The following is a 71,442-nucleotide window of genomic DNA, read 5'->3' as shown; positions in this document are numbered from 1 at the left end:
CTCGAATATATGCTGACTTCTAAGGGCACGGACAATATCTTTCTCTGTCTAATCGTTGTATTTCTATCTGCTGGGATAATATAAAGTCATGATGATGCAATCCAAATGGACGTAGCAAAGTCTTAACTGTCATTAATTCAATTATTTAACAAAAAACACACAAGGATCATTTATTATTAATAATATCCGCATAACTACTACTACAGCTACTACTAATATGAAATAATATAAGTTGAATGAGCATGTTGGTTTTGTGAAGCACAGATTCATACGGGGAAGGTGGACATTCTCTGTGATTTGAATATATTTGCCCCCCTGAAATCAATCGTTTGCACTCACGCACGCACCAACATCGCTCTAATATATATATTGTCAAGACTGTTGAAGACACCGCAAGGTACCGTTTACTGAAATCAGGAGCAACCTGGGCCCTCGTCAGCTCCACCTATTGCTATAGCAACGACAGCCCGGCTATTGAGATATGAACAATGTGACGGAGCAAATGGAGCAGGCTGAGACTGGAGGCGCAGGAGAGATGGGAAACTTCAGCTCTAATGAAGATGTATTGGGTGTCTCTTCTAATTCTGCTGTAGATCATTCATAAGGCCCTTTTTGGTCCTCTTCAAAGTTAGTATGCTCTTCAAATTCAGAGGGTATTTGTTACCAAAAGCATATTTCAGTAAACAATAAGTAGTACAACATGTAATCATATAGCAACTTACTGTGCAATTCAAATACATGTAGATTTAAACATTAATGTTCTGAACCTGCAATTTAGATTAAGGTGTACTGACCATTCCAAATATGTCAGAAAACAAACAAAGAAATACGTTGCAGGATTATTTACATCCATACTTTTACTTTTTGAGTTGATTATTTTAATTTTACACACTGTTGCATCACACCCTCTTCTTGATTACTTGAACACACACAGGAAGCAGCTGCAAAATAACATCCTGCTGTTAGTAGTTTGGTTTAGCTTACTCTCAATGCCAAACGTACCTGACATTCAATAATCAATGAAAATATACACAGTAGATTTCACTTTAAAAAAAGAAGGAATGAAACCAAAAAGTAGCTTGTAAGTAAAGAATGTGGAGAGTCTCAAGAAGTAAAGAAGAAGAAGAAGAAAGGTTGGTCAAACATAACTCCCTCAGAGCGATCATTGCACTGATTGGGTGACAAAGATGAAAAAGGCCTTTTCAATAACTCAGACTAATGTTGTGCCTTTGCTCAGACCGGCTGTTGCCCCGGGTGCGTGTGAAATGCTTGGCGTGGACAAAGTAAACCACGGCCGGTGCCCATGCTCCATTGTCCTCAAAGCCTCCTAAAGAGGTCTCTTCACAGGTCCAGCAAACACACTCTCCAGACTCTTGGCATATCTCTGAAGATCCTCCTTTTGTGTGAGGAAACACATTACTCTCTCAAGGAGAGGAACAGGGGAAACAAGGCAGCACTAGTGAAAAGGCTTAAGTATCTCACCCCCCACCCCAGACCGCCTCTTCTCCTTGCCAGATGATAATTGGGACTGAAACACTTTTTTTTGGTCCGAGCCTAATTCAGTGAGTAAATTGCAACATGGGAAAAACATGAATGGGGCCCAAGCTGTGTGGTGACATAGCCACGGAGACGCTAAGAGTCGCTCTTTGTGGTCGTCTACAAAAGGGAAATGTTCTGTTAATCAGCATTGTTATATAAGTAAGTGTGCTTTCCTTCAAAACTATGTGATTGAATGCGCCTCCCGAGAGGGTGCATGAAAAATATTGATAGTGAGGGGATGAGTATGAGCGCTGCAAATATCGCATGATGCGCAATGTTGGGAAAGTACACTTGAGTCGGCCCACGGTTGTAACGCGGTTCGGCCGCTCGTTTCTGTTTCGGAAAAAAAAAGTCAACCTGCAAGTTATGAGTGTGCAATGTAACGGCATCAATCATTCATTTCCCAGCAGTCTAATTCCTTGCAGTTGGCATGGAAAACAACCAACAATGCTGACCTGACCAGCTTATACTGAATTGTTTCGCAGATTAAAATTCAACAAGGAATGCAAAGGATCAGCAGAAGCCTAAACTTTGCTACACGAATGTTTACTTCGCTGACATACATAGAGGGTCAACTAATTAACGGATGCACCTCTGAAAAAAAGGACTGTTCATTTTGCAAAGCAGCTACACAAGTTAGGTCACACTGAGTTGGATGCAAAGTTGTGGTATTAGTAGCAGTGTTCATTTCAGCAGAACTTTTAATATGTGTATTGCCATAGTGAGGCAACTTCCTGATTTCTAAAGAGGCCAAACCACAATTGTCCAAGTCACATGAACTGGAAAACTGCTTTACTCCAGAGCCAAAAAAAAGATACAACCTTTTGGAAAAAGCACAGAACATGGAGCCATTGCGTTAAAGTGTTGACTGTTCGTGGAGGTATATTGTTTTGGCCATTTTTGCCTCTATGTCCCAACAAGACAGTAAGAAACAGACATGCAATGATGTAGGAGAGTTTGGTGATGACATGCAACCAACATGTTCAACACCTCGGCCCCAGGACTCCCCAAGAGAGCCAGAACTTTGTGATGAGTCTTTTGTCCAAGATGATTATTTATTTGACTCCTTATAAAAACTTGCTGAGAAAGCAAAATACAATTTAAACTACGACCAGATGAAATGCATTCTTGACCAATTTAGGAAAACAAAACATGAATGAAAATAACAGTAATATACAGTAATTGTAACTTTAAGGCCATGCATGTCCTTGCATAACAAATCCCAAGCATAACTGTGTGGAAAAACTGCAGAAGGAATATTGTATTTCTGTTCAATCTCATTGAATATCTTTCATAAGATGTGTTTTCAAAGTGAAAACTAGAGTCTTTGTGTAGTGTTCCACAATAAAAATCAAGCCAAACTAATATTCTGAGGAAATTATGAATGAAATAGGCTCCCTGGCTTCTTCTAACTCCCTAGAAACTTGGGCAGGTCCTGCTTCTACCAGGAAACAGATTGAAAATAAGAACAAGAATATACAAAAGTATTGCTTCAGGCAATCTCAAGTGATAATTTTCCAAATTGCTAGTCTCCTCTTTCTTCTGTCTCACTGTACTCGTTCAAATCCCTCACTCAGACAGACGACTCTCTCATTACTGCTCACTCAATACATAAGATGTGAACAGGTAAACAGCGGCAGGACAGAAGTGAGCTGGATGTGCGTCAAACCTAAGCTCCACGGCGTAATAATTTGACTAAAAAGGTGGGTTTCTGAAGTCAAACTTTGTGTGTGCACAGGCTATAGTAGGATAGGGTGGGTATGTGTGAGACATCACTTCAGATCAGCAATTCAGACGGACAAAAATGTAAATTTTCTAGGTTATAATCATACCCAAAGCACTTAATCATACAATAGATTGCATGATTTTGTGCTTTAACGTTTACGTAACCGAGTACATTAGCAGAACACTGTGTTCCTGCTGCTCCGGTGCAAGGATCCTGGGAATGTGCTCTGCGTTTCCTGGTGTATTCTGTATATTCACCGCCCGCAATGGGTAGCCAACCAAGGGACATAAAGGATGATAATCTCCTTGGAATTCCACTGCATGTTCTTATAGAGACGAGGGGAGTGATGGACAGTGGGGTTGAAAGGTCAACGGGACCAGTTTGCTGAGGCCCATCTGTCGGCTCCTGCTCTATTTACGCACCATCTCAGGAGTGAAAGGCGAGCGTCTCAAGAGCTATCCTGTTCTCATAACACCACGGCGCTTCATATTGGTGGAGGAGACACAGAGGGCAGCTTGTGGTGGTCTGCGCTCGGCTACCAGCAGTGTTCCCCCTGCCATTCATCCTCTGCTTGTACGACGAGATCTGCAGACAAAACCTAATAAGCAATAGAAGAGGCTTCGACTCACGAGGCCCTTCACTTTAGAGATTCGCCGCTTTCAGCTTTGATGCTGCAGATTTCAAGACACCAGAAATACATAAAAGCCGCACATTTGTTCTCTGTATAAGGTTATTTTGAGCCAAATCGTGTCAAAGCAGGTGTATTTATAGACCACTTTAAGTAACATATTTGACACATCTAGAAACAGGACAGAGATAAAACAACAGACTTATAATTGTAGAAAATATCACAATTAGATAGCGAGCTTCATATGCGCTTGTTTATCAGACATTCTCTGTTTATTCCAATGCTTTTAAAATGACACATTCACACCTTGAGGCTTGCTGTGTCGGAAAATACTGCAAGTAAATGCTTCATATCTACCATTTTGACTCTACAGTGAGTCGTTTCATTCACAAAATCTATGATTAAACATTTTAATAACACCGTGCCACTCTATGAGAGAAAGGATGGCTGACTGAATATCAAATGGTGACATATACAAAATGAGATGGTTATCCCAGCCATTTGAAACTATGATACTGTATTTAGAGTGCATTTTGCCTTGACTTGTAAAAATTACAGCCCTGGCTATGTATTTAAGAGGAGCTGACTACAGTCGGAAGGCAATATATGAACAAACCATGACCACATTAAACAGCACTTTAATATTTGACTTCAAAGTGGCAGAGTAAGAGCACCAGAAGCAAGCACTGACGGCAAAAACAATAATTTCGTACATCAATATAAATATTAGTTAAAATTCAAATCAGCTTTTTCTGTGGGATTTTATAATGTTTACCTCGTGTAATGAGCGGTTTGGATGATGACTGTGTGAGAAAAAGTCCCGCTATTTCTCAAAAGAGTGAAGACAAAAATTTATAATTTCTCATATTCTATATGCAAGATACAGCTCAAGTGCTCAAATACAAACATTTCCAGTTTCTTATTGAACATTAGATGAGTAGATTGATGCCATTGACATGTTGGTCCGTTCAATTTAAGGCGCCAGCCAGCAGCCGATTAGCTTAGCTTAGCATTCAGGTTTAAATAAGCGGGAGACAGCTAGCATTGCTCCGTCCAAAGGTTTAAAAAGCTCTCTAATTAAAATGCTCTATCTTGTTTGTTTAATCTGTACAAAAATAGAAATTGTGTTTTTTTACCGGATGTTGTGCGCCTTCAGGAAGTTACCTTGATTGTTACCCTTGTTACCCTTTTTATCCTCAGGCTTTCATCAAATGCAACCAAACATTTTTTTAATGCCATTTCTCAGACATTTTGATTTATTTTTTGAAATGATATCGTTTGTAAAGACTGGAATAAAAGAGGTGATTTGTGCTGTGATTGAACTATAAGGAGACCACAATGTTAGGGAAATATTTTAAAACTGTCAGAGAAAATAATAAGGACACATCTCAAAACAGTTCATTGCATTAATCCCAGGAGCATAAGATGGTTTAGCTCATCGATTTTGAGCAAACACTAGCATGAAAATAAGGCTAAATCTATAGAGAAAACCTCACTTTGTGTTAGAGTTGTGTAAACTGGGGAAATTCCTATTATTGGCAGATGTACCAGCAGGCCAGACCTTTAGGCATCGACTGTGCAAGTCTTGGCTGCGTGAGACACAGCCTGAGAGATCAAACAAACCCAGATACAAAAAAATCACCACACAGGTGAAAGAAGAAACATAAATAGCCTTGGCAACTCTGCAACAAATGCCCAATTATGTCACCTTAATTTTTTAACATTCAGTAAATAGCTAGTATGAAATAATAATGTGACAAATAGGAAGATCAAAGTTGTTCTAGACTTGCTTTGTGTGGGCAGACCTGAGCGTGTCTGGACAAGCCTGCATGAACATTTAATAAATCTTACATTGAAGGAGGAAACCCTTAACAGATTGATTAACTGCTGACAGCTTTATGACAAAATTACTATTGTTGCACTTGGAGCACTCATCATTAGTTAAATCAATGGTAAGGCATGATCATTTATACTATACCGCACTCCTAGTGTCTCTGTCAGCCCTTTCATTTGGCCCAAGTCTTTCACCAGTCCCCAGCAGTACAACGCACGGGCTCTCCTAATAGCCAGTAGTTATGACAGTAGCTGTCATGTGACACCTAATAGCCTTTAGTATGTAGCTTACTTTATAGCTCAGCAAAGTTGAAATTTCATTTGTAAAGAGCTTATATGGTGTATTTTTAAACTCCACATGTCTCACTTCAGATCATTAAATGAGCTTACATGTTGTGTGGCTTATGTAAAATATTTAATTTAGTTTAATTTCTTTTTAAACCTGAGCTAAAGCCCAAATAAGCTAAAGTTCAACACTGGGAGTGACTTTATCAGTAAGCTAGTTTATTGAATAACTTGTGATGCATTTGAAAATGTCTTTTTTGTCTTATTTTGGAGCACTCAGGACACATTGTAGAGCATCATACGATCACATGCACTAACATGCACTAAAAGGCACACGCCACCGGCCCGGCTATGTCAACACAATACAGAGAAGCTCGGATAACAGCACACAGAGAGGGAGCGCGACTTCCGTCTCTGCCCAGGTAGACAATACTCCACTATATCTTCTCATAACAAATAGTTTTTGCTGCGATAGTATTGCTCTAAATATCGTGTTATAATGTAACCAATACATTTTAATTAGAAACGCGTGACTGAAAAAGTATTTACATTAGTTTATTGCTCAACCACAAAAAAGCTGAGGCGAGTCTTTTGATGATTATTTTACCTTACAGGAGGTCATTTGATCTATTATTAATATAAAAATATGAATTATTGCGGCCTTAAAGAATTAGCATTAAGTATTTCTATTACTTTAGAATAAAAGCCGTTAACTAACTAATCCCATTGTTAGAGTCGGTGTTTGTGCTGTCTTTAAATGACACCTTGAGCATTATCCCGTGTGCTGTATCTTAAACTTTAGCACATGTACCTTAAGTATAGCAACAACGTGGAAAAGAAGTGGAAAAACACCCCAAACAATACCAACTTCTGTCTGAGTGAAATGATTAGGCTAAATCACATTTGTTTGGCTAAAGCAGCTTAGAGCAAGAAGCGTAGCGTAATAACACTGACTGGTGAGGAGCTTAAGAAATACCAAAAGTCTGACAAAACAACAAACAGTTGAGTCGAAACTGCCTCATTCCGTCTGTGTTTCGGTTAATGTCCGTTACATTTATTCACTGTTACCCGGTCATGTGGGCGCATTTGTGGTCATAGTGTTCACCTGAGCATCAAAAAAAGACAAATCATAAAAGATCTGAGCTACTTTCTTCATTGCAATGGAATTTTAATTTAACTTGAATGATGTATGGCGTTTTCCATCACTGTAATAAAGCCAGAGGGCCCAGATGATAACTGAGCAAATCATGGAGGTAATTAGCACTCAGTTATGCCTAAATGTTTGGCAGGAAAGATCATCCCACACCTTTACAGCTCTACTGCCACGGATGGGAGTCTTACTGCTGGCGTTTCCCGAGCTTTGACAACTTCTTGTAAGTGCTCACTGTGCCGGCTCTCACTCGACACGTACCCCTTTCAAGACGGGGCAATCTAATATGCCCTTAGCCTCGGGTCAGCCCCTTCCTTCAGCAACAGCCGCACAGCTCCAGCAGTTAGTAACTTCATCTCATTCACATCATCTTTCACAAAAGGTGTGTCTGTTTACAAAACCCCGGCAAACGTGACACTTACCACGTCGGCAGGTACAAAGCCCCAGTCGAGTGATCCGGGCCTGGCAAAGAAAGATGAAAGACTGAGACTGGTGCTCTGAAGCACGTGTCTGGATGATGCTCTCATCAGCCTTCAGTCGGACAGGTGGAGGAGGAAGAGTGCAACGCAGGCCAAGTGATGAGGGCGGGCAGGGGGGGGGGGGGTTAAGCTCTGGCCGAGGTAGGACTAACTTTATTCCTGTTTGATACACTTTGATATGTGTAATCCACCTGAGCCCAGACTGTGAGTGTGAGGGGCGATGAGCAGGGACTTGTCAGACGCTTTATGGGATGCAGCGTTTGTTTATTAATCACTAGGTTCTGTGATGTGTCTCTCATCACCCCAACAGGTATAATTAAGCTTTAAAGGGCATGGGAGGCTTGATGTGTCTGCAATTCATTTTGTTTTATCTCCTTGTTTCTTTTGAAGTCACTGCTGCGTGGGTAAGGTGTGAGTGCACCCTGCAGAGTATGTGTGTGTGTGTGTGTCTGTGTGTACAGTAGGTGAGTGCGGTTAAATTCGCTGCTTGGTCAGAAAGCGTCTTGATAAAGATGTTGTCTGTGGTTTCCATGTTGCATGACCGTGAAAATGTCTGCTTACACGGCAGCTTGTTTAGCTTGACACGTCTTGTTTAGCCTCAGCGGATTCAGTTGTTATGAGGAGTGACAGTTCAAAGGTTGTCAGTTTATGATGGCCAGGTATTGTGCTGCTTGTATGACATCTTGGGTTCCCAGCAGGCAGCTGCTGCGGCCTGTTTTTCAGTACAAGTATGTGACAAATGTTGGGGTGGGGGTGGGGGGGGGCGAATAAACACAAAGACATCTTCGCCGTGACTGACGTAGCGCTATTGACCCTATCAAAAGGTCAAGCAAATTGGAATATACATCAGAGAAATGTTTGAATTTCACGAGTTCTTCCCCACTTCATCTCTCCTGAAATTGATTCGCGGTGTCAAATGAAACATGTTGAGTGGGACTATGTGTAGGAATGTAAACAAGGCAGCGCTGCGCTTTAGCCTTGATCTTTCATTTCAGCTTTCTTCTTGCAAGAAAGATCCTTACATTTTACCGTTAAAGAAAAAAAGCTCTTTTCTCTTAATCCAAGCCAAACCACATCGAAGCTGTATCTGAAATATCCAGTCGATATGGCATCTTATTGGCTCTCAAAACACCTATAGGGCAAACTATTGTCCATACCTTCTGATGTGCTGCTTCTTGATTCTGTTCCATGCGATTCTCTGTCAGCAGCAGTCAGAGGTGTGAAAAGATGAGAAGGCTCACCTGTTTACTTTGGCAGTGGAGACTGAGCAGGCAAACAGCCAGTAGCCTGTCACTTCTCCCACTGGATCCTCCGGTCGGGTCCCCTAACGAGCACGGTTCAGGGGAACGTTTCAGGATCAGTCCCGCCTGGAGGAGCTTATGTAAATTAAAAGGCGGTATTTCTCTGACATAAATCATAATTCATGTGGAAAAACTGAGTGTGTCACTGAGAGAAGATTTAGTTTTGGCTTATCAGTGGATTCATATACGTTATCGATGCGATAGACACTATTTCTAGATACATCAGCAGGATTTCGGTCATGTTTTTCTTGTGACTCAAATCTTTGTTTTTCCAATCTCCAACTTTCCCATCCCCCACCAGTCAACAAGCTGTCTCTCAAAGTCTTCAGTATGCCCTGAATGCACCATGGGAAATACAATTTAGTGGTGACAGTCAAACATCACATCAGCAACTTCAAGTTTACAAATTACAAATGAATTGTGTGCCACCAGAACAACCCTCACATTTACTGGTAACTTCTCATTACTGGAAGGAAATATTAATAGATAGGTATTTTTATGTATTTGTATGTCATTAGCATAGAGTAATTTGATGCTCACCATTAAATCCGATACCCATAAATAAACATTCGTCAAATGTTCGGAGGAAGAGATTGGACGAGACAGATAATGGAAACAAAAACATCTGTGGCTGCACCCTTGGCACATTGAGTAACAAGTAAATAAGTGTTGCTACTTTACCTTTCATCACGCACTAAAATTACAACAAGAAACCAAGAGACTGCGCTTGTTGCTGGCAAAATCTCAACATGCTTTGAAGTAAGCGAGCAACGGTGAATGACTTGCCCTCTGAATGGTGAAGCGGCATGTGTCATTTGGACGGCGGGGATTTGAGTTTTTCTTTAATGATTGTCTTTGCTTTTGTCGATCAAATTGTTTGTGGTTGTTTTACTAGAGCAGATGTTTGACGGCTAAATGCTGAATGCCGAGGCTGGAATTAAGTATTAGATGTTGTCTGATTGCAATGCATTCAATTATGATGTACGGTATTATTTTATTTTCTCATCCTCTATTTTTGTTATTTTTGTCTGTGTTATGCCTTTATTAGCCAATAGAAAGTAGAGTGTTAACAAGAAAGAAGGGTAGATAAAAGATGGGGAATGACATCAAACAAAATCGGTGGCTGGACTTGAACCATAAATAGTCTGATTACATGGTCAGCACTCCAAACCCTTCACCCTTCAGGATGCCCCAATGCTTCCTTACTGATCTTTGATTGTCATTGTGTGACATACAATACATTACAAGTAGAAATGATGTCATTTCTGCATTATATCTCATTATATCATCTTGTTCATGTACATACATGTGAGACATGTGCATGTGCACGCTGTGAAAACAAATTTGCCCTTTGGACAATAAAGACAACTTACATATCTCTTGACATAATAATGTTTTTATAATGTTTATAATGTTTTTTCTATTTATACTAACAGTAAAATACAGAATAGCAGTTACTGTGTATTTACTATGTAGTTCGGGACACAACATTTAGCACATACCTCTTTAACATGAACCTGAAAAGTGATATACAATGTGTGAAAACCTGCTAAAATATGTTATTATAAAAAATATGCAAGTTTCTAACAGTTTTTTTTTTGCTGTTGTTGTCTTGAAGCAGTCTTAAATTGTGTGCATTGACAGGCTAAATATGGCTCTTCCCACTATGTTCCCACCCCTCATCACCTAAATATGGACTCATCCATTGTAGTACATGTAGGGTAGGAGGAGGAGACAGCGGGGTCCTGTGCAGACGTGGAAAGTCCCCAATTATGTGGTAATTCTAGAGAGTGGTTGTGATATTTATTCTTATTGCCCAAAGAACTTGGCATTTATGAGACTCACCACAAACACATTCCCCACAGCACAGGCAAACTGCATGCCCTTTGCACTCGTCCAATAAGATGAAATAGCAGCTGGTGCTGATTTGGGAAGTCTCTAGCAGCCCTATTGAATTCAGGTGCCCGTTTAAAAAATGAAATAAGTTAATTACATTTACAGTAGCTCCTCTTTGACAGGGGTTGATGAATGTGGGTGTAATTCTACACAGCCATGACATACATTTCCTGGTGTTTCCAGTACAAGGATTGGAATTGTGTATGTGCTGTTCTTAGAAAGATAATCAAGGTGTTCACATAGTACTGATGGATCTGGAAATTACATCAGACAAATTTGATGTCAAGTTGTCAATCAAGCATCTTTTATTTAGCAGAATTACTGCCACACATTGTGCCTGGAACACCCCTCAAAGGCCAATCGACTGCACTCAATGCACTTAAAAGGTATGATTTGACTCGACTGGGTGTGCATTGTATGCAATCAGCATGGAGTCAAAATGTAAAGATGAAAGGGAATGTGCAGAAGTTGCAGTGCCTCTCAGACACAGCGGGGGCGGCTGGATTTTCAGTGCTCTTGCCTTCACAGGGCACAATTTATGGCCATTATGGTGGTCTATTTCTAGCTTTACTGATGGATTCTGCTCAATTATTGTCCATTATGGAGAAAGATGGCCGCGCAACCATGCCAGAAGTTATCAGTGTCCGCTGCAGTAACATTACATTGAAATCATCACTGCATGTTCAGCTCAGCCAGAAGTAACCCAAACTGCAATACTGGGGTTCTGGTCCAGATTTATAGAATAGTACCGAACCTTTTTTGCCTGTCTTGTGGCCCATTAAAACAAGTTGTATATCTACTATTGTGAGCGGTTCCCTCGCAGAATGATTTTTTTCCATTTCAATTATTTCAGTTGAATAACCAGTGCAGTGCGCTTTCAAAACGTGCTTGCAGCTTTCACTCGACACTGCACTTCCTCGGGTCCTCAGCAATACACCTGCCAAGTTTGAAGTCGATCGAATGAACGGTTGTTGAGAAAATCATACATACATACATACATACACAAAGACAGCATTACCAGTGTATCGTTAGCTCACTACATTTAGCGCGTTTACAAGTTACGTTTTAGTCTTTTTGAAAGGGAAAGGGAAGTTTACACTCCAGCCACATTCAGTATTTGAGATAGCAACATTTGTTAGTCTTCATCCTGCTTTTGTTTAATGTTGAAAGTGAAACATATTGTTTGAAAATTCAACAGCAAAGCATAAATCTAACCTCAGTCTTGCTTTTACAAGTATGTAAAAATATAGCAAAACAGGTTTATGTTAGAATGAAATAATACACAGTTGAAATTTTCCTAATCATACTTGTAATAGGCTAATATGTTTAACTAGCTCTGCACTGCATTACAGTAAAGTGCATATTTAAGATTTATTTGACATGATTTGTGTTTTAAAACAGCTCTTCCAGATGTAGTCTTTTCAACCAACTCATGGCGCTAACGTTAGCTTAATTAGCTAGCTAGCTAGGTGCTACTGATAAAAGCAACAGTCGTCTTTTCAACCAAATCGACGGTCACTGAGTAGAAATGAGAAGCCAGATTTTGTCTATCACTGTCTGAAATCAAGGCCCCATTGTTTTAAAAAGGACCATTCATCACACGTGGTAAATTTGCCGTTGTTGTCATTAGAATCGGCAGTAGCCTATGTGGAAAAAGTTGTCATAACTGAAAATGCATTGCACACGATCCAGGCCAGGATCCTGTATGTGATGTTGGACCATACGCTCTGAGGACAACATTGTTAATTATTTAACAGTTTTCCAACCCTGGTGCTGACCCATACACATAGGCCTACAATATATCCAACGAGTAAATCCTCCAAAGCCATTCTCCTGTTTTCTCTATGTCTAAATAATGGTGAAAAATTGGGAAACATAGGATGAGTTCCTATTATTTTTGGCATCGAGGCGCTGCAGTGGCTGTTGTCTCGCCAGAGCTCAGGCTGGCAGTCAGCACAAACTGGAGGTAAGTGAGAGCGAGAAGTCCCAGCCAGTTTCACCGCAGGCCTCCAAGGGCCTCTGAATGCCACCGTAGGCCTCCAGCGGATATTAATCAAAATGCCCGATCAATAACTTCTCAAGTGCTAATAAGCACTGGCACATTTTGTGATATGTGAGCCCCTTCATCATTTCAACTAGCCGGAGATTTATAGGAAATCCATTGTTAGGTCCAAGTATGAGGTAATATAGCACTTAGTAAATGAAGTAAAACCAAAAGCCTGGGGTGATTTGTATTTCATTTACAAAGGACACGTCTAATCATTAGGAGCTCCATCTCTCTAAAAAGCAACCAAACGGCTGTAATGATGGCTGTGTTCTTTTATAGCTTACTTACTCAGCAATGACGCAGGAGATACCAGCAAATAGTAAAGCATCGCTGTCCTCCACTGACTGGTTCACTCCCAGATAGCCACTGGGGACTCCTATCCACCATGGAGTGATTAAAGTCATGTTAAGGAAGCATTATGGGTCAAGTCATAAAATAATTTGATTTCTGTCCCCATCCACTGTCTCCTATCAAAGTGATTGGTCTCCTGGTCATCTCACTGGCTGACATAATTGTTAATTAACCATTATGGGCTGCCCTTTCTCATCTATATCTCACAGCAATTACTAATCTGACAACAATGCACTATATCACAGTGTGTGATGTATGGACACAGACCCGTTTTATGAGCATGAACTGACTCAGTATCATGAAAGTGTTCGCTCTGGTCTAGATGCTTTATTTCCTCAAGTATTGATTACCATCATGTTGGTCTTGCATATTTTCTACAGGTGCCAAAGATGATTTAGTTTAAAGTCTTGCCAGCTCTATCTCACTGAGCACCACAGCATTATGCATGAGCTCTGCAGAACTGACTGTTCCTTTTCAACGTCTTGTCGGTGCAAACTTACAAAGCAGTTCGCTTTCTTTTTTTCTTTCTTTTCTTTTTAACCTTTCGCTTAAGTCATCATCTCTTTGCACGTCAAGATGAGTTGTCTTTTCAAAAATACCACAGATCAGTTAAAGAGGTCCAGGGGGAAGAAAGTTAAATAAAAAGCTCTTTAAAATGGTATTCATGAAGAAAAAGACAAACAATGTACTTGTTGAAAATAAAAGCGCACACAGAAATCCATTCTGATGACAGTTGGAAGAATGCAGGCTTTATGGGGGACTTGAGCCCCATCTTTGCCATATCTTTTAAGCATGATTATTTACTTAAAACAACAAACCAAAGCCCAAAGTCTGGCATTGTGGACGACGGGCCTTTGATTGAGCTCTGAGCTTGAATTCTTAACTAATAAATTGTTCCACGCCTTTGTCTAGGGCATTAACAGCAGTGGTCTGCGTTTTTCTTGCCCTAATCTCAAGAATGCAGCAGCCTCTTGAGAAGCTCAGGGGTTTCCTCCTCTTCCAGAGCCATGTCTTCACTTTGTTTTCTTAGAGGACTCTCTGGATTGACAGGCCTCACCGTTAGACCTCTCCTCGGCCATCTGTTTTCACCAATTCTGACTGAACACATCAAAGTCAATCAAGGCTGCAAAGCATTTTTTTAAAGTCACACACCCCCACGCTGTGTGTGAGAAATAAAGCAAACTTTTCATCAGGCTCACAAAAAGAGACGGTGTGGACTGTGTGTTTGTGTGTATGGTTTTCCATGTGAGGGTGACCTGGGAGGGATCCCTTAGCTCACAGCACAGGTATGAGCAGCTTAGCTTTGTTCACTGCCTACTCTGACGACAGCTTGGTGAGTCACTATAGACACAAACCTCCTTTGGTCAGGTTCCAACTATTCACTGACAACTCCCTGACAATAAAATAATCATTAGTGAGATTGAGACACAGCACATAGTTTTTAAAGAGCAAAATTGTCTTTGCATGGTGATGGAAGGGGATAGACATAACAACTTTGCAAATGTAAAACTATTAGCAGTGGCAGACTACATCTTGCTTCAGTAAAATTGCATATTTTCAGCAAAATGTTGTATTACCGTTACTAATGAATGAACTTGAATGCACCATTTTAATGCTATCCAACAGCAAATGCCATCAAATGTATACAATGCAACTTGCTACTATTGCTTTCAATGAAGTGGAGTACAACAATAAACCTGCAATATTCCTCTCTGAATTGTAGTTGGTTAGAGTAGAGAAGTACTAAAATAAAGTAAAACAAAATATATATAGTTGTCTCTTTGTTTTGGAATTTACTTGGGTATGAGTATGTTATATATCCCTTATTTGTTTTCTCTGTGGCTTAACAAACTTGTAACCCATTACGATATAATTGTATTTATATCTCATTTGTTTATATCACACAAAAAACGAAAGTAGGCAACAATACTAAGTAAATGTACTTAGTCACATTCTACTACCATTTCAACTTTTTAATAATTAGTATAATTACATCAAAACATAATTTTAAATACAAAAACAAATGATACTCTTGAATATATATTTAATGAAGAATTAAATGCATGGTGTTTTTCTTAAACAATAACCAATCAGCTGACCCAGAGGTCTCAGCTCAGCCAATAAGAGGCACCAACGAGGCTCCGCGTGGGGAGGAGGAGGGTCTGGACTGGTTACCTGGCAACCGTTTCAACACTGTGTTTGATAGGATGGCAATGCGGAAGGTTTGGATTTTTATCTTTCATAAAAATGTAAAACTGTGGCAGATGTATCTTCAGGGTTTCTTCTAATGCGCACGCGCAGTCAAGAGACCGTGTCCGACTTTCTGAAGCTCGTGTCGTATAGAAGTTGCCCCGTTGCCTGAGTTGCACCTGCGAGCTGAAGGAGATATGAAACACCTTCGGGGAGTGAACTCCAGACGGTTCCGTCTATGTTGAAAACAGCCGACGCACTTTTTAATTCACGAGTTAAATGAGGTCAGAGCTTTGCATCAGTTTTAAAAAGTAATTTATTTGACGCCCTCGTTGCTGCGTATCTTTTCCAATTATACCGTTTTCCATTTGGCCATGCAGTGATTTATTCCTGCATTATGTCATTATTGTGTCTAGACAGAGTGGTTCAGAATGCATCGAGCTGTATTTATTGCTATTCCTGGTCTGAGATGAATACTCAAGTCTACATTTGCAACTTTGCAGCACGTCATGTAAATGCAGTGATGGATATTTATATATTATATTTCACAGGGTTTGACATCTAAAGCTACCAACCGGTTGGTGCTCACCTCGGTTGCCTTTCAAGACCACATCACACGCAACCTGCTACATCCACATTTCAGACTCTCTGACCCTTTCCTGAGAGGGAAAGCGCCCAGAAAAAGAGGGGAGGAAAGATGTCAGCAGACACAAGATCAGCAAGAAGAGAGAGAATATGTGCTGGATTCTGCTCCACCCCCTTTAACATTAGGTCAAACAAACACTCTGGGAATTTTAGAAAGACAGTATTTCTTGTGACTTTCTTGTGAACCGGTATTTTTCCTCCGTATTCTAGCTCAGAAGTTGGGTTTGGTGGCCTCCCCTGCAGGGAGACTGACGGAGGACGAGTGGGCCCGGGTAAAGGCGAGGTCTGTTCAGCAGGGGGACTCGGCACAGCCCTGTGCCATATGTAGGGAGGAGTTTTTCCTTCAGCCTCAGGTATTCCCCCAAGGTTGATGCTGTTAATACCCTGTGAGAAAGCTCCTTCTTTGTCCTTTTTTGGTGTTTTTTTGTTGCGTGCTTCCAATGTTCTGTCTGTCCTTAGACAAACCTGTGTCTCCGTATACACACATGGACATGTACACAAAGCCACCCCCAACCACCACTTCCCCCCCTGCAGTTCCTCTATGTCCTAATCTGTGTAGACAACTGTACAAATTTACCCATACTGCCTTGGAACTCAACTGTGACGTGATGATGTAGCAATCAGTGTGTTACTGTGAGGGTCATTCAGTCCTTTACACCTTTTTCCGATCCCCTTTTAAGATGCCAATCTCCTTAAGAATGTGGGACTAGAATAGGCGGCCTCACAAAGCACAGTTGCCATAGATGCTCGTGTAAATATTAGTTTGACTTGGGGGAAAAAAAGTTAATTAGAGCCTGCTAACAAGGGAAAGTGACAGGAGGGAATCTTTGTTGATTTTGCATTTTTCTGCAAACCTTCATATTCTAACGATGTGTTTTTTTTTGGTGCCACAGTCTTGCATTCAGGGATTAATATGACAATTGAAAGTGCTTACAGCAGCAGTTGTTCTGTGTAGACTTCAATAGTCAACACATATTGATCCAGCTCATATTATTTTAATACAAGTCAGAGTTTCTGTAATAGGATTATAGTTAGAATATATATAAATATATATATATATATATATATATATATATATATATATATATATATATATATATATATATATATATATGGTACTCTGCGCTCTATTACTTTTTTATTCCCTTTCTATATTGTGTCTATAAACTGTAGCTGGTAGCCTTAAAGCATTGTGAAAAGTGAAATTTCTCTGTGGTCTAATAGCTTGTCAAGCTCCTGGAAATTGTACACTGCAGGGGGCCCTTTCACTGGTGATGGAGTGTGTTGGTCAGGCCAAAACAATGGGAAATCAATATGCCTCCCCCTGCCCTCTAGAGATCTGAGTAAACTGGCTTGTGTGCCAAGCCCAATAGCTGTGGCTGTCTCCTTTCAGACCATAAAAGAATACCACTCACAGGTAGAAAAGACTATAGTCCAGGTCCCAGCCAGCCCACTGGGGGTCCTGCTGACTCCCTCTGTCCTCTCAGCAAATACCACTTAAAGGCAGATACACACATTCTCATACGTGCATGAATACACACATTTAGCATGGCTTAAGGCTCAAATACACACACAGCATGTGCGCAGACTGTATTCTGTATGAGAGCTCTTTCTGTAAGCACTCGAAAACCACTACACGTTCGGCAGCATCCTCTGGAGACATTTCAAACCATATAGTCAGTCAACCTATGAAATTGCATGCATGATACAATTTTCATTTTCAGATACACTAAATAACTTATGTCACTTTTTTTCTTTTTAGGTGTTGCTGTCGTGTTCTCATGTTTTCCATAGAGCATGTCTGCGGGCCTTTGAGAGGTTTTCTGGGAGGAGGTGCTGCCCAATGTGCAGAAATGAGCCGTATGAGGCACGGGTGATCTATGATGCAGCTCGCCTCTTCAGACACCAGTGTGCCACCAGGTACATGCACTGAATGTGAAAAACAAATGCATTAAGTACCGTTTCAATAATTGTATGGGACAGGCAGATTCACAATAATGCACAATAACAATTTATCACACAGACAAAACAAAAACAAAATTCTCTCGTGCTGAAGGAAAAACTATCCTCTAATACTAAAATATGCTTTATACATGACATAATCTATAGTAATAATGATAATAAGTAATAATAGTTTGGCTGCTGTTAAATAATGTATGTATACAGCACATTGTATTATGAATAAAGTGAATCTGCTTTACGTTAAAACATGAAGGCATAATCAAATTGCTCGTATTGTAGATGCACATAGTGTTTCAAGTTGTCTTTTTGTGCTATGTATGTCTGAGTTGGAATACAATATGACCACGCTTGCTATTATAGCTTAAGATAAGATAAGATAAGATAACATAATCCTTTATTAGTCCCTCAGTGGGGAAATTACAGGATTACAGCAGCAATTGGTTGAGGTTTTAGATATGAGAAATGAGAAATTTTCTCTACATTTAATTGGCCTATCGAGAAGCTAAGAGCTTCACATAGTCATAGCAATCAATAAAGAAAGTGTTGTTCAAATGTCTGCTAAGCTTGACTTTATAACATTTGACGGTGACGTTTTGACTGTTTTCTGGGTTCTCTGTGTGTGTATTTAGAATTCAAGCATGCTGGCGAGGCTACCTTGCTCGAAAAAGATACCGAAAATTGAGAAAATCCATCTGGCCAAAAGACAAACAGCTGCGACGGAAATACTTTGAGGCAAAGGTGAGTTTCGACTTCAAATCTGCAGCGACAACAACGGGGTCTTATAGATCAATCATGCTTCTTTGTGTCGCACCGAACATACACACGGTCTCATTGCCTGGCATCTGCCTCCCAAAGGTCTTTCCTACATTTCACTCTGACATTTTGAGACTGTTTGGTTAGTCAAACAAAGCCTGCGACGGACGTCAAGGCTTGAGGGTCTCAGGGACTCACTGACCCTCCCCTGCTAACCTGCAGATACACAGACACACCTTCACCTGCTCTCACCCTCTCAAGATGCTTTGATGCCTTGTGAATCATACACTGATTGTCCGCTAATGAGGAGAGAGTTTTGTGTTTTAGTCAAACAGTCTGGACATTCCAGGGTCAACACAAAAGCTCGACGTCTCCTGTGCATGTTTGGGTTCTGGGTTTCCTTCATCTATCTATATCTGTGTGTGTGTGTGTGTGTGTAGCTTTGTGACTGCGTTGGATGGGAAAGGGTGAAGAGGTGAGGTTGACCAGGATGTTTGGATACCTGACGCAGATTGTCATTCCGGGCTTTGTTCTGGTCCAATCTCAAAGCTATAACTCATGCAACGATTGGACTTGATGAAGGGATTTAAAAAGAAAATTGGCCTCAAGAGCAACCAGCGGATGGGGTTGTTGCCTTCAGGGTCGCTCTCAGGAAAAGGGAACATTGCCACCTAGTGAACCTCCCACATTTGAGGCCTTGGATGACCAGAGATGAGTCTGGTCACCATTATCTTTTTTTTTTTAACCAAGCATCAGTTCTTCAGGGATGTCATTTCTCATTAAAATCCATCTAATAACCTAAAAATAGTCCTAGCTCATGCAATCTATGTCCAATGTCTTCAAGGCCCTATTTATTTCTATGTGGCGTCGTAATCGTGCAGAGTGCACTGCACTTCAAACAGGCTGATTTAAAGCATGAGTGACAAATGTGTGAAGGCCACACTCATAATGTGTTGCAAGGGTCGGAGTGTCCTACCCACACCCCTGTCAGCCTCTCTCATCTCGCCTATAAACCGCGCCTTAACACGTCCCGTAAACAAAGACACGGCCTTTACTGGGCCAATGAACTGTGTTAGGCCGTGTCCTGGTCCACATGCTGAGGATGGAGTCATAGCTGCCGCCGCTTTACATTCACGCCGTGCGACTCCGTGGTTGTGGGTGGTCATGAGATTGTCTCGTATCTTTTGTCACGCTGAGGATGATCTTCAAGAGCTGTGAGCTGAGCAACACAGCTCTGACAGGCCTGATTGACTTGATTTTCAGCAGGAAGACTTATTTGCTTAGCTGACTGTAATGCAAACAGACGTGTTGGTGCCGGGCTGGAACCTGTGTGAGACGGAGAAACCCATTCTTTCAGTTTTCCCTGTGATAGCAGGAGGCCATAAAGCATCTTTGTACCACGAAGCCACAGGTGTTCCTGGGGGGGGTGGGGGGGGGGGGGGGGGGGGGGGGGGGGGGGGGGAGAGAACAAAAAACCCAGTTTCAGAACTCTAATCAGCTGATCCTGATGACCAGCTTTCAATTTTTACTCACTTCGGAGGTCCGACCCTGAGTCCACACATTAAGGGGGACACCGCCGACATCGAGATGGATTGCCGTGAGATAGCGCCTCTGCGCTCCACCTCCTCTTCTTCCTCTCTCTGCTTTCCCGTCCACATCTCCTGGAGAGCAAGGCAAAGTTCACCACAGCTGTACTGTTTGCCTTCACTGTCGGAAAGTCAGCCAGGGTCATAAAACCCTCCATCCAAATGGTCAACTTTGGTTTAATTAGTGATACAAGCCCGGGGCTGTAAAACAATTCTGATGTCACGATGATCGGCTTTGTACGTGTTTGTGTGTGTGGAGGTGTGTCACGGGCCGAAAACAAGGGCCTGTGTGGGAGAAGGTGCCGAGGGTAACGCCACTCTGTCACGTTGAGCAGGATTGACGTCGCATTTCCCAGATGTAGCGCAACACGTTAATCTATTAGTTGATTGACAGAAAATGATCCGCAGCAATTTTGGTAATCCAAAGTAAAAAAATGCCAAATATTGTCTAGTTTCAGCTTCTAAATTGAGAGCAATTTGTTGCTTTTCTTTGTCTGTGATAGTTAACTGAATATCGACAGGCTTTGTTCTATTGCTCAGACTACGGGTGTTTGTCTCTATTTTATGATATTTTAATAGAAAGTTAGTGATTGACTGTTAATGATCCAGTTGCTGCCCTACATATCTGTATAATTTGATGTTAACATAATCATATACGGTCATTGAATTAGTGAACATGTTGAACAAATTGTCTTTTCCAGAGCTTCCACTCACATCTCATGATCTTCCATAAGTGTTGTCGAAGAGATGTTTTGGTTATTATTTATTGTGTAAGATGTTGATACTTACGTTACATGTCGACATTTATGTCAATTGATCAATTGCATAGTTCTGTTGGATCGTGTGCTGTGTATATAAATAGCTTATTAATATAATATTTTATAAAATAATTGACTATTGAATATGTGAATGTTTTGGATATGCATAGGCAGTCAATAATTGTTGCCTAGCAACAGCTGCTGTAAATGGGAGAAGCCAGATGAGTTCTGGGAGGACAGACAATGGAAAGAAATCTTTAAAGTCAGTCAATTTGAGAAGACCGGGCGCTTCTGTTTAATTATGTTTTCAAATTATTTTCCCAACCTGAATGTCTAATTATTATTTCAAAGCCTGCTTCACTCAGCCAGGGATAACATTATGGAGGGGGGGGGATGGGAAATATGGACCCTGTCCTTTGGCTAAACTGGTCCAGAAATGCTGCAGTATTTGTTTAAGTTATTAGAAATAATTACAATGATTACAGAAGTCAGTGAGAAGAACAGAGATTAGTAACACACCATTTGTAACGTTCAGTAGTTCATTAGTTTTAGTAATACGCCCAAACACTGTGTGCAAGACAGGAGAGAGAACATGGTTGTGTAGAAGACAGAAAAGGTTCCCACGTTTCCCAGCACTGTCTTATGGTTTCCATTCATTCTCTGTGTTAGTGGGAGATGTGACTGTATTGATCTGGCTGTTCCACAACTGCACCCTGTCAGCATGCCTCAGCCATTACAATACACACAAACAATTAGCCTTCGCTGAAAACACGACTCTATTGTGTATCTGAATGAAACGTGCCTCCTTTGTGCCACTAAAATGCTTCTTTTTCTTTTCTTATAAGTTGCAGGAGTTGAATGACAGCTTTGTCCGATACTGTCACACCGACACGGAGACTTTTCTGAGTGATATCAACCGCTCGCTGTCATCGAGCAGACGAGTGTTCCAGCAGCTGGAGAGAAAGCGCGTCTCTGAACCTCAGGAGAGCGACTGGGACCGCATACAAAGCCAGGTCAGGAACCAGTCCCACTTCTATCGTTAAACAAGCCGTTCCCTTTGGCGTGTTAACGCCTGCAATGGGACAACGGCATCACAGCTGCTGTATAGAAAGTACGCCTCTCCACTCGTGATCATTGACTTTATCAAATGAATGGCAGCGGGTAGGCTAATAATCCTCTGTGTTTACAAAAAACATGACCCAGTCTGATAATGCACGGCAGGCCTTTCATCGCCTTGACTGCTGTGGAGAGATTGAAAAGACATTACGACGTTCTGTTGCGTAAGGCTCCATTGTTGGCTTTTCGTTTGCAGCCAGGACCGTTTTCCATAGAGGGAGCGGGGGGTGTGTGCAAAGAAGATGTCTTTTTTTTTCTTCTTCCTTTTCCTTCTTCTTCTTCTTCTTTATCTGGTGTGAAAAGGTTGAGCACAAGGCAGGAGTGGCTCAGCCTTGACACAGAGTATCAAACAGTGAATGTGCTTTCAACACACACCTTGCACCTTTTTCACGGGTGCAAACTCTATAAAGCGGAGTGCAGCTCGTCATGAAACATTTAACGGCCGGGCATGTCGGCCCCCTGAAAACAGGAAGCCGTCTCTGGTTAATCATTGGCGGAGCTGTGCGTGTGTTTCTTTTGTTTTCATAAGGATCGCTGATAAACACGTTATCACCTCGTCTGATCAAAACCGCCGGGGAGTTGCTTACAGATTTGATTCAGAGTTCTTTTATAACGACAGTGTCGAGGATAACGTCTGTTATTTCCCCCTTCCAATCATCAAGGAACCGAATGAGCTCGCACTGTGCAGTTGTCTGTCCGTGAATGTTCTTCAGGTAGTCTAACTTGTGTTTCCAACGCCAACAGGTGGTCCAGAGAGGTGTCTGGGACTGCCCCATCTGCCTGACTGCATTGTGCAGCCTCAGCCTCCCACCTGGAGGCGGTCCATCCAGCCATCAACAACGCAGACGCACCGCACTGCTGTCCTGTTCCCACCTCTTCCACCAGCTCTGTCTGGAGGCCTTTGAGGCCTTTTCTATTCAGAGCAGACCTTCATGTCCCCTTTGCAGATCCGTCTACCACAAAAAACTAATCTAACCGGGGACTCATTTAGTTTAAGATGGCCTTTTCAGATCATCACATCTAATATGTATAACCTTCAGAGTACCTTTTTTATTCGAAGGAAAAAACAGTGTGACGTCTTACAGAGAATGATGAGATTAAAGGAATATTGCCAATAGTTTTGGTCACGAGGACGAATGAAAAGATGTTCACAAAAGCATTTTTTCTACGTTTTATTTGCAAACACACAAACATCAAAAAAATGACCAAACATACATTTAGCAAACTGAGAAATTGTAAAAAAAAAAAAAAAGAATACATTCACAAAACGTGTACCAAAAATGACGTGCAGCGACCAACTGACAGACAAAAAAAAGCTGTTTCACTTACAGGCCAACTCTCAACAACAAAGATGAACTGTAAAGGCAACCAAAAAAGAAAATGTCTCCCAGTTCTTTATGCAACATTCTGAGGGCAGCGACACGTCACTGTTACCAAAGTCTGCAGCTGAGTGGATGGATGCACAACCACGATTGAACTCATCCATGTAGTTAATGCAGCCCATCCAGATCAAGTCATACATATATTTTAACTTTTTTTAATTTATTTTTTTAAATTCATCCAACATTTGAAATGATATTTTGCTAATTTATAGTATCATCCGTTTTGCTTCGCCATGTCACTTTGGCTCATGTTGATGATTCACAGTATCCAATGAAATGGCGCACACAACATACTAGAAAATCTACCAAATGTTTTTGCCCATTTAAGACTTTTGGTAAAACCGTTTTTGAAATGATATTCAAAATCAGAAACAGTCTTGCTTTGGTTTCGGGATGGTCAAAGCTGTACAGGTCCCCCTTTACAAAACATTCTCAGTTCAATTTGCTTATTGGAGGAGGCGGCTTCACCGTGAGTTTCATAACAGAGTTGCAACATTTTCTTTAAATCCAGACTTTGTAATACAGGAACAACCAATGGTAGACAGCTGTGATGTAGAACATTCCCTGTCCTCGGAAACAAACGTTTCAAATGCATATATAAATGGACATTTCTCTTAATTCCTTTTCTTTTGTCATCGCCGTGTCACTTTTAGTCACCATGAAAACACATGACATCTATAACGCCATAGAGATAACATCCTTGGATCACTCAACCCTATTCTAGCCTTACGGGCAACAAATGAGTCTCAAAATTAAGCTTCTCACTTCATAAGAGCGACTGTGAAAACATTCAAGACGAAAAGCGATGTGTACATTATATCTAGCTGGCTTGAGACTAGAGTCTTGGTGGCGTACGGGGGATCACAGTGGAACTGTCTGCGAGACAAACCGTGTACTTGTACACACAAGTACGCGTACATTAACAAACAACACGGAACAAGAAACAACCTTAACACGAAGCCTGCGAGATGCTCGTCGTATAAGGCATTCAAGGTGGTACTGGAGACAAAGAACGTCACAGTTCAGAAGAGTTTGCAGCAATAAACGACGTGTCAATTAGGCCTGAGTCACCAAGTCGCTCTACCGGCCGCAGAGTTGCACATTCTCACTCATGCATTCTGTATGTGAAGACTGTTGCAGGTTTGCATTAGATTTAGGTGTTTATAAAAAAATATGTACAACAAAATACAGATTGCTGAGTGAGTCAGACCCTCAGTGGGCTCAACGGGAGCCTAATATTTACATCCAAATAATGCAAAAGAAGTATGAAACACAATATAATATGTACAAGTAAATACAACTTTTACAAAAATGACAAACTATTTGACAAATGTTTTCTGTGCCCTGTGAATTTAAAATATTGTGTTTAGGGGGGGGGGGGGGGGGGGGAAGAGCAAAAATGTGATGATGTTTTTTTTACATAGGCAAAAAATTAAATTCTAGGAAATACAACCACAGGCTCAGCTCTAATAAACTAAAGCATTCTGCTCTTTGGAACTGAAGTCGATGCAACTCCCATAGTTTCCTATTTGTAGAGTAGCTCGAGTCTAATCTAGAGCACCTAAAATAAGTTCTTACCCTACTTCATACCAACGAATGACATCATCAATAAAGTTAAAGCGCACTTCAGTAAAGCCAAATAAAAAAGACGAATGAGGCCCATCAATAATGACGGTGCCAATGCATATAATGTGGATTGTATTGATGCCGTGCAGTTTTATGCATCGGAGGTGATGAGTGAATAACTGACTTCTTTCATGCTCCACATTTTCACATTGTAAGATTAAACAAAACAAAACAAAGACAAATTGACACCTTATCTTGCCTGCATCAGTTCACATAACAACAAAAGACCAAAGATTAGAGACCATCAACTGCAAATGCTCCATGTATCACCGACGCCATGTACATACTGACTGAAAAATTACTCTAATTGGATCGCGGGGGTCTATTTACTATACTGAGGACAGAGGAGGAGCATGGTGATGTAGATAAAATACTTTGTTTGACCTGCTTTACTTTAGTGCAGTGGGGAGGAGGTTGTAGAAGAAAAACAGGTAACAATGCTTGGGGGGGGGGGGGGGGGGGGTGCTGAAGCAAGAGATGGGTGGTTTAAAGTCACAGTTGCGGTTGAGGTCACCATCAAGGTCACTGCAGTGATGCCAGTCTATTTCACTCCTCAGTCTCATCCCTGGCTCTGTCCCAGCTTCCACCCGAGACGCAGAGGATGGAATGTCACAAAGCTAAATTGCTCTCAGCCTCCAATTGCAGCATCCGTCAGACATTGCCTGGGTATTACCAAGTTCCTTCCAATCCCTTTTACCTTTCAGTAGCCAGGCAGTACTGTCAAAATCTCCCTTTGGCTGTGCTAAGGTGTATATGTGTGTTGATCTATCGTCCCTTTCACAGAGTTTTCTGATGCCCGTTGGCCGAGAGCTTTCCAGATTCAGGGTCCGTGGGGCTGTTTGACAGTTGCAATTTATCCAGACCTGGGCAGGGAGAGATAAGGGAGAGAAATCTCATTAAAAAGCCTCAGACTTTCACTTAGACAGAGGTATTGATGTGCTTTTTCCCCCCTCAGTGCCTCTGTCTGACATTTTCTAACCCTATCCCACCCTGTGTATCAAACACCCAGGGCCTGTCACCACAAGCCTTTGAGACTAGCCCCATCCCCTGTCATATGTCAGTCCCGCAGCACATTGGATCTAGCTGCAATTTCCTCCATTTTGTCACTCAAGGTTGTGCCGTTCAGAAAAGAAAAAAAAAGACAGAAGTAAACACGTTGTCCCTCCAAAGGAGGTTGGTGCCGCCAGTGTTTCAGACGTAACCTTCATGGGATGAAATTGGGATGAAATTGAGTAGTCAAAGTGTTTAATGAAATAGATTGCTTTGTATTCTACAGAACATCCAGCATATCAAAAGGCAGGATTCTTTGCCAGACGTTGCAGGACAATGAAAGATTATGTGGCGCAGTCTGGCTTTATTTCGTTATGGTATATTAAAAAAAAAAAAAAAAAAGGTGCTGGTTTGAAACCCTCAGGACCAAAATAAACAGATCAATTTACCTAAGGCCTTGAGAAGCTCTTCCCGTACTGCTGAGGTGAATTTCCTCACAAGACAGAGTGTTGTCACAACCGCAAACAGCAAGTTGTATGAAAGGACAATGTAAAAGTTCCCCAGCCAATTAAATCTCCCGAAGTCTCCCAGGAGATCAAACCTGGTGATACCTGTAGAGGACAGAGAAAAAAAGTCAAACAACTGGGTTGGAAAAGTCGACACTCATTTGGTTTTCTGTGACGGACCCAATCAAGATGTTACACCCCCCCCCCCCCCCCCCCCCCCCCCCCGGACAAGATGTTCATGAGCTAAATTCTTCCAAGCAGAACATGGGACCTGGATTGATGGTTCTGTCTTCAGCTAAAACGCATTCAAATATGTCTTTCTCTCTCGGCGTGAAAAAAGGGTTAAAACCAATAATAAACTTTGAGGGAGCTGACTGTATAATTGCTATTTATTGAAATATTGTTTCATATAAAAAGGTAAATATAAAAAAAGAGAGCCACTCCCGAGTCTCCAGTATTCTCAGCCAGAGGCCTCTGACTCACGTTTCCCGGGGAGGTGATTGGTTGCACAATTTCTGACAGATTTCAACTGAAGAATAGAGATTACTCCTAAATTAACCCGAAACCTGATATTATTTAATTGTTTTTGCCATGAAAACATTACTAAAGTGGGTGTATCTTATATGTGGGATAGAAACAAATCCACTCTGGCTCACCCAAACAACCACTGAAATACAAACTTCATGCTTATTTTCATCACTCGACTGTGTCTTGGTTAACAAGTCCGGACTGTTCCCTGTGGACTATGAAATGATGGGTGACTAAGTATGGCAGCAAAGGTGGTACGCAGGTACGCTTCCTCCCTCTCCCAGGACCTTCAGACAGAGATAAAGGAGGGGTTTCTCCTGCAGGCTCGTCTTACTGTAGCTCCACACCACCAGACCAATTTCAAGCCGTCTGTCACAGCTGATTGCATGCTGCCTGGAAAGCCATCAACACCGTATTGTTTTCCTGCTTATCCATTTTGGCCTGCCAATCCGGGTGTTCTTGCACTCTACCACAAGGCCAGGACAGCTGTGACATCCAATAATAAAGTTGTGTACATAATTAAGCTTCCAATAACCTGATGTGTACATATTTATGTTGAATCCACGCACCACAACAGATTTTGGTCATCTGCATGCAGAAATTAGATTCAGATGTAGCACACTGACGTCTTTATACGTTCTGTAACATCTTCACAGCCTCCGTCGTCAATTAGATTGGGCAATCGTTTTCAGTGTCTAGAGAGATGCATTTACAGCCGCAGTTTGCAAGCATCAAGGACCTTTAAAAAAATTGCCTGTGAAGAGACGATGGAGACCCTTGTGGATGAAGCTTGCCATGTGGCCCGGCTACATCCCTCTTTAATGTTTTGATCTTGGTTTGGTAATTTGAGAACATTTACTAGTGGGATAAAAAGATGCTTGGCATTTGAAATGTCAGGGGTACGGTAGCGTAGTTAGAGACATTAGCATGCAGCTAGTCATGCATCCAGGCAGCAGGATTTTTTTTTTGATTTAGCATCTTTCTGATGTTGGCCATGTTTTATAAAAAGGCATTTTCTGTTGTTGTTGGAGGTTCCTTGTAATGTGTTTGTCTGTTGTGCACTGTGGACTGTGTATATTGTTTTCTGTATGAGTCTATTGTTAATAATCTTAATATGCGATGCTACTGGGAGATTTTCCCACTGGAAATGACACATTTGATTCTGTCTGCGGTGACCGCCGGTACACATTGGTGAGAGGATTATTACAATATTTACACTTGTTTTACTGCACAGGTTGTTTTTTTTGTTGTTGCTAAAACGATACTATGAGAGCGGCGAGAGAAAACTGAAGCCTGACAGCTCCACAAAGATCTGAAACTCACGACAGAGCTGGAGGGGAGCTGCAGATTTCTCTGTAGGCTCATCACTTCGAGTGACCCCTTTCACAGTGGGACATGTTTTTTCATTGTAATTTCATACATTGCTATAGAGTGCTGCAGGAATGAGTCCTAAAACCAGAAGACGACTTTGCATTTTTGCACATCGGTTCCCTCCACTCAAAGTCAAGTGGGTTTTTGGTTGGATTCTTGAAAGAAGGCCTGTGGTTAACACATGTTTAATGTTTTGTATCAGTAAATACCCCACCTGTGAATGTTGAAGCTTTAAGGTGTCCTAAATAAGGCTTTTGCTACAAAAACGTCATTACGCTGACCCGCATGTACAGCCTCGTTATTTATACTCACGCAACCACGGTGTAGATCCTCAATAACCAAACTTTGAACTTCTATTTTATTTTCTGTAATAATCCAAAATCCAGAGACAAAATACCCAATGGCGTTTTGTTGAGGGAACGTGTGCTAAGCTAATTTACGGCAACAGTCCATTACAAATAATGAATGAAAAGGTCCCTCGTTCTGCACTAGAGACGAAATGAGTTTGTTCAAATTTAAATCAAACTCCACGATGACCAACACGCCTAAACTACGTGATAAAGTTTAAACCAACAGCTAAAAAAACTAAACAACCAATATTGTGTGTAAACTGGTGTATTTGGAGATAACACTCACTACATTAATCAAATAGACAGACTTTGGCACACTTTCTGTGTTGTGGTACAGTTCCCCTTCTCCTATACAGAGCAGATTTCCCACACCTCATCTTAGATAGCTCAAAAACCATCTGCTCAAAAACCTTTTTTTGTCCCTTAACGTCTCACTTCTGCACTTCTTTTTTTCTCCCTTTCTTAAGCTTGGAGGCCTTTTCTCCTCAACTCTGTCTCATGCATTTATTCCTCTTAATCTATTCAGCGTCACAAAGCAGAACCTGTTGATATTTTGTAAAGCTCCCAAGTCACTGTATGCTCGCTCCGGCGTTTTCCCACTCTGTTGGTCTCTCTCTCTCTCTCACACACACACACACACACACACACACACACACACACACACACACACACACACACACACACACACACACACACACACACACACACACACACACACACACACACACACACACACACACACACACACACACACACACACACACACACACACACACACACACACACACACACACACACACACACACACAGCTATTTGAACAGCTGTGCTCTGCACTCTGCATGTTTATTAGTGCCATTGTGGTGGTGCTACCCCTGTCATTTTTACCCCTTCACCCTGCACTCTTTTCTAATGTCACTATGGGAAACTATAGGAGAATTCAACTTGCTAACCTTAATGGTCTGCAGTGTGTGGTGGGGGAGGGGCATTTACTCCTTCTGGTTGTTAATAGCGAGGTTGTTATGACATCGCCGACAAGTCTCTTTAGGAAATAGTTGGATCATTTGGAAAATCAGAAGAATGAGATGAGAAGATCGATTCCACTCTTGGGTCTTTCCACAGAATATGAAGCTTAATATAAAGACTTAAACCAGAGAAAGAGCTAGCCTGGATCTGTACAAACGATAGCAACAATGTTTCTTCAAACATTTTATCTGTACACATGGGCTTTATGTCAATTGGGAAACTAGCACACACACTGCTGTACTCACCTAGAGTTCTGGACATCACTGGCAGGGCTGAACTCAGGACCAAAATGGAGACGCAGCAACCGATGATCTACAAAATCAACACGCAATCAAACTTAAGATCGCTCACGCATACATGACATACAGTCATGAGACGTGTGAGGGGAAAGCACCCGTTGCACCAACAGCTTCAGCTGTGACGTGCCCACACATATGCACACATCACTTGATGTTAAATTAGTTCCACATATTGTACAATTAGAACCTCTGAAGTTGCTCATTACCAGGTTTTCTCTGTTGTCCTTTCAAGCCCTTTCACTGGAGCGTCATGGCTAGTTAACAAGCCTCACCACTCCCAAACTCATTACCAAGTGAATAGGTGCCAAACAGAGAAGACCCCCCCTCCCCTCCCCTCCCCAACCCCCCCAAAAAACCAACTCTCCCTGTGATGTACAAGAAAGGGGCTTGCACTTTGCCAGTGTTTGCGCAACCCACAAACAAATATTGGACAGATCAACTAAAGCCATTGAGGGGGCCCTGAGGAAAACGTTAGTGAGCAGTAGGAGTTCAGAGTGAGAGGAAGGGGGAAAAAAAGAGGAAATAGATGAAACACAGGGGGGTCCCAAACACAGCAGGACCATAGGAGCAATCTCGGCACCCTTGCCCCCACTTCACCCCGCACCCCGTCCTTCCATCCCATCTTTACCGTTGTCATGGTTGTGTCATCGTTCCTGGGAGTGAGTCCCTCAAAGACTCTCAGGCTGTAGAAGCCAACGACAGAGGACACCATCAAGTAGCTGTTGAGCAAATCAATCAAGGACCAAAAACACTTCTCTGCTGGTAGCAAAGCCGCTTCTTTTCTTGCCTTTTAAGTATTCCCAGTCTGCACCTTTTCAGCTACGATAAAAGGTGACGACACAGCACAACATGTCTTCCGGAAGGTGTCTGGCTGAACTATGTCCTGGGTAAACAAAGCTGGCTTGACAATGTTGCTCTTGGCCGTGGAGCATGCTACTTTGGCCACAAACAATATGGGGGGGGGGGGGGGGGGGGGGGTTACTTAAAGGATACAACATGAGGATGATCTCCAGCACCGCCTGAGCCAAGCCAAATGTGGACAGAGAAGTGTTCCCAATGCCTCGGTCCTGGAAGATGAAGACACAGACAGAAAGACTGGGTTATTCAGTGCCCTCAGACGCCAATCATAAATAAACACATCAGGAAGAAAAGCAGAAAATGGGAAACGACGGCAGAGCAGGCAGTTGCACACACATGCAATTACAGAAATCCTGCAAAGTAAAGTATGCGGTGCGTGAAGAATTTCCCCACTTGAGGAGGACAGAATTAAATTGGCTAAGTAATGAATGGAACAAGATGAAAGAGGCTCTTTTCAAATCACTGTCGATCACACAATATGTGAACAGGTGTTCAAACAAAAACGGCACATTGCTTACGGTAAGAAGAGTGTATAGGCTGAACACACGCCAAAAACATAAAAACAACTAAACAAATACTTTGGCAAACACTAGGCGTAAACCCCCCTTAACACCTAAAGGCCTTTTGAAACTGGAGCAGGAAAAAGGCACATCTACATATGCTGCACATACCAAGCATCTGTGTAGTCAAATGATAAATATTTGCTTTTGTCAATCATGGCACTGGGGTTGATCCTCCAAGGGACCCGTGTGTGTTGGGGGCACCTACAGTACTATGCATCGTGACCATAGACTGCTCACTTTCATACAAAGAAATCACAGATCCAAGTTTGAAAGGTTCCTCAAATCAGTATATTGCATTTTTTTTTATCTTGTAGATAATCATATGCATATGAGGTATATATGATTAAAACAGTGCAGTATTTTTCCTTGCACCTTGTGATAATAATGCATGACATCAATGCTTATATACATTATTTACTATTCTTTGCAAGAGTCTGGTCCTAGATTTAGTTTTTAGGTTACTATTTATGTAATTAATTTCTTTTTTACACACCTTGATTTGTTTTGTAAAAGAGCCTGAAGTAAAAAATGGAAATCCTGGCAGGTCGTTTCATGCCTTTTAATGCAACTGTCATCCCTGAGCTTACTGCAGAGCCATGCTGCAGTGCTCTCTCTCTTACACAGGGAATTAGCAGACAGCATCTGATGTAATTTATTAATGGAGGGAGGGTGGGCATGCATTAAGATTGTGTGTGCGTATGCCCGCGCTTAGGACAGCTAGCTTTCACAGTACGCCTCCTTTCAACTCTTACTTCTTTTTATTCCATGAGCAGGAAGGCTGATAGAGTGCGTGTTTGTGTGTGCGTTTGTGTGTGTCAAAGAGAGGGAAGGCTTGGCGGGCGGGCATGGGGGGGGGCTGGTAGATTCGTCCATGCTGCCTGCCACAGTTCTTTCAGCTGACACAATGCATTTGTAGCTAGTAAGATTAACACCTCGCAAAACCTGCGCAGTGGCGTGGTCGTCCTTGTTGTGTGTGTGTGTGTGTGTGTGTGTGTGTGTGCCTCGCGTCCTGACCATTTGACCTCAGCTGGGTCCCTGCCGTAATGGCAGCAGCATCTTTCTCAAATGTTATTAGAATTACTATTAGAATATATGTTTGTTGCCTTCATTTACTGCCTTTCACATGGTCATAAGTCTTTCTAATTCCCAACATACTATTATCCTCTTGCACACCAGATAATTCCCCCGGCTGTCATCTAACGAGTAGGAGAAAGAATTAGTCACAAAAATAAAAGAATATAAATATCTTCTTCTGAAAGGATTCGGACCAATAAGTCTGAACAGAAAATGCATGTGTTCTAAACTGAGTCTGTCTCCATGTGATCAACACCTTTAACTCTTACTTTAGTTTCAGTTGGAGACTGACATTATTTGACCCCACCACTTGTGAGGAGTTGCACCTACAGCCTGTTGAAAGCCGTGTCTTACAAAGAATAACCTGCTAAATAGGCTTGAAATATAGAGAATAAATACAGTTTGAATGCACCCCCATGCCAGGGATGACATGGGGGTGCATTCAAACTCTATGTATCCTTCTTACCTGGAATCAATTATATCATAAATTAAATACTACATTACATTTCCCATATTCCAAGCCCATTTTCCAATTTCTGAAAACCCTGAAGTGGCCCATTCCATTTCACAACCTGCCTCACTCCTAACTTTGCAGCGGCTCCCATTCTCAATAAAAATCGATGCTAATGAAGACGCTGGAGGTTAACGTACGTAGCTATCAATCTATACAATTTACTGTCTCGCCTTCAGATTTTCTTAATTAGATTGTGTCAACAACACATTCTACAATGTGGAACGTTGATTTATTTATCGAATAGGCTATTGGTTTTCAAACGAAGCAGACAGCTGACAAATTTGGATTATTGGGTGGCCTCTGCCTTTATCGTTAGTCCTCCACAGGCCTACATACTGCATGGTAGTCACACATCTGCATCCCTCTTTGGCATGCCCATTGTGTTTTTGGTTGTCGTACAGCATTGTGTGGGTCTGTGTTTAAGCGAAAATGATGATCTGTTGTCGTGGGTGTGGGTCGGACTTGCTGGCAGTTTTTCTTGATAATGCTTTGTTGGTGACCTCTGACTTCAAAAGTGGTTGAGTGGCATGTGCCCCATGAGCTGGTGTAAGGGTTTTGCTTTATTTTCATCTACATACTGCAGACATTACATTAACCATCAAGATACTGAAGGATTGTAATACTTGAGTTCACAGAAGCACGCGCCTTCGCTGCACTGGCAAAGGTTGTTTTTATTCTAGATGTCCGAATCAGAAAGGCAAAATTGGACGTACCGTTCGCTCAGATATAACCCATATTGTGGCTATCTTTAATCATTGAAGTAATGGCGATGTTGTGCTATCCATTCTCCTGGCCATAGTAGTTTCACAAATCTATTCTCACTTCATCTTGCCATGAAAATCATTCTTCCAAACTTTTTAACTATGTACCGCTGGACATTTTTTACCAAAGAGTGGTACAACAGTAGTCCCAGAGGTGCATTCACTCTCACTGTAATCCATTTTGTAAAATAAATCCTTTTTCAGCCATTGGTTTCCTATAATTAGTTTTAAATTAGTTAAAAGGTGGGATGATTTTGTGGAATTGAAGCTTTTCCCTGACCTCATCTGGGTGTGAACCTAACAGCATCATGGCTATAGATTTTAAAATTAAATTCACATTGTTTATGGTGGGCAGAAAGATATTTCTCCATTTATTTTTTATATGAAGCTGTAGCTAAGGTGAGCTTATCACAGGTGCTATTATGCATGTTTGTGTGTTCAGAGAAGGGCAACGTTGGTGAGTCCAAGAGCAGCTAATTGTCCATTTCACAAAATATAGCATCAAGTGTTGTGGACACCAAAGAGGAGGGCCTGCAATAACAATTTTATTGGTCCTTCTTAGTGCTTGTTCATCAAGCTGTAAAACACACTGTCCTTTACAGAGCCAGCTCCAGTTCCTCCTCCTCCTCCTCCTCGTTGCTTCCACAGCATCTCTGCTCCTCATCTACATCCACCTGTTTCTCCTCCCTGCTCTTTCTCTTTCTCTCTTCCTAGCTCCTCATCATCCTTCTCCACTTCCATCCTCTGCTTTGTAAAGCCAATTGGGGCACTGCTCAGTATGCTAAGGACTATGGCGGGATGCTTAGTAGGAAGGAAAGACAAACATTGACAGGGCACTTCCATTGTGCTCCCCCCCCACAACAATCAGCGCATCGGGGCCTCATTTGACTTTCCCACAGTCTCTTTACTCTGACAGACTCTTCAGACCTCAAACCAGCCGCTGTCTCTCCTTCTTTATGTCACTTTCTCTCCTATGTCCTTATCTCCTTCTAGACAGTGTGCGGGTAACTACGAGGGAGTTTCTGTGCTAGAGAGGCAGACAGTTCGAGAGCTGGAGGGCAGGGTTAACGGGGTGGATAGATGGATATCATATCTGTATCGATTGTGTCGGAGGACGAGACTTCCCCCCCCCCCCCCCCACCCCCTTCGTAGTGCTGTGAGCTCATCAGAGGTGTGGCATCCGTCCAGCTCTACAAACGTATAAACCATTTAGTGAGGCCACACATTCAGGGAAGACAGCTTCAAGCTGCATGACAAGTGTAATTTGGGGGATTTTCTGTGATGCGTCATGCCAAAGAAAACATCTCTGTTCAATAAAATAATTGGAATGTCGAGGGCAGCTCTGTCAGTTGCCCGCGAGACGCAAAATTAAATGAGGGAGAAATAGGATACATTATGTTGCCCCCTCTCAGACAAGAATGCAACCACAGACGCACACACGTACAAGCACATGCACGCACGCCTCTCTGTCACTGCAGATGAGATGAGATAAGAAGAGCTTAAAACACATTGCATGTTAGGCGGAGATGAAAATCTCTGAGAGCCATTCCACACTCGGTTACGCTGCCTCGCAAGCGTAAGAGCCCTTCACCTGGCCATGTCTGCCTTTGCAGGAGGGAGGGAAAGCAGCCTTTTCAGCCACTGTGGACTTGAGACACGTAGCGAGCTCAATGAATCTGCACACTGCTGTGAAATGACTTTCAATGAGCTCCCAAAACAAAACCATTGGCACAAGGTTCAAGTCTGATTAACATCAGGTCGGTCCTTTTCTTCCAACAAGCATCTGAGCATATCCGGAATTTGATTTATGTCCCCGCCAGGAGCATGGCAGGTCTGATAGGCAAGCTCTTCTGCAGTTTACATTCTGGGCGTGTGTGTGGGGAGTGAAAACGTACTTATGTGAGGTTACAGTGGGCTTACCGTGGATCCTTTGGGCATGGCAGTCTCATCCACCAGAAGGTAGAGGATATTAAATGCCACCATAAGCACTGAGATTGTCTGCAGACAGAGAGGAAGATAAAGATTTGTTTACACACGGCATAATTTAAAAACATTGATCAAATCCTCAGAGTATCCGGCATCATGATATAATTGAATTGTGGTGTCCTCGCTGGTAGGCAAGTATGGTAATGCATAATAACCGCCTTGTAATGCTCCAACGTTAAGCTGCTCAGAACCTGAACAATGTGGGGATGTTTGATGCACGTGCCATGAAGAAAGCAGAAAACGTATTCCCACACTATAATCTATTGAAAATGGTGGCTATTTAGCATTGTCTTAAACAGCTATTAAACAAAAGTAGTTTCCACACCCAGACTCAGAACTGTTAAGAGGATAGGATTTGAGGTACAGGGTGTTAGTCCCAATGGCCACCAGCCAGGCTGTATACGCCATGAGTAAACAGTTTGGGCTTAATGATAGGTCAGTCACAGCACTCACCGTGCCTGCGAGCAGGATCAGCATCACTATGGGATACAACAAGTTCTTCTCCCAACCCGATGCTTTCTTTCTTCTCTCTGGAGTGGAAATGAGTGCCAACACGTGAGGTTATTAGTCTCAAGAAATATATGTATAACCAACTCTGTAATGGGCACGATTCAGAGAAACAAACCACTTTCCATTGCTGGTTAATTAATATGCTCATCAAAGATAAATAATGAAACCTCAAGCCCTCTGGCTTTATTTTGTACAGCTTGGTTTGGTAAAACATATCGTGAGTGTGTGTAGCAAAACACAATCTCACCTCTCATCGCAACCATCCCCCCCAGGTAATATACATTTCATAACCTGAAAAAGAATTATGCTCTTCGTCTTTAATTAGTGTGTGTGTGTGTGTGTGTGTGTGTGTGTGTGTGTGTGTGCGCGTGTGTGTGTGTGTGTTTCGAAGCCAGATGATCCATTTCAAGTTTATATCTTCCATCTTCCTCATATTTCAACAGATCATCAGTCATGTTTGTCGTCACTGCTGACAGCTTGTAGACCACATGCACTATATCTTCTATGATGAACATCCACAGTACCCAACAATGTGTATCCGACTGCTTCTTAGTCCTTGCCATATTGACTTTCTTTCTCTATTTCCAACCTTGTTAGTCCTCCTTATTCTCAAAGTGCACCCACCCTGCCTGCCCGAGAAGTTTGCCAAGTGCACTTTATATGCACCATCCTTCTAAATTAATGACATCACTAAAAGGCTTGCTACAATATAAAGTTTGCATCTTGTCCAATATCCTAAGTGCCTTTGTGCTCTCCTCCCCCCACCCGGCTCCCCAAAAGACTCAGGCCTCATTTATAATATCCTAAAATGGATGGAAAATTATCAAGCAGTTCTGGTCCATGTCCAAATTAAGAAATTAAGGCAGACGGGGAGAAAGCGGCTGCCTGTCAGCAATATGTAAAAAGCTTACTTCTTGGCATATATTTCTATTTCTTTAGAGAAAAGATATCAGTCCTGCATAATACAAATACTTACCCAATTTATTCCTCTGATTTCTAATATTGTCCAGTTCTTTGTTGAGCTGCAGAGTAACCCTTTCTCGCGTATACATGTGTGAGGACGGTCCTGCTGAAACAGAAACCGTTGGAATTAACTTCATTTGTTGCATGATCAGATGCCGTTCATTATATTCATTACATCATGTTAACTTCCCAATGTCTTATGGGATGAGCATATGGTATTTGACTTATTTTTATTAAGAAATCCCATCACAACAAGTAATCCTGCTCTGAACTCAACAATGTGATCTCAAACAAGTCAAAAATAATTTCTTGTGTCAGGAGCTGTCTAGCACATGCCACAACTGGTTTAGTGGGCTGGAGAAGACAGCAAGGGATTCTCCAGGAAAACCACAAGGCCGGCTCATTTAAGGCTAATTTATCTATTTTACTCTGTTTTCCTTCCAACTTGACGCACTAGCGTAAAGGCCCCTAGGAGCCAAAGTGGAAGAGTATCCATTTGCATCCCCTGGGGTGATCGGCACATCAAGACCAATTAGTTCAGCGTTACACCGTTACTAACGTGCAATAAAAATACCATCTTTCATCTTTGTTACAAGAGTGAAGGACCAATCACTTTGATCAAACCTTTTTCTTCCCTCTTATTACGACCCGCCCTGTCTGGATGGGTTTAAGTAGGCAAAAGACGTGAGATAGATGGGGAGAGAGAGCTAACAGTGTTGTCTGTGCCCTCTCAGATACCTGTCCCAGGATCTAAGCAGGGAAAGTTTGAACCCTCCGAGCAAATGCAGTCACAACACAACAGGAAATGTCACGGGCAGTTCACAGCTTCTTCCCCCAGAGATGAACTGAACACTCTGCCTCAGGGTAGTGAGCTAATCTTATCACATTTGTGCATAACATACCCAACCACGGCCTTGCCCGTCACCCATGACGGCTCAATCATTGTTCAAATATCCGATCAAATAGCAGATCGAACCGAAGACAAAGAACAATATCGTTGCTTGAATTTCAGCCGCAGTATCTTCAATGACATCATTCTAAACTGGAGTTAAGTATATCCTTCTCCTTCTGCTGGCAGCACCAAGTAAGAGACTGAGTTACAGTGAGGCAGAGATGCTGAGTGAGGCTTCTGGCAGCCAGGAAGGCCCGGAGTAATTCAACGTATCCTCTCCAACCTTCAGCACAGTCGAAAGATTACGTCATCCACACATATGCTAAACACCATGCTGAGACAACAGAGGCACCGGCAAGGTCATTGTGCCGCATAGCATCTGGACGGGCGCTCTGCTAGGCTGCTATCAGCAGATCAGGGTCTTGAGAGGGCAGCGTGGACAAGTGTGTATGTCACAGCGCCGGCACTGCAGTATATGTGTCTGCTCTGCTTACTAGACAGTATCTTCCAAGCGAATAACCCACTGGAATATGATTCATAGGCAATAGGTGGAAGCTCCATTTGCATCTACAACTCGAATGCTTTGAAACACCGACACAACAAAGTTCTTACAAGCAGGGAAGATTAATCTCAAAGATACCTTTAGATTTATATTCAGGAGACGAGGCCAGGTGTGCACACTGTTCCCTGATTCAAACTTATCAACCGCTGTGTGTTTCCTTTTAAGTCATCAGTACGGCTTTCTGCAAAGTTTGGCATTTTTCGCTCGAACCATAACTTTAAAAAAAAATAACTTAACGTAAGCTTGAACACATTTGAAAGCAGTAAAGAAAGGCTGTGACCTTGTGCAAGTATATTGTAAAACCTGGTTTCTCGTAAGTAAAGTGTGAGCAGCTTATCTGATAGTTCTAGGTGCATGCCTCTAAACATTGTGCATATTAGGTTCATCATACCCGTGACAAGTAAAAACAGATGCACATGTCTAATCAGCCAGCGAACTCTCTGAACTATAAGACTTACAATATCAACAATGTCATTACAAACGGGCAATTACATACAGAGAGAGGACAACAAAGGCCCAGACGTGTAAACAAACATTGCTGCATCGACTGATGTGGCCCAACAGTCCACATCTGTAAACACAAACTGGGTCAAAGGATCTGTTAAGAGGAGCTGGATGCAGAGCGGACACAGGTGAAGCAAGACAACACTGCTCCTCTGAACTGTTCCTGAACTGCAGTCGCTCTCAGCAGATCAAAGGGACACCAGTCTAGCCTTCAGTTCCACCCGTGTGTGAGCGTGAACGCTGAGCATGTGCATCTACATACAGCATGGACACATTCATGTCGACATTCTTCTCTGCCTCTAATTCCCACCTTTTCAAACAGGCAAACGTGTACTGCGGCGTGGCCTCAGTGCACACAAAGAGATGTTGACCACAGTTATTTATTTTTTTGCCCCACAGAGACTTGTTAAGTTCAAACAGCTTCGGAGATGATAAGGAACAGATTACAATTATTCAGTTAGTTCAAAGCAGGGCAGTGTGGAATGAGCTCGAAGGAGCCATACGCATTGGTGGCAGTCTATGGAGTCGGCCGGTGTGGCATTCGAAAACATGCGTTATCGGGGAGTGATCTCCCTTACCTCCATGGTTTGAAAGGACGCTCATCCTCTTCATTTACTCGCATCTGTACACTTGGTTGCGCGCTTGAGTTAATATTATAAGTAGGTTTTGGAAATTGGCCCAAATGCTTCCTGCTTTTTGAGATTATTGAACGTCAAACAAGGAATTTGGGAACACAGAGGGTTGGACATGAAAAGGAAATGCAGGCTGAGAAAATAATCTTCACCATCCTTTAACGCTTTAAACTATCCTTTTGTGCGCCAGAACAGCACAAGGCTCCTTTCTCCTTGTCTCCTTTCAGGAGTCGCTGAAAAGTCTCTTTAATGTCCAAAGGACTTAGCCTGAAGTTCTTGTAAAAGATTTAATTTCCATCCTATTACCCGGGCTACCATTCTAGGCCTAAATGAGGCAATCATTTCACTAGTGTCTTAAATGGATCTTTAAAAACTCCCTTAACATAAAATATGGTCCTCGCCATGTGGCTGCTTTGCCCTTTAGCAGAGTTGTGAGAGTAAGACAGTGGTGGGGAAAGGCCTCTGTAGTGTGTGTGTTGATTTTTTTTTTTGCCAGTGTCTGTTCATGTCTGTCTCTTTGTGTGTGGCTGAATTTTCCATGCTAATTGATTCCAGTGTGGCGCGCTCCATCACACCCAATAGGACGGTCAACCCCTCCCCTCCCCTTTAATGTGCCAACACGTCTCCCACAGACATACCATTTAATCTCCTCTGAAGGGCTTCCTCCTGCAAATGGATGCAGTAAATCTGCTCATCCAGGTCCTCCAGGATCTGAAGGGAGGGAGCAGAGGAGGACGAGATGAAATGGGTTATAATTAGGCCCAAAGTGGGACTGGAGAGATGGCAGAGTTGGTGATGTATTTGTAGTCCTCTGCTGCGCATGTAAATGGTCGACTAAGACAGACAGTGGCTTCAAGTCTGTATGTTCAAGTTCAACTCTGTCGTCTTTCAGCAAAAGAAACTGATAGTTGTACATTTCTACTGACAAAACAACCACAGATAATGATTCCTTACTGTTGGCTTCACTAGTAACTGGCCCATGATGGTGAACATCCTGGACAATCCCACAGGAGTGCACACTACACATGAGACAGAGAACAGCGAGATCAGCTGTTTAACCACAATAAGGTGAACAAATTAAGCAATATTAAATGAACGATTACCAAGTATTTTTGTCAGTGTGTTTAAGAATAAATTAAGTGGCTTACTGAGTAAAAGCAGTCCTCCCATCAGAGATATACAGGAGTAGAGGTATGGTAGGTAAAATTCCCAAAGATCTACAAAGAAAAAACATTAATTTAATGAAAAATATAGGACAGGAAAGAATAGTTAAACATTTTTTAAAAAATGCACAAGATAGTTCCATTACAGAACTCCTTGTAAAATACTTTATATTTGTTACATTTGTATTTGTGAAGGGATTAAACAAACAATTTAAATGTGTGTGCTTTAGAGGCACATTTTCTTTACTTTGGAGGAAGCCTAGCTAATCAATTCCAGTATTTATGCTAAGCTAAGCTAACCAACTCCAGTTCAAGCTTTATAGTTAATGCACAGACATGAGAGTGGTATCAATCTCATCAAACTGTCTGCCAGAAGGGAAAAAGACAATTTCCCAAATTGTATAACTATCCGTTACAACTACTACAAGACAGTTACAAGCAATAATGACACAGAATCCTTTAGAAATGTACCGTAGAGTGACTCCATACAGGCTGGATCATTGTCAATGAGCGCTGACGCCACCCACACGATGCCCAGGATGAGCAAAGCCAGCAGGAAGAGCATCACAAAGGTCTCGAGTATACGCGCCTTAATGCCCTGACAGAAAGAGTGCACACAGAAGAAGAAAAAAAGAAAAGAAATCTAAGTGGATATGGCTAATACGATTGGTAATAAACACCACGGTTTTATATCAAAATACATCAAAAACACAGTGGGAGCTGGGACGTGGTATTACCCACATTTCATGTCATTTAAAAAAAATAGAAAATTAAAAAAAACACAAAACAAGATTCATTTTACGAGACTTCTCCCTCCTCCCAGGCTCATATTAAAACACCATCATTTCCATTCACAGCACACATGACATAAACGCTTCCACGGATTCCTGTGTAAAACAGCTCTTTTAGACACACATATTGTGGTCTATAAAGTGGCTCTAACAGGGGCTGGTGGTGGCAGAGGTGAAATTAAAAAGAGTAAGGGGGTGGGAGGTGCCGTAAGGAGCATGAAGCCTGACTGGGTCAGCTACTGTCTGCGATCAAGAGCAGACCTCCCATCTGGGGCCGATTAGGAGCTCCCTTAGCACCACGGTCGTGTCCCGGGCCGCGCAGACGAGAGGGTTTTGGGGTAATTTGGGTTTTCCGGGTCACAAACTTCTGAGTGGTTAATAAAGTCCTGCTCTACCTGTTCACACAGTTTCCATTTCCCCCCCTGCTGGAGAGCCGAGCGGTCTATGCCTGTAAGATAGATAGGCGTTTTCGTACACATGTCAGTTAGGCTACCAGGCACGGGATAACAAGGGCTCTCTGCTTGTGGAGCGCTGCTTAAATTGGCCACATATGAGCAATTTGTTACCAGCTAACATAATGGCCGTGCGGTTGCTGTTCAGTATTTGCCAACAGGTCCATGAAGGGGGTCTCTCTTTGAAAGTATCCCCCGTTAATCAAGTCGCTTTATGGAATGCAAATGGTTTCAATTCTGCAGATTAAATCAGACATGGCATAGTTTTTTTTGGTTCTTGTTTTACACAGTTCGAGATTGTTAACCAAACCACCTGTCCTTCAACATTTACATTCCGATCCCTGTTTAATAGCCTTCTTCTCTCCTATGCAACCTAAGATCTAGTCCCTCCTCACTAACTCTTGAGATCTTTTCTCTTTTACAAGCACCGTTAGTGGGTCACAGCCACATTTGGTACATTTATTGTCTACACATCATCAGTCCACGCTTTGGATGTTGATGTAGGGATTTAAGCTTATTCTCAGACTCCATACATTGTCAGTGGTGAAATTCCCCGTAGCATCCTTTAGCATTTACTGAGCAATCAGTCGCCTCGTGCCTCCCCTTGCGTGGTATTCTGGAAAAGCCTCAGTGAGTGAGTGTAGAATTTTCTAGCACAAGAGAGAGGAGTGGGCAGGGTCTGGAGTGCCCCAGTGTGGCCAAGGTGGACACTGCAGCCACTGACAGGTAATGGTAAGAGGGTGTAATTGGGCCTTATGGATTCTTTAGTCAGCACTAAAGAAAACTAGAATCTTAGAGAGGTATTATGAGTATAAATCATGACAGTGATAATTTATGGGAACTATATTCGCGTAATTTCCGTTATGGAAATACACTAAAAATATAAATACGACACCACATACAAATATGACATTTTGCTGACTGCCTCGTGCACCTTTGCAGACACTTGGGCACTTGTGAGTTCGCCAGATGGATGCTGCAATCGGGAATCTCACCGACCGGCTCAACTGGCCAATGAGGAAAGCACTCAACACCGTCCAAAAGAGGGAGAAAGGAAGAGATGGGAGAGCGATAGATAGAAATAAAGAGGGAACAACAGCGGGAAACTGCTGGAGGAGAGGAGTCGACGTCTGAGCGCATCTCAATCCCCGGAGGTGGGAGAGGTGAGAGAGGAATGCTTTCAGGGACTTCAGCCACGTCCCACACGCGCTCTCTTAAGGATGCATCAGGACGAGCAGAAGCCGCAGGCAGGACGTGCGTCCGCTCAAGCGCACCAGTCCACCTTAACAAGCTGCCCATGCCATGGTGAAGGTGTATTCCCTTCAGATAGGTCTCTCAATCATTTATACGACTCAAATCATTACCCATTCAGATCATTTAGGGCAAAGGCAAAGCTTGTCACCTCCCTTACTATCATCCCTGGTTCCTGCCTCGCTGGAAGAGCAATCCACTGTGGTCAGATGTGATTCGACAGTGCAGGAGAAAAGAGGACACTGAACTGTGAGCCCAGATGGGCATCATTGATCCATGCACATGCATGACATTGTACACTGAAAGTTCCTCCCTATTCTTGCAAGATAAAAAATGATTTTGTTCCTCATCAAATAGAAGAACTGTGGTATAAAAATAGAAAAATGCAACTAAGCTATCATCACTGCTCAAAGAAGAAACTGTCAACTGGTGAGGGAAGAGAGGAAGAAGAAAAGACCTGTGCCCTGGCATCCAGAGCGCCCGCTGAAAGTTTCTATTCTTGCCATTCTAAATGTGTAACTACATCTAAATATAGCAGCTCTGAAATATTCAGCATCCCCTGATCCTCACACCGACATCGAGTGAGGGGCTGCTTAACTGCAGCGATGCTCGAACACGACTGGAGAGACTTCCAAGAAATGTGTGTAGTGGCCAGAGATTTTAAAAAGTAAATAAAAAACGCTTCATATGCAGTACCATACAAGACATGCATGAATTCACGCACGCACGCACGCACGCACGCACGCACACACACACACACACACACACACACACACACACACACACACACACACACACACACACACACACACACACACACACACACACACACACACACACACACACACACACACACACACACACACACACACACACACACACACACACACACACACACACACACACACACACACACACACACACACACACACACACACACACACACACACACACACACACACACACACACACACACACACACACACACACACACACACACACACACACACACACACACACACACACACACACACACACACACACACACACACACACGACCAGCAAGGTGAATAAACCTCCAAATCCACCCAATTACACAAAGCCACAGAGGGCCTGGAAACAGTTCACAAGCTTTTTCGCCCCGCGTGTGCTGCAGAGGAACTAAAGCACTGTCTTTGATGTCGTGCTTCCACCCGACGAATCCAGCAGAGAGTTTTCACCTCTGGGAGTTAAATGCCACTGTGCAATAGTGGACAAGTGTAAGAGAGAGTGAGAGATGATACTTGGGAAGACGCAGGGCTGTGTAGGATGTTGGGGTGGGATGGGGGGTGAAATCGGACAAAGAACGAGAGTTAGGTGGTGCAGGAGCTTCCGAGTTGCCGCCATCAATCCTTAGCAGGTCAGCAGGCGGTGGCAGAGATCATCCTGCAGACCATCCTTCTGCTCACTGTCAGGGGCGTGTGGAACAAGGGCCCAGAGTGTAATACGTGAGGGAGGGGGGCAGGGTCCTTTTTTTTGCTCCTTAGCAAAAGGACTGCCCTCTTTGCTAAAGACATGCCAGATGCCCAGGGACCTTATTAGTGTATCCTTCAACCAGTCGGCCACAGCGCAATGACCGTGTCAAAGACAGAAAGCAGAGGAGAGGGACACTCCCCTGTAAAGCTGCACAATGAACTTCTAAAGACTCGTAATAAGACTTCTTAATAAAGCACCAATGACACGAGAGCATGGAAAATGATCGGAATCACATCGTATCGTTCAAACCAGTGGGGGAGGACGGGGAGGGGGGGGGTTACCCCCCAAAAAGGGAGAGAAAACATTGTGAATGTTCATGATTTTGGGGATGTGAATTAAAACTCCCTGCTGCGTTCACGGTTTCTGATTCACCAGATGAGTCAGAAAACAGAAGGCTTTAAATGAAGGAAGCAGCCTCAGTACTTTCTGATGTTTGCCAAGTTTTATTTGACATCCTACAGTGACGACAGCTTGTTCTGATTACTGAAAGGTGTCAGACTGATAAGTCTTCACAGAATAAATGACTGTATCCTGACTTTTTCTTCAAGTAAAAGGTTAAGGCCAAATAGACCTCATAACATATCAACATAATACTTAAAATTACGTAAATGAGTTGTGGACGATATCTCGCTTTAGAAAAAAAATAAAAAATAAAGAAATATGGCAAAACGATCTAGAGCAGAATCAGCTAAGCTTCAGAATATGTCACTTAGGTTAGAAAAACTGAGTCACGAGAGGAAAGGTGCAAAGAAATCCTGAGCAACTCGCTTGTTCTTTTTTTTTTGTTTAATTCCCAGCTCGAACTAATATGTTGCCATGGAAACGAACATTGTAACAGGCAGCTTTAGGGAGACATTGTGACCTTAAAGGAAGGTATGTAAACACCACTTTATATTCTCCGACTGGCCCTGGCCGAAAGAAGGCCTGGGAAAAATGTCTGCATGTGCAGGAGATTTGAAATAAATATCCAGGCCCCCATTGTGGAGCTCCAACAAAGAGGAGTATCTTAGTAACACCACGCGGGTTTGCTCGGCGAGACGTTTTCTCCCCCCTCTCCTCCTCTCCCTCCACAATAAACACACTTCTCATCATTGGCGGGTTAGGGCTTAGGATGAGATTGATGAGGAGTTTCTTTAACTACCAGATGAAACCTGTTGGCCCTTTGCTGGGTCAGTCAGGGGGTCAGACTCGTTCCAACTCGTTTCAGGATCAAACACATTTCAATACTGTGGCTAAGACCAAAAGACTACACTGCAAAGCATACTACTCCATATTGTTTCTTAAATAATGAAAAAAAACTTCTTGAAAAAAGATAGAATATTAAAACCTACTGTAATTGTGCATATTTGTCCTCACACGGCTACAACAAGTGTTAATAACTCAGGCTGTGGCATTCAATACATATTTCTTCAGCAAAAGATAAACATCTGAGCATTAGTGCTAAGAAAATAAGATTAGACTACACTAGAAATAGGCCAGGAAGCTTTCATCGTCAAAACCTCTTTATATATATATATATATATACCTTGATCTAATTGTTTTTGAGTAAATATAGCTTCAAGATATCACACTCGTCATGTATAATTACTAAGCCAACTTAAGTCTCTTGATATAAATAGAAGCTGGAAACAAAGGCTGGTGCTGATGTCCTCACAGTCTTTTGTCAGAACACGCCGATCATCTCTATATGGATGACAGCGATGGCTCTCATCATGATAATGCCATCTACTGGCGGTGCAGACGCATCTATAAGTGACAGAAATGCTTCAGAAAGCCTCAAAAACGTTTACCGATGCACTCAAACCAGCGAAAGCTCATTTAGAATACAACTTCGTAAGCAACTCCCAAATACACCGTGCTGCATAGGTTTCAAACACATCATCGGAACCAATGAACCTGAACTACACAACAACCTTTAGTGGCCTCAGTGATGCAGCTTTTGGGGCAAAGATTTGAGAACACGGCAGTAAAGCGGGAGACGTTTTACAGCAGCAAATAAAGCTAGATCATAACATCTGACATCAAGAGCCTAAGTCGCTCTGATTCATCCACAATTTGGACAATTTGCTAAACTATTAATCTCTCAGGTGACAGAGCCTCTAAAGAGCTGAACAGTTAACGTAGAAAAAAGAAGAAACATCCACATTTCCATCTTTATTCTGGTGGCGTCTTTTAGTACATCGTCAAAAGTAAACACAGCCACATGAAAAAGGCTGACTTACAACGTTAGTAGTGAAATTCATCATTCACTTCATTTCCGCAGTCAAAAGGACCTCGCAGTGCCATAACATTCGCCCAGGAGGTTAAAATGCCACATAAAACCTTATGACAATGTGGTCTAATGCTGTTATTGGGGAAAGGGATAATATCACATTATAAAACCTCAGATCTGTCTTTTACATTCCTCTCGCTGCCGGCCGCATGATTGACTCTGCAGGCGGTTCCGTGTTTTTTTTGTTGTTTTTTTTTCTTTCTTTTTTTTTTTAAGTGTCACCTCCACCCCTTTCATAACACACACACACAATATATACGTGCAAGTGCAGCTCAACATTGAACAGTGCTTCCTCTAAGCACATTTATGGAAGATCAGTAGCAAGAAACAGTCTTGCTGAAATGAAAAAGAATAAAAACGTGAAAGAGGCCCTCATCCTGCTTCCTACACATCAGGTCCCGCCTTCTACTGAAGGAATCCAACCGAAACAAATTAGTGGGCCGAGGAAGAAAAGAACTGGCTACACACTACAGTACAGACTAATTTTTATGTGCTTTTGCCAGGAGGGACATAAACCAGAGAGGTTTCAAACTGTGACACAGGATAGAGGTGTATTAAAAGTAAATCTTTCCCTCTCCATTTTGCGGGGTTCTATTGTGCTGTCATGTTGCTGCGACTTTATGGACTTTTGGAACACGAGCCCCCAGCCTCTTTTTGGGGGGGGGGGTAATCAATTAAACAAGGAAGTTCGCTGAGCCTTACAACTCGATTATTAGCCTGTCCTTTTGAAGTTTTATTTTGGGGGGCTGGGGAGGGGGTGACAAGGAATCAGGCTTTAAATCAGCAGGGCCGATGCAGCAGTGTTGAAGCGTTTGCAGCCGATGGCCTTATTGGAAGGGTTTGTCAGGATGTGGCGCTGGGCGAAGTCCAGATATAGACTTTCAGTGGTTAATGAACTTTCTGCAGTGGCAGTTACAGTCAGTGGCGTGAGTCAGGGAGAGGGCAAGGACAAGGCACCTGCTGCTGCTGTTAAGAGAGCGCCCCTTGCATGGATAGCATAGACATTTATCCACACAGAAGGCAGAAAATAAGTTTATGATTTTTCTTACGAGGCTTAGTTTTACAATCATTGCGGATTGTCTTGTTTTCAATTAATCACTTCAGTTACAGTATCACAAAAAAAACGTTGATACATTTTTCTCAGGATTTTTTAATCTTTTGTGAAGCTCAGCAAAGCGTCAAACTCATTTACCATTTCTAACTTTTTTTATTTTATTTTGATGATCGTTGGTAACCTTGCGTCACACACAAAGACAATAAACAAAAATGAAAATGATGCATATAAATTCTGCAACAAGCTTAAGGCAATGTACCTTTTTAGATCCTGCGAATCCCTCAGACTCCAGGAAGAAATAGGCAAAGGGCATCAGGACAAAGAGGCAAAGGTTGGAGAACAGTGACACCAGGTTCCACAGTCCTGCAGAAACCAAGCACATGACGGTGCACACAAACAGGTCATTCAAAAATCAATAGTCAATCCTATTTTTAATGTGTAATTATTTCAGGCTCTGTGAGGTTACATTACAAGGTTTTCCCATCAGTTTGAGAGCTTTCCCTTGAATGTTAGTAGTTGTGAGTGGAGATGCCAAGTTGGTGTTATCTGGTAAGTGTCTTTGTATCTGTCTAAGTTATGGACTCTAATGCCCCCTGGTGGCTGTTGCAGCACCCAACAGCCTGATGGACGGGTTATCTTTGACTGTGGGGCATGACTGTGAAATAAAAATGTCAATTAATCAGATATGTGGGGACATGGCAAGTACAAAAGAAAATACTTTTAAATCTCACATGGTTTGGTTTTAAATCATAAAGAAACTGGCCTACTCCATCTATCTGCTTCTGATGATGGTGGTTACACATTTAAGATGAGCACAAACTTAGTGCATGTCAACTCATATTCCTTTAACACAACCATCCTTTAAATGTTCAACCATCAAAGTTTAAAGAGGGTCAGCATTCATAGAAAAGTAAATATTTCTCAGTATTTGGTCTATTTATGGGAATCAGAGCTTGTGGTCTGGTAACAAAATGAAGACTTCTGAAGACTTCATATTAACAGTAGTGACAACAACCAACAACATTATTAGAAAACTCCATAGGTGATGGGACGCTTTCAACCTACGTCAAAAGTCAAGCAAATTCAAATGGAGTTTGTACACTACAGTCTATTAATATTCTTTTAATCCAGTTTGTGTTTTAAGTAGTGATCTTTAAGTAAAACCAAAAGCTTGACAGAATATCTGTTTTTAGTGGCAACTCCAATCTACTGTTTTATTAAGTTATAGCACAAACAAACTGGAATAAAATAAATTCTAAGTATAAATGATGAGTATATATATATATATATATATATATATATATATATATAAAATTGAAGAGTTTTGGACACCACCGCTTTCTAAAGTCAAAAATACAATTGTTTTTACTAGGTGGGTACTAGTCCATTGCAATTTGTACATGATGCTAATCAACACTGATTCTGACATTAAGGTAAAAAGATCATTATGATTCTACTCAATGTTATTGATTAGAATCAATATGTTAGAATACAGAAGATGTTTTCCAATCAAAAGACAAAAGGAGCAAGGGAGAAAACTAGTTAGTCTAATTAAAGAAAAAGACACACGATACGAGATGGACTGACCGTGAATGAGGGAGCCATTGAGCCACTGAATGTAATAGTTTTTGGGGAAGGAGAGGAGGATCTCGTTACTAATGATTGAGAAAGGCAGTAGGAAGACGGCACCACCCGACACTGCCAGGGTGAAGGTGCACAAGTAAAATCTGCAGATGGAATCAAACACAAAACAGACAGAAACGCACACAAATGTTAGGACTCGTCGAGTTAAAAACACATGCAAAATCAAACATGGTAATAACATACCTCTAAAGATTATATGTCAAAAGAAAGGACTTGGTTACTGGATGATTCACCTGAGAGGACATGTTGTAATATAATAAAGACATGGAGGGGATATGTTTCTGCAGCCTTCTAGAGGTTCAGAGGCTGGAGGTCTCCAGATTGGACCCTGGGGACTGACCATCTGCCCAGTGGTCCTCACTTTACTAAAAGAGCTCATTAACTGAAATGCTTTCCATCATATAGCTGGACCCTGAGGTACTATTTTGCCGAGCTGGAACTAAACATGCAGGAGGCTTGTGGCTCCAACAGGTCCCCCTTGAGTGTGCTGCAACTCTAAACTGAGCGATATGGGATACTGGCCACCACAGTTCTAGCTAATGGGTGTTTAAGGGTAGTTAGTAAACAAATGCAATGCTTTTTCAATTTCTGTAAATGGTTATTATCGTTATTGAATAATATCTGATTATTTCAAGATTCATCCATTAATCGCTTGGTCCATGGAATGTGAGAAAACACACCTCACAACCCAAAATATATTCACCTCACTGTGGTATTAACTATTTGAAAAAGATTCTCTATTGTTGCTAGAAAACATGACGTCAATGATGAATCTATTATAAAAGTAGGTGCAGATTTAGTGTCTGTTAATCTAGTCATCAATTTATTGTTTCAGCTCAAATTCGCAACATTGAATTCTAATATTTCTTGACTCAAATAGCTCACTAACTTTCTTAACATACATTTGCTTTCTTGTGTTTATTTTGTATATAAAAAAGAAGATATGATTAGTACTTCCTAATTGGCCAAATATATATCTAGCTAAGATACACAGTTGTAAAAGAAGAACGAACTCAGATTGACTCACGATATTCTATTGACAACAGCATCTTCATCCTCGTGGTCATCTAGAAAGGAAACCAAAAGGCTTCAGTCAGAAGGAGGTTGGAGCGTGAACCTTTGAGCTGTAACAGTTGCACGTTTCATCCATCACATCTTACTTCAAACAGTGAGCAGAAGAACACAGCGTTGGCTAAACTCTTTTTTATCCGGGACATTCTGATACAGAGTTAAACATCAGATATTATCACATATCATATTGGCCAATACCCATACATGCAGAACTGTAGTGTTACTGTTCAAAACAGTCCACAAAAATGTGAACCAGCTAACTTGTCCCGTCCCATCATCAGTTTAGTTATCAACTGCTCCTGTGGAAGACATAGTGTGCTAAAATAATCTTTGGTCATGTTCGTTAGTGTTTCAGCTCTTTGCGGTGGGCGGGCTTTTATAAGAATGAAGCGTTGTGCTCTGTATCTATGATACTTGTACTGGTCGTGCTTTGTACAGCAGACATACGCCCACCTCTGATTTTGAATTATTCTTAAAAAGCTTCACATCAAAATAGTACGTGAGAACTTAAAAGAACGATCTCATAATCATAAAAATGTGTGAGAGGGTCAATGGGAGGGAGGACGTGGTTTATGTTAATTCCTTCTTCTTTTTTTTTTTTACTGTCAGTGAAAGGAGCAGGCAACCAAACCACTGTGTGAGGAGAAGAGCAGCCTAGATTTCTACTGTACACAACTCCAGAAGGGATTTCTGGTGCAAAGTGGTCTACTTTCCAAATGAGACAAGGGAAGCCTAGGTGACCTGGACGTATTAAATGTGTCCTGGGATACAGGTCATAATGTCCGCCAGGCCCTTCTTGTTTTCATCACTGTTTTCTCCTTTATAACTCGGGTCTTATTTAGATTTTCAGTCATTTCTCGCTGCTGGAGCTCAAAACGGAGATGTCGCAGAGGAACAAAGAATATCCTTCTGTTAAAGGTCCCTTGAGTTCACACAGCCTTTTGTCACCGGCCTGTTCCGTCACACTTGTTATTAGGTAACAAATTGTATTCATCTTGCTAAAGCCCTGAAAGCTCTTCTGGGCGGATGCAGTTCACACTGATAAAGAGCTGCCGGTGGTAGATTACCGTACAGGCTTGGGTGTGGCGTCTCACGCATACACCTAAAGCCTCCTTGGAAAGGACTTCCTCTCAGTCAAAACACAATGACGGGCTCTGTGTGTGAGCAAATACAGCATAACCAGACCAGACAGACTGCTGTGAACATGGGTCCACCGTGGACGCTTATCTGCCGTGTGTGAGTGTTACAGTTTGACGCTTTAAGACGATGAAATCCTCCGGACTTCTGTTCCCACGGAGTGGGAGTTCATATCTGACACACTCACCGCTCTTCCTCTTGTATCTAGTGATGATGAAGTAGGACACAATGTAGAGGACCGCGAACAGGAGGAAGCAAATCTGAAACGACAACATGAGAATCTTGGTGAAGGACTTACTTGGTCTGTAGATACGTTAGCACTCACGAGGCAAAGAGCATATTTCAATTGTTACGCTACACTGTATATTTTTTCATCCCCACAATATAATAGTGTATATAAAATCCAGCCATAAGACTTCAGTAGAGCTCACACACACACATATACAACACTGATTTGTGTCAAACCTATACAGTATGTGTAATGCATTTCGCTTACAATATTCTACTGACATCCTTACAAGTTGTTTGTTAAACAATGTGCAGTATTTAGGAAAGCAACTGACGGTTATCAACTCATCTACTGATTATTTAGAGAGCAGATTGTTTGTGGAGTGTTTGAATGTGCAGTCTAGGCAGCACAAGGTCCAGAACACCGAGTGCATACAGACTTGCTCAACCTACCATCTCCCCGCATGTTCTAATAATACTTGGTCAGTATTTCCACAGTATGTACAAGTACATGTTTTCTGTCCAAGAATGACTCTACGAGTGTGCCCTTCCTATTATTACAGAAGTCATTCACTACTAATATGAAGCTCAACAGGACCCACGTATTTGATCATAAAGAACGACAGTGAGTGATGCATGATTTGTTTTCCAACTTCGGACACACTGCTCAGGACAGTACATGCAAAGCGGTCCAGAAATGAGCACGGCATGGCATTTATTAGGTAACCGCGGCCTCAAAACCAGCTGGATGGGCTTACAGAAGGATCACATTCCACATGGCCCCCTTCTACTATGACAGGGACTGTCCCGTAACTAATGTTAGAAGCTCCCACTTCAGCACTTTGCACCCTGTCAACATTGGAGAACTCATCACGGCCAGCTGGGATCATGGGATGACTCAGCCAGACACCCGGAAGGCTGTGCACATTCCAGGCAGACAAACATTAAAACATTAACAGTAATGCTAAACATCCTCGGTCCATCTTGGAGGTATGTAGTGTTTTATGACAGGAGTAGCCAAAACTGTCTTAACAACTGATACATACAAGCCATACAAAACTCTGCGGTCACAGCGGCTCAAGTAAAACCATGTTCACTGAGAGGAAAACCCCAGATTAACACAGAATCCTGTGCACGGAGCTGACAAACTGGCACAGACTTAATACAACAACACGGGAAGATATAACAACAAGTGACAAGCAGACCGACGGCCAACGCCACTAGCAAAGTTATTCGCTCTTAATCTCCCCGGACAAATACAGAGTAATACTTTAAGCAATGGAAGAAAGAAGCCGACAATAACAAATCTAGCTACTTGCAAGCAGTTTGCATCCACAACCAATTTAGGAACAGTATTCCACACCTTTATGCTATATGAACATGTTTTGTTGTTGTTGTTTGTTTAGAAAGGGTCTTATAATTCCTCCAGGAAGAACAGATCAGAAGGATTTCATGCACTCAAGCAAATGTCATACAACTTTTTTTTAGCAGTACCGGTAATCTGATTTCAGATGTGTCAACATTAGACATGGGCTACTGCAGTTTAAGGCATTACACAGTTAACAGTTGTCTGCTAAAGAAACCAAAATACCAGGCCATGTGTCATGTCATTAGCTGGGTGTATGAAAGGGGGGGGTGCTTTAACATGGAAGAGACTGTGGAAAGGAAGAGTAACAAGATGTTGTAAAAGTGTGTCGTGAACACATGTTATATTGTCTCCTAATGGGAATAATATTTTCAATCAGAAAAGTGGTTACTCAGGTTCAGGGATGTCACAACTTTACATGTTGTTCCACACAGTGCATCTCTAAAATCTTTATAAAAACATGAAGCCTGGTAATGACGTGACATCGTTGTTTGGAGGCGGTAGGGGAACATTTGTTCACTGACTACAAGCTTGTCTCACTTTATCCAGTGCCAACTTGATTTCTCACAGTAAAACCGTTTTCTCTGCATTCTTCAATGCTCCTTTTTGGACTCCAATACGTCAAACAGTTTCCCACACTTCAGGTCTAATAAGAGCGAACCGTTTTGTCACCGAGTCTTGTTTACCAACTCGAAACTTAGTAACATTGTCTGCAAAATAAGCATGCGCAACAATACATATAATGTTGCGCCTGCAGAAATCAAACCATCAGCTGACTCACATTCGGACATTACGGTGCCATCACAGCATCTTACGTTGAGAATGTTGATATAGGATCCTGAGAGTCAGATGTAGAGAGATACTGAGGACAAAATGTCTGAGCTGCTGGTGAAACATTTGAAAGTTTCAAAAGTGTCTGTAATCAAAAAGACCTACTCCTGGCAAAGTATCCTGACTTGAACTTTCTTACTTAAGTTGCTTGTTTGTTTTTCTGAAATGACAGCTATACGTCTAGCAAGTTGCACTGAATGACAATAGTGTATTAGTTATGTCATCTATTGTCTCATGCATTTGCAGGTGGCCAGCGCACAGGGCATTAAAGGACACTAAGAGTGAAGTTGCAGTGGTGAAACATTTGTCAGACAAGAACACATCTTCTTATATGTAATATTACACTAGAAACTGTCTCCTCTCCCAATCTCGACAAGTAAGATTTGCCACAAAAAAGTTTGTGTTTCCTGAAAGAAACCTAAGTGTTTTACAATCACCTGACCAGAGGAACTCATCAGTAATGAAGGACATTTGACTAAAAAGCCTAGACATCATCACAACATGAGATAAAAGATGAAATGGATGTATTGATTAAATCACGTAACAACCAAAGCCTTTTCTTTTTAGGGATACAATTACAACTACATCCCTCTCTAATGATATTGTACCTGAACACAACTGTTCACCAACAAATCTTTGTTTTATTTTGGTAAAAGGTTTCAAAACTGTTTTTTTTTTCCAGAGACAATAAGATGTTGGGTCTGCATATAACACAAACAGACTACGTTTTCTTACACGTGAACATATTTGAGCTGAGAAACATGAACACTATACTGTCACTTGTTTCGGAAAACACAACATAAATAAGGCATTACAAACAAATACGAACGTTTCCTGTCACTAATTCAGGTACATTGGATTAGGGAGATGTCCCAGTCCTCACTGGGACATTGTGTCCATGGTCATCCTCGTGAATCGCGGGTATATTCATAACAACTGTGTCTCAATATCGATCAATACACGAGCGAAGATATAATACTGAGATAAACTAGTTCCCGCTAATGATCGCTAACGTTAGCTAACTTTAATTAGCGCGTTCACTCATTGTTTAATTTTTATTTTATTCAATCCAGATCCGACTTAAATGGACATAACGTAAGCCGTGTTGTGGGTGCGTCACAAAGTGAACGGTTGTTATCAGGCTCGAGACATCCCGCCGCGTCAAACTGACAGGTGAAGCGAACGTTAGCGACCGTTGACGTCGCTGAGCGGTAGAGGACGTTGTTAGCCTGCTAGCCTTCACTAGCCATTACTTACGATGTACTCTCGAACTTGGCTGTGGAAATTCTGCTCTCTGATAGTGACATCGTCTTCTTCCATTCTTCATATTGCAAATACAAAGAAAAACTACAGATTCACTGCATGCTCGGTCGTGCAACTGGCACCAACGGCTACAACTCCAGTGTCTTCTTCTCCTCTGCCAATATTGCCCCAACTGGTTAAGGGACCGTTTACATCGGAGGAAAACCGCTCCGTGCTATAAAAAAAAAAAAAAACGCCCCAAAATAAAGTACGTCATCACTAGGCGCCAGTTGTTCGGCGTGCCCTGGAAGGAAATGGTCACATGCCTGTGGGTCATATTAACAGTTTTCCTCATGGAGATACATGTGTAGTCCAACGTATTTGAGCTTTTATGTGGTTAAAGTAGGCCTTTAGTTTGTTTTAACCCCTCCGTAGTTAACTAATAACGTCAGCTTGTTAGCTAAGCTAAGCTAAGTGGCTGTAGTTACATTCTGAAAGAAAGGTAACAGCCGGTTGAGTTAACGTCTACAAACCGTGGGTTTAATCTGTCGATATGAAGGAGAAATTGAAGCAGAGCAGCAAAAAGAAGAAGGGTAATATTGTGTTACAGAGGTACATGGTGGCTGTCGGTGAGTTTATTAAAAGCAAAAGTGTCAACGAAGAAGAAGAGGAGGAATATGACCATGGCTTGAGATTTGTAAAAAAGAAAAGCAGAAAGGAGCTGCGCAAAGAAAAGAGGAAAATGAAAAAAGCTCAAATGAAAAGTTATTATGAGGGTAAAAAGACCCTCAGTTTACCCCTCGATGTTGGTGAAAACACGGGAATACTCGCCGATGAGCAGAAGCAGAAGCAGAAGCAGAAAAAAAAGAAAGTGGAAAAAGCACAGTCCAGAAGTGCTACTCCAGAGAAACCAGGCGGCTCTAAAACACCACCGTCTTCCAAGTTAGGCAAGAAAAGCAACTCGCTTCAAGAATCCAGAAAAAGGGCACTTCTGGAGGCAAATGAGGACGAGGACAGAGAAATAAAGAAAATGGAGCGATTCCTGGGATTAAACAAGAGAAAAAACAAGAAGACTCTCCCTCAGTCCTTTGTGGCTGATGGACTCGATTACATCCTGGGCGTGCTGGACTCTGGCTCATCGGCTGTGGGGTTGTATGATGATGATGAAGACATGGACATGGCCAAGGATAACTTTGAAAAACTGGACAAGAACAACTCTCAGCTGTCCGATGAGGGCAAAGAACCTGGAGTTGAGATGGCGAGTGACGGTAGTGATGAAGATATGGCTTCATTTGACGATGAACATGAGGTTGATGATGATGACGATGAAAATGAGGTTGATGACGATGACGAAGATGAAGACGATGAAATAGTTGAGACGAAAGAAATGGAGGCTGAGCTGGAAGAGAGTGATGCAGCTGACTCGGACAATGAAAATGATGGTGAAACGAAGGAAGAAGCGGAAACTCATAACACGACAACATCGGGCTTATATTCCGAAACCGTGAGTTCAGATATATTTCATTATTATTATTATTATTATTATTATTATTATCATTATCATAGCATCGACATCATGTTTGCTGCATAACGGATAATAATAATAAAATATCTTCCAATGTCCAGGTCAACGCTGCAGCAGGTAAGTATGTGCCGCCTCAATTAAGAGGCGCTGGAGATGAAAAACGCAAAGCTGAGCTAGAAAAACTGAAGAGGAACGTGAAAGGCCTGCTGAACAGGTAACTGTCTGACCACCGCATAGAAACAGCACCATCCCAAAATACAAGTTGTAAAACACACCACTGCTCAATATAGTACACTCGGGGGCGGGTAACATCAGCCATCATAGGTTATGACGAGTGTGTGGAAAAAGTTGTTGTTGCCCCCAGAAGCTCAGCTGGGTCCTGCTTTGTAATATCCACAGTTGATGTACAGAAAGAAATGGTGCCTGGGTTAATGTTATAGTCACAGTAACAGCTGATTTCTGAACTCTGTTAAAATTACCAGTGATAATACTCGTTTTTCTAACTTCTTCAGGCTGACTGAGCCCAACATGGCGTCCATCAGTGGTCAGCTGGAGGAGCTGTACATGAGCTGCAGCAGGAAGGACATGAATGACACCCTAACAGAGGTGCTACTAGCAGCCTGCGTCACCCCGTCGCTGATGCCTGACCGACTTCTGATGGAGCACATCCTGCTCGTGAGCATCCTCCATCACGCCGTCGGGATAGAGGTAAACTGGATGGATCCTAATTAAACAGGTTTTACCTTCTGAAGGCATTTCCATTTGGGGACCTTCATTTCACCGTCTCATCGCCTGATGAGAGTGGCAGCAGCTGTCAAGTAGCTTTTGGTTTTACCAGCGTGTGCGTGTGCGTGTGCGTGTGCGTGCGTGTGTGTGTGTGTGTGTGTGAGAACAGTGACCACTGACCTGAAAACTGACATCAGCTCATGGATTATTCAATAGAGGCCTTTTGAAAAAAAGAGATTAACTGCTTCTGCACAATTCCACTGAAAGATAATGCTCTTTTAATGAATTGTAAAGTAATATCTAACACGTTTTTCTTTTGTTTGAGGTGTAACAGGATTATTGTTGTGTTGACTTTCCATCTAGTAAATCACGCTAATCAGGATCATCAGTAAAATTAGCCACAGTCAACAGTTGGCTTTCGACAGTGTGAGGGATTTTTGTCTAAATAAATGTGGTAGTTTTGAATCACCCACAATTACTTTCAGGTATGACACTAACTTGTTTGCTGTAATCTGGGGATCCAAGAACATCCATAAAATGTAACATTGACTTTTGTTTTCTGTGTGTGTGTGTTTATAGAGTTTTACAATGCAATAATCAATCATTATTCATATTTTGGAGGTGTTCTTTAACTTGAACTGTGGAGTTTGTCTAACCGGTGTGACGCTGTTATATTTACCCATTATTTATCGCATGTCATCTTCCACAGACATTAACGTACATGAATCCAATCATAACATGAATCACAAGTTTGTAATATTTCCTTTTGCTGATTTTCCAGGTTGGTGCCAATTTTCTGGAGACGGTCGTGCGAAAGTTTGACGAGGTGTACAAGAACCCAACTGAAGGCAAAGAATGCGACAACCTGGTCTCCATTGTCGGTCACCTCTATAACTTCCAGGTGGTGCATTCGGTCCTCATCTTCGACATCCTCAAGCTTTTTGTTGGAGCCTTTACAGAGAAGGACATTGAACTAGTTTTGTTGCTGCTGAGGAATGTCGGCTTCGCCCTGAGGAAGGACGACGCTCTGGCTCTCAAGGAGCTCATCTCTGAGGGCCAACGCAAGGCCTGCGACACGGGGTCGAAGTTTGAGGATCAGACCAGGGTAGGGCGAACAGAATGACCTCTTACTTTAACTCCCTTTTAGTTTGCGGGCGTCGGTAATTGCACCAAAAATGTTCTGGTGATTGCCACAGCATTGTGTATTTGCTCAAACTGAAGTTTATGTGCTCTCAGGTGCGTTTCATGCTGGAAACCATGATGGCTTTGAAGAACAATGACATGCGGAAGATCCCCGGCTACGATCCTGAGCCTGTGGAGAAACTGAGGAAGCTGCAGAGGACTCTGGTGGGTGATCTTCACAACATGACTCATTTTGTTTGAAATACTTTTTTTTATTTCACTACATTAGGGAAAACCAATTTAGATTTCTAATATGTAGCAGTGGTATTATTACTTATACTGAAGGAACATGGTTATTGTGTTCTTACAAGATGTTATTTTCAGGTAGCTTCCACTTGTACCACCAGGTGGCTCTAGAGTACCACCTTTACAGCCCCCTTAAGTCCAGAGAGTTGGGGACGCTTTCATCGTCATCATGACTATTAATTGTAGCTTTTTAAACCGTTGTTTACTTCATGTTTCCTAATTTGGTTTCCTTCTTTGATGTTCTATAACTGGCGTTTGCCTCCTGAGTGCACTTATGGCTAATCCTGGGTAATTGTGCTCCTCAGATCCAGCGGCGTGCAGGAGGCAGTGACATGAAACTGAGGGTGTCTCTGGACAATCTCCTGGCAGCAGAGCAAGTGGGCCGCTGGTGGATCGTCGGCTCCTCGTGGAAGGGAGCGCCCATGATCGGCGAACAAGGGAACGCGACTTCCAAACCGAGTACTGCTGGAGGACAGGTAGAGTACTGGAGCCACAGGAGATGGTTATCCCTGTGCATATCTGCACGGGGGCTCGGCATCTTTTGATATTAAAGGTTTCAGACGTGCCATGTTAGGGAAAGCATGTACTGAAGTGGTCATGTCCCATTTAGTCTGGGTTGCAGCATTTATAGTATCTACAGTATTCAATTTCTGATTTAACTTGTTTATTTTAGCAATTTTTTAACATTAACATTTTTAAATAAAAGGTATTTTTTGCCACTCTGAATTGTATTTGTTGGTACATCATCAGTAGTATTTAAAATGCTTAAGAGGATGGACAGATTTTCCATTATTAGTCAATGCAGGTTGGTAAGTATTAGGTCTGGGTATCAAACCTCAATACTTTTTTTTTTGTAATTGGTCAGTTGCATCAAGTATCAAAAACAGTTTCGATTCCTGTTTCAAATTTGTAATCTTGTTTATACAATTGTATTTACCCTCAGTTCGTGTGCTCTTGCGTGTGTTACAAAAAAAAGAAAATCACATTTGGAGAGCTTGTAGCAAAACCTATATATATTTTTTAACATTGTCATAGTGTTGATACAAAACCTAAAAGAATTTACCCCAGGTGTAGTCAATATGATTCAATAATATCAGCGATATCAGCGATATCATGTGATGAGTGTATTTGGCTATTTTTCACTTTACTGTTTTCATCTTTTATTCATTTCAGTTCAGTGCCAAAGTCTTAGAGCTGGCGAGGAAACAGAGGATGAACACTGAGGTCAGAAGAAACATCTTCTGTGTGATAATGACCAGCGAAGATTACATGGATGCATTCGAGAAGCTGCTCAGGTTTGTTATCACTCACCTTTTACAGTGTTTCTCCATGTTGGTTGACCAAAGACAGAAAGAATGAAATATGATTATTTTAGCCGTTTAGTGTCGAAGGAGCCCCCCTGTAAGGGTAATGTTATAAAGCCTTTTATTTGTTCTCTGTGAAGGATGGGCCTGAAGGACAAGCAGGAGAGGGAGATTGTTCACGTTCTGATGGACTGCTGTCTGCAGGAGAAAACCTTCAACGCCTATTACGCCATACTGGGAGAGAAATTCTGCTCCCATGATCGCCGCTTTCAGGTACTCGGCTGCTAAAACCCACACCGTAATGTAAAACTACTCTCACTTACACAGAACCTTGCAAATACACTGACCCAGTTCTAAATCTACATCTCTTATCAACCACAACATCATCAATCAACGTGTACTACCACCGCAACTACAATCAGATTGGTGCATACAGTTAACGGTCATCCTCCGAGACAATTGTTTGATATGTAAACACATAAAATCCTTATCTCAAGAGCAGTAAATGGGAAAAGAAAAAGTGCCATCTCATAACTTCTTCCATCCTAATTGCAAGGATCCGTATCAAAATAATGTATCTATATAAAAGATATACCTATACAAATCCATTGTATTTTAATTATTTGTTAATATGCTTATTTTGTGGGGATAATTAATAGTTTAGTTTATAAAATATTATACAAATTATGTAAAATACCCAGTACAATCTCCTGAAACCCAGGATGATGATATTAAATTGCTTGTTTTGTCCAAACAGCACCCCAAAACCGAAAGACATTTAATTTACTATCACATAAGACACGAAAAAGCAACCAATCATCAAAATGTTTGACATTTTAGCTTGAAAAAATATTTTAGGACTAAAGTTGAACTAATTGGTAATATTGATAATGTTTTCTCCCCCCCGTACAAATGCCAATGCTCAGATCAAGTAATTACAATGATCGGATTGAGAGAGGAAATCTGTAATTGCTTGTATGAATTTTGCAACTTCATTAAATGATAACGCCATCATTTAAAGCCTTAATTGAATATAGATCATGTGGAGATTAAATTGCACTCTAATCGAGGATTGTCCTTTTACTGATGAGAAAATCTAAAAGAGTTTAATTTCTGGTTGAGTTCCCGGCTGGATGTGTGTGACCACCCAGAGTCTTAAACGTTGTGTGGCCTGCAGTTCACCTCTGCAGTGTGGGAGCCTCTCGCACCTCTCACCTCCTGATTCTTATTATTTGACTCAAACTGTGACTACAAACAATGAGGGTGAGTCCACACTTCCTACTTTGCTGCCAGGTAGTTCTACGGGTCCATATCAGAGACTGATGACCATTGTCCTCATCAAAGAGCTTGAACCAGAGCTGGTGGGAATGTTTGCTTTTCTCATGTAAACTGGATCTGGATGGAGGATTCCCTGTTTCTGTTCTCTATACTTTACGCTCCTTTTTTGGGGAACCACAAGTGTATCATTCAGTGCAGTAAGGAACTCTTTTTAATTCATTGTCCTATATTCTCCAAGATGACTTTCCAGTTCTGCCTATGGGACAAGTTCAGGGAGCTGTCCAACCTGCCCAGCGGCACCTTTAACAACTTGATTCAGCTAGTAACCCTCTTCCTTCAGAAGAAGTGCCTTTCCCTCTCCATACTCAAAGTAAGTGACTTGTCGTGTGGAGGTTTTAACTATATCACATTTATATCTTTGATGATGTAAATTGAATTAAATCTTGAAACCTATTCACCGGGGTCTGCTCTGTGTTTTTCTGTGTAGGTAATAGAGTTTGGCGAGCTCGATAAGCCCACAGTACGCTTCTTGCGTCAGGTGCTCACCAAACTGCTGAAAGACCTGGAGCCTGAAGACCTCGCCAGTATATTTGGAAGGTGAGCCTGTCCATACACTTACTTCTAGGAACACGTGAATTAATGTAAAGTAAGGAAAACACAAGTGTACAGCCTTGCTCTCAACTACAATGCTGTAGTGATGTCATTAGTTTTGTATGGGGCGGTATTTTACCTCCTGGTGGCGCCAGATGAAAAGTCAGAGGATGCCCGGAGTCGGATGGATTCATCCTCTGGAAACCAATGTCCAATAGATATTTCCATTTGGATGAACCGTCACTCTCGATTAGCCCGCGTCTCGTAAAACTGCTCCTCTGGACTGCTTCGCACCATGTGAACCTCTGACATCAATGTCCTTTATTGTTTCCCGTCCATCAGGATTTCAGGAATTCCCCAGCTAGGAATGCTGCGGGAGGGCTTGAAGCTTTTCATCAGCCACTTTCTGCTGAAGAATGCCCAGTCGCAGGGAACAGCTGAGCAAGCAGCGACGCTGTCAGAGCGCGCTCAGGTCGCCACCAAAGCCATGGAGGCCAAAGAGGCCAAGCTCAAACTGTAAAACACTGACACACACAACCACACGCACACCAGCAGACGTACGTGACCCAACTGTGGAACAGAAGAAGACTTTGTCTCTGAACACAAAGAACACAAACCTACAGCTTTCTTCAAAGAAGAATACATGTGTTTTTGAAGTGTTAAATGAATGTTTTTGCGATGGGGAGTCCTTGTACATAATTGTTACCATGAAGATTTCTAAATCTGGAAGATGCACACATCCATTATCGTATGTATATTATTATAATACATTGCGTATTGGTTGAGCTGTGTTATTCTGTAATAAATAACTACAGATGTTGCTTTATAACAATGTGAAAGTAATGCAGTGGATTTTTTTTAATGTATTTCACTTCCTAAATCTATAATGGTGCTTATAAATTTAGCGTGTCACAATTTTAAAAGTGTCAGTCATAAAAGCCTCAATAATCACTGACATTTTGACTCATGCTTTGACTCTTTTTGTAAAGGGAAATAAATTATTTCCTCTAACAGACCACATTGCTGCTTCTTCTTGCCTTAATGTTCTTTATCTGTGATCTCCCTCAGGAAGGCAGCACACAGCCAGAGTACACCTGGAGCTATTCTTCTTGGCTTTGTCTATTTACTCTTACACAAAATAAAGCACGTAATATTAAAGTCTTTCTCAGCCTTAAATGCAACTAATTAGTGAATGTTTGTATGTCGTTATCCTTTTCTGTTGATATTTCCACTTGGCTTGACACAAACGGGAGCAGTGAGAATAGGGAGCGACGGCGTTGTTGCTTCTGTGTTTACACGCCTGGATGAAATGACCCGGTGGCCTTAAGTCTAGCCTTGTCTGTTTGCTCGCTGACACCAGTATCTGTCCGCGTGGTTAGCATAGCAGAGTCATTATGTTACATTTGATACTTGCTCTTATTAATTAGCTCCATTGGTGCGGCCTGTATCAATCTGAGGCTGCAGCGTGGCCCGAGGTCGTGAATGGGCCACCAAGGTCAACCAGAGGAAATGTCCTTCACTCGTCCATAAAGCCTCACCTCATGTTGAAGGGAAAGATGTTTTAATTACATGTAACATTTAAGACGGCGTGTTTTGTTTTTGATAACAAAAAGGACAAATACACTTTGGTCTTGAGTCGCTTGGGGATGTTTTCATTTGAGAAATGATGGAAGACTACGAGGAGAGAAACTTGAGAATCTGTCGGTTAGAAGGTGGAGCTCGTGGGATCAATAAGCTCACTGTGCAGTCCGTACACTGGCCATTGTCTGCCGCCGTGAGCCAGCGAGTGGCCATCAGCTTTACCTGCTGTTTGGGTTTGACCCTCAGCTGAACTTTGATTTAGTCAGCTAAAGCAAACAGCCCGAAGATAACTAACAAATCGCTCAGTAATCCTGTTGCAAATGGCACATAATCAGCCAACCCCTGCTGTAGTTTACCACTAATGACTGCGGGAACATTGGAAGTAGGACCACACTGTGTTTTCTATAAAGTAAACAATGTACAGATGAGTTATTAAACCGGCCCTATTTCCCGGTCACATTGGTAATCAAACAATACTAAAATACTACAGCTGAAAGATGATCAAATGATATATGTACTTATTAGTTAATAACACACCCTAAATACATGCTTAGGAAAAGTAGGGTAATGGGATGTTCTTCGTTTATAATTCCTCATTGTTGCATTATTTTTGGTACAAGAATGTCTGGTGTTTTAATTCAAACTAAAAAACACATGCAGGCTATATGGTAGAGTAACAAAGCAGTAGAATGTTTTTATTTTATTAAATCTGTTTTAAATGATCTCATCCCTGAACATAGTGCCTGATGAGCCCAGTTGTCGCTCAGCAAGCCTTTTAAAAGCTTTTATTAATGCGAGCCCATTGCTAGTGTGGTGTGAAATGTTTCCTCCCGGCTGACTGCCGGCTCTGTTTGCTCTCACTGCACGTTTGCACAGATCCGACAGCGCTATTAACAGTAATTCCCATGACCCGAGCTGTCCGAGCAAGGAGAAAAACACGCGCCCGCGCTGGAACACTTCGAGTAACTCGTAAATCTTTTTTTTTTTTCTTCCTTTTTTTTTTTTTTTTTTACCACAAGACTAGTTTTTATATTACATTTTTTATTTCACATTGTTTGCACCAGGAGAGACGCTAAAACAATAATTCAGCATGCATAATGACCATTTTATAAATACAGTATAGAAAAATAAACATAACACTTTCTTTTCTTTCTTTTTTTTTTTATCAGCGTGATATGACACATTATACGGAACACCACAAAGAACAAAAATAAGGTCAAAATATGACAAATAACAACGGGCTATTTACTGTATGGCTACATACTGACAAATGATTGCAAAGTCCTGAGCCAGTTTACAGCGGTTGCATATAAACCATGCACCATGTCACAGTCCATATAGTGCTGGATGATGCTCCCATTATATATCTCCTGCTTTATTGCTTGTTTGTGACACCAAGATCATCTATGCTTGACCTAAATTGTATTCTTTTCATGAAGAAGAAGGAAAAAAAATGCCATGGGAGGTGATTTAGACGTTGGATTACATGCAACTGCATTTTTATAGCAAAAAATCCCCCCCACAGTCATTACAAATGGAGATCGCCACCTTTCGCCCTTCTTCAGCTTCAAGGCTGCGGGCTTGTGTCGCTGGTGTGATTCCTCTCGTCGTCTGAGGAGCAGTCTGACGAGTTGTACAGGAAATTATCGCCCTCGTCGTCGTCACTGTCTCTAAAGTCTCTTATTCTGCCATTTTTTGAGTCCGTCTTGCTCTTATAGTCCGACTGTTCGAGTCCGTCCGATTTCTCCTGGCCGCCCTTGTTGCCTTTCTGCTTCTCGGCCTCCTGGGCGGCCTGCTCTTTGGCCTTCTTACTCCTCTTCCACTTCATGCGTCTGTTCTGGAACCAGATTTTAACCTGAGGAAAAGAAAATAGTTTACTTTAAGTGCTTTCCACCTGTGCGCATGCTGTGCGTAAAGATCGCGTAAATGCCCCCAGCCCACCTGTCATTGACCTCTGCTGCGGTGATTCAATTTAAATCCCTTCAATCAAATGGGAATAATATATTAACGGCATGATAATGCCAAGTTGAGACAATTGGAGCGATCAGAAAAATACTTCTGGACAAAGTCTAAAAAGGGAGGATGCTTTGGTCTCGAGGGGAATGAGATGTCACATCATTTCTCAGTTATTTTCTGAAAACTAAACTAATTTTAATAACTTGTTGTACCTTTTTTTGTATTTTGTATTTTTTTTTAAACAAACATATCAAATCCTTTAAACAGAGGAACTACATTGGTAATAAAAAAGACAACAACAAAAAAAGAAAGAAAGCAATGTTACCTGAGTTTCGGTCAGCATGAGGGACGTCGCCACTTCAAAGCGCTTCGGTCGTGACAGGTACTTATTCAGCTTGAATTGATGCTCCAGCTCCAGCAGCTGCTGACTTGTGAATGCAGTTCTTGGTCTTCTGCACTTGCCAAGCAAGTTAGACTGAGCCTGAGCTGCAACAATACAAAAAAAGAGATAAAAACATCAATACCATAACTATATTAAGAGATTAATGTGCATAACGAACAGTCTACTTGTGGCTGCTAAAATAACCACATATTTTAGTATTTTGGGTACAAAATGGGCATCCCTCTGTTGTTATGGTGTAATAAAATATAATTGTCTATCTGCTCCCTGCTTGAGCAACAAGGTCGTCCACTTATGAATATCTCCAGAGAAGCTATTTGCCACTCCATTTTGAACAAATCTGTTAAAACGAGCAGAGACAAAAAGGCAGTATCTGGTGAGCAAATAGCATGTCAACTGTGGGTTTCACACGACTCTGCTACTTTCCCACTGTCCATTATCTGTCCATTTCAGTTCCTCTTAGAAAAAACATCAATCTGCAGCCTCAACATTCAGAAAATCGTGATATGTGAGGGAAATAGTGACTCATAAATAAAAAAAAACGACTTTATTTATAAGCTAAATAAGAATGCCATGCATGCCTTCTATATGTGTGTCTTTAGCACAGTGACAGAATATGTCTTGAAGCAGCGTCATGTAGACCAACATCATTAACAAAAATTGTTATTAGCAAAACTATAACAAATAAAGCAGGCTTTTTGGGTACCATCGCACATTTTTTAGCAGCCTGGGTCACCATACATAACCAAAAATGCATATATTATTATTATTATGATGTGATTTATTTGGAGTAAAAAAAAAGGCAAAGATGCCATAACATTTTGTTCTGAAACAGCTATACTTACAATTAAAGTCAGACATTTTGGGCAGCATCATCCCGGCGGTGGAGACCCGCAGCCAGTGGTCCAGCTGGAAGGTGCTGGCTGTCAGTTTGATGGGATCACTGTGGTGGTGATGGGAGCCGTGTGGATAGGAGTAGGACAGGCCAGGGTGTTGGCCTGCAAGCGCTGCTGCGGAGTAGCTGTACATGGGGTGGCCGTAGAGAGCATGTGCGGGGATCCCTGCGGGGCTCTGCGGATGTAATCCAACCATGCTGTGCGGACTGTTGAGGAAACCCGGTTTAGGAATCAACCCGCAGTTGGAAATCCTCGGCGGAGACGGCGTCTCGGTGCGTAAAGAGTCGACTCGGCTGGTCAGCTCCGTGGCTGCCACACTTCCAGACGACGGGATGGAGGAGGACAGGGAAGTCACGAGCGCGAGCGGAGAGGTCTGCGCCTTGGGGGTATCGACGGCTAAAAGCGCGTCAATGCGAAAGTTTTTAGATTTCTCCATCGGGCCCCCGGTGCGCGTCTTTGTCGCTTCTGCTGCTGAAGGAGAAGAAGTCAGTGGCGTTTTCCCACCTCTCAAAAGTTATGATGTGGTCCGGAGTGTGAGAGAGGAGCTCCGCGTGACACTTAGTGCCTGTCAGACCGAGGCGATTGGTGCAGCCGTCTGCAGGGGGCTGTCCCAAACCTCACAACGCCTCTCTGCTCTAATCACGGTGAAGCCCGCTGTTGGCTGCCTTAGTGCTTTTATAGGTATCGCTATTACTGGGAAATGACGCAAACGTTTGAAATAAACCTCAAGTTTGTTGATCAATTATAACTGCATGTTGTGTTTTTAATGATACAAGTGGAGTAAAAGGTTCCAAAGTGACTATAACGGAATACTTTATTCGGTTTATGATTACAGGAGCCATGCGTGCGGGACATTTTTGGGGGATTGGCTTACTGTATACATCACCGATTTGACCAAGGTCACAGGAGTACATGTGTAGTAACATTTGATTAAACAAAGCACTCTAAATTGTCCATCTTTTTTTTTTTTTATAAAAGACGCCATGGGGTCCAGATAATTTCCCTCAATTGTCTCTAAACCGTAAACCTAGATTTCCCTTGGATTGAAACAAGAGTGTGCTCTATCTTGGAGATTTCGTGGTTCATAGGAGATGGTGAAGCAATATTTTGTTCAACTCCAACCTCAAAATAAAATAAAAACATGTTATTAATAACACATAACAAATAGTAAATGGCAATACAGTTAAAAAAGGATGAGTGTTGAATGTAAAACTGCATTTTCAGTCCGATAACGTGTAGGTTGGTGTGACGGGGTATCAGGCTATACTTATTACATTTAGATGGCAGATACAATAAATAAATAGTCTTTTAAAAGAATGAAAGCATGTGCAAAAGTGAACATCTTGAGCCGAAGCACCTCGTGAGGCCAACAGGGAAATGTAAGTAAAAGCTCCTGCTGTCGCTCTGCAGGGCTGCGGGTGACAGACGCACACTGGCCCGCTGTAATGGAGCTGTGCCACCAAACTGATGAGGTTGAACCATCACTGCTTCTATAATGTCACACAGCAGCAAACTACGTTTTGTTTTCAGACTGGTACATTAATATAAGCCTTATACGTTTTGGCCCCTGTATGAACATAATGTTGGTATTGTTTCTTGCTAAATCAAAAAAATATCACAAGGCAAGCAACGGGATTATCTTCTTCCCGTACTATAGAGCAGGTGTCAAAATAAGTCAAATTCTGGCAAAATATGTGGGCAACGAGCGGCAAAAAAAAAAAAAAAGTATAATTGAAAGAACTGAAGTGTGATGAGGAGAGAGATGTAGATAATAGGCCCGCGGCTCCGGGTGACTTCGGTCTAATAAGCCACTTAAAGTTAATGGAAGAGGAGGTCAAAATGAGAATTATTGACACCCAGTTGCCCTTAACCTGTCTACCAATAAAGCTGATTAGTTTTTGTCAATTCATCAGCTAACTGCACTCCTGGGACGTTTATTTGCTCGGGGGAAATCAACAAGTCACCGGGTAGTTTTCAAGTAAAGGATCGCCATTTAATTGTGGACCTCGATGATCATGACCAATTACAGAATGATAACCGGGAGATTGATGTGGGTGGGATGTGGGCCTGCCGGGAAACGTGGAAGAAAAAGAAAAAAAGCAGAAGGGAGACACAGAGAGTCAAGTCACTCTTTGCCACTAAACGTTCAAACTTATTTATGTGGGCAAATGCTGATCATAAATTCCCAAATTATCAGACGCTCCATGTTGTTGCACTTTGACAAATTGTCCTAATGTTTTTTAAATTAGCTTTTTTTAATATATATATATATAAAGAAAATCTGAATTTGGACAAAGAGCGACGAGAGGGGGTCTCGTCGCTCTTTTCAGATTTTCTTTTTTTGAGGGCACGTGGCATATTGTTATTAAAACTGTTATATGTTAAAGGTCTACATAAACATCTTCCCTCTGAACTGTTGGTAGAAAACGAGTCGCCGGAAGTCTTATTTTGCAGTTCTCTCTTCAATTAAAGGCATTTGATCAGCCTCCGGTATGATTATTATAACAGCTGGACTCTTCATTGCGCTCGCGCCGCCTCTTGTCCCCACTGCGGGTTTAATTTCATTAAGGGGCCCGCATGAATATTTCTATTAAAGCAGCGGTGAAATATGGAGCCATTTAGTATTGGCCTTCGCCGATCAGCAAGATTTATCGCTCCTTTTCATCACATCTAAGGGAGAGAAAATTAATAAGGCACCCAAGATGGAACCGGACCCTAAACCCTGGTCTTTCCTAAAAGCTGTTAATTTGCTCTGTAATTACTTTTACAATTAACTAAAATACAAATCAAAATGACAAATCGGGATAGTTTATATATTAATTACCTTCGGTAAATGTGTTCATTATGAAAAGGCAATTCAAAGGGACCTGCACTGTCTCTTTTAATGTCATAAATACGTTCGCTTAAATTGGCACACATGGCCGCCTCTATGCAATGTGTAAAGTGCTTTTAAAAACATTTATACTTCATAATCTTTTTTTTCAATCGTTACATCCCATGGGCTGCGTAATTTATGTCAATATGAGATAATTACAGCAAAGAGAGAGACATAACTCTAAAAGAAACAACTAAATCACAATATCTTTATGAAATTCGATGTTGCTGGTCAATTTGTCTCAGACGTGTTATCAATACACTTTGAATGTAGAGTATATTGTTAGCCTACAATATTATATTTCCCTTGGCCCAATCAGATCTATTGATGAGAACTGTTCCTCGTGCTCATTCCTTTATTCATTTAGCCAATACAAAGGCATCAGTTTGTTGACAACAAGAGTAAAGACTGCAATTCTACAACAACAACAACTACTACTACTACTACTACTACTAATAATAATAATAATAATAATAATGGTAATACTGTATGTATCCCATACTTATATATAAACTTCAAAATAAATGTACATCAGTATCAAACCTTTAAAGCAATGAATGTTATAAATATCCTATTATGTATTGAAACGCATTTATCTTTTTATATTGCACTTTTCTTTGAGGTGTGGCAGCTTCTGCTTGACTTATCCATTATATCCAAAAGTGATTAAGAATCTTTGATCTTTCTGCAGCTTAATATTCTATCAAAAGTCTAGCAGCCATGAC

The 71,442-nt window shown here is 41.8% G+C and overlaps 4 protein-coding genes across 6 annotated transcripts; 2 read left to right on the top strand and 2 right to left on the bottom strand.

Moving 5' to 3' along the window:
- The first annotated feature begins 15,442 nt into the window (after nt 1-15,442).
- On the top strand, nt 15,443-23,220 carry rnf32 (ring finger protein 32). The gene is made up of 7 exons (XM_034559592.1): nt 15,443-15,457; nt 15,977-16,196; nt 16,281-16,423; nt 17,833-17,990; nt 18,662-18,770; nt 21,975-22,142; nt 22,990-23,220. The coding sequence occupies exons 1-7, from the start codon at nt 15,443-15,445 to the stop codon at nt 23,218-23,220; spliced, it is 1,044 nt and encodes a 347-aa protein (XP_034415483.1).
- Nucleotides 23,221-23,410: 190 nt separating this feature from the next.
- On the bottom strand, nt 23,411-56,401 carry lmbr1 (limb development membrane protein 1). 3 transcript variants are annotated; one of them, XM_034559589.1, is made up of 17 exons: nt 56,173-56,401; nt 52,678-52,750; nt 51,310-51,349; nt 50,226-50,365; nt 48,898-49,001; nt 41,775-41,901; nt 41,289-41,357; nt 41,095-41,159; nt 40,779-40,851; nt 37,564-37,656; nt 36,531-36,607; nt 36,012-36,089; nt 31,315-31,388; nt 30,950-31,040; nt 30,268-30,334; nt 26,693-26,854; nt 23,411-26,116 (listed from the first exon to the last, which is right to left on the bottom strand). In XM_034559589.1, exons 1-17 carry the CDS (start codon nt 56,233-56,235, stop codon nt 26,031-26,033), a joined length of 1,482 nt encoding a protein of 493 aa, XP_034415480.1. In that variant the 5' UTR covers nt 56,236-56,401; the 3' UTR covers nt 23,411-26,030. The 3 variants fall into 3 exon arrangements, with proteins under 3 accessions (XP_034415480.1, XP_034415481.1, XP_034415482.1); XM_034559590.1 differs by having other exon boundaries at nt 37,564-37,653; XM_034559591.1 differs by lacking the exons at nt 23,411-26,116; nt 26,693-26,854 and adding an exon at nt 29,848-30,038.
- On the top strand, nt 56,385-64,029 carry nom1 (nucleolar protein with MIF4G domain 1). Its single transcript, XM_034559588.1, has 11 exons — nt 56,385-57,661; nt 57,784-57,896; nt 58,195-58,390; nt 59,190-59,513; nt 59,645-59,755; nt 60,142-60,312; nt 61,010-61,131; nt 61,281-61,413; nt 62,657-62,788; nt 62,906-63,015; nt 63,352-64,029. Exons 1-11 carry the CDS (start codon nt 56,711-56,713, stop codon nt 63,527-63,529), a joined length of 2,541 nt encoding a protein of 846 aa, XP_034415479.1. The 5' UTR covers nt 56,385-56,710; the 3' UTR covers nt 63,530-64,029.
- Nucleotides 64,030-65,828: 1,799 nt separating this feature from the next.
- mnx1 (motor neuron and pancreas homeobox 1) lies at nt 65,829-68,319 on the bottom strand. Its single transcript, XM_034560428.1, has 3 exons — nt 67,792-68,319; nt 66,872-67,032; nt 65,829-66,445 (listed from the first exon to the last, which is right to left on the bottom strand). The coding sequence occupies exons 1-3, from the start codon at nt 68,276-68,278 to the stop codon at nt 66,158-66,160; spliced, it is 936 nt and encodes a 311-aa protein (XP_034416319.1). The 5' UTR covers nt 68,279-68,319; the 3' UTR covers nt 65,829-66,157.
- Nucleotides 68,320-71,442: the final 3,123 nt, after the last annotated feature.

The sequence above is a fragment of the Cyclopterus lumpus genome, chromosome 20 (assembly GCF_009769545.1).
Source record: "Cyclopterus lumpus isolate fCycLum1 chromosome 20, fCycLum1.pri, whole genome shotgun sequence".
NCBI classification, from domain to species: domain Eukaryota; kingdom Metazoa; phylum Chordata; class Actinopteri; order Perciformes; family Cyclopteridae; genus Cyclopterus; species Cyclopterus lumpus.
The sequence above is the reverse complement of the archived record's forward strand: the minus strand, read 5'-3'. Positions and strand labels throughout refer to the sequence as shown.

Bases quoted from the DNA above. Each gene is read 5' to 3' on its own strand.
- nom1 (XM_034559588.1), top strand. From the start codon at position 56,711: ATGAAGGAGAAATTGAAGCAGAGCAGCAAAAAGAAGAAGGGTAATATT. The intron at 60,313-61,009 runs GTAGAGTACTGG...TATTCATTTCAG, and splicing joins CGAGTACTGCTGGAGGACAG to TTCAGTGCCAAAGTCTTAGA. The intron at 61,414-62,656 runs GTACTCGGCTGC...ATATTCTCCAAG, and splicing joins CCCATGATCGCCGCTTTCAG to ATGACTTTCCAGTTCTGCCT.
- rnf32 (XM_034559592.1), top strand. The intron at 16,197-16,280 runs GTCAAACAAACA...TCCGTATTCTAG, and splicing joins TCCACCCCCTTTAACATTAG to CTCAGAAGTTGGGTTTGGTG. The intron at 17,991-18,661 runs GTACATGCACTG...GTGTGTATTTAG, and splicing joins AGACACCAGTGTGCCACCAG to AATTCAAGCATGCTGGCGAG.
- mnx1 (XM_034560428.1), bottom strand. From the start codon at position 68,278: ATGGAGAAATCTAAAAACTTTCGCATTGACGCGCTTTTAGCCGTCGAT. The intron at 67,033-67,791 runs GTAAGTATAGCT...GTATTGTTGCAG, and splicing joins CAAAATGTCTGACTTTAATT to CTCAGGCTCAGTCTAACTTG. The intron at 66,446-66,871 runs GTAACATTGCTT...TCTTTTCCTCAG, and splicing joins TCATGCTGACCGAAACTCAG to GTTAAAATCTGGTTCCAGAA.
- lmbr1 (XM_034559589.1), bottom strand. From the start codon at position 56,235: ATGGAAGAAGACGATGTCACTATCAGAGAGCAGAATTTCCACAGCCAA. The intron at 51,350-52,677 runs GTGAGTGTGTCA...TTTCCTTTCTAG, and splicing joins TAGATACAAGAGGAAGAGCG to ATGACCACGAGGATGAAGAT. The intron at 37,657-40,778 runs GTATGTCTGTGG...TTTCTGTTTCAG, and splicing joins CCTTCAGAGGAGATTAAATG to CAGGACCGTCCTCACACATG.